We start from the raw sequence: 72,089 nt of genomic DNA on the forward strand, positions 1-72,089 counted from the left end.
TATTTAGAGTTTCATTTAGTGTTACTAGTCTGTGTATTCAGTCTTTGCAAGGATGCATACAAAAGAGATTTGCACAAATTATCTAAGTTTTCTTATTCTGTCTCCTGATTCTTCATATGCCATTAACTTTGTAATTGAGCGAATAGGGTTTATTCAATTTAAGATAGCTTAAATGAGTTGTGTATCAAATCTATTGTTGCTTCTGACTCAAAGAGTTAGGCAAATGCTTTAGTGTTCTAATAGGGTTTCTGGGTGTATGAAGGGGATATTTCATAAGAATCGGATTTGGAGATTTCAGTTGGCAAACTTAATTGTAAGGCAATCAAGTTAGGTCATCCTGTTGGTAATGACTCTATGTTTTAATGGATAAGACACTGATCACTAAATTAGATGCAAACTGATATGAATGTCATTTGCACAAATCATTTTAATCAAATAAATTTAGTTCTTCATATTTTGTAGTGGGCTGAAAGGAATTAACCCTCACTTAGCTTATGGATTCATGAGATATGATTTGTAGCTATCTCATTTCTATGTCATTGCATAAGTATTAGAAGATAAAAAGGGTTTTATCTGTTGTTAATAGGTTCAGATTTATGTTTTAATTACACTGATACCATATATCAAAACCTCAAAGTTAACCCACCTAGGTCTTGCAGAGCCTGAAGTGAAGGAGTTATGCCTTATAGTTGGCCCAAGACTGCAGTTGAGTGTATTAGTCATAGAAATTTGCTAGCGTTAGATGCATTGGTCTGGTTTTTTGGTCATTTTCAAAACTATTAAATCAGGAGCCAATAGGCCCAATAATGAAAATAAGTTATTTAACATTTTTTAATGAATGATGATCATAAAATCCTATGTTACAGTTCTTCTATTGCAAGTACACCTTTGCATTTTCATGTAGTTTGCATTATTAGACTTCATGTTAGTTTGCATTTTTAGGCTACATTATGAGTTTGAGAGGGTTTTCCTTTTATCTTTCTTGTGGACTTTTAATCAACTATGGTCATGTTTTTATTTTCATTTCCTTATCTTCTTTCGTGATCTCAATCAAAATTTCTATCTTAAACAGTTGATTGATTTTGAGGCATTCTATTTTTTATGGAAAATTTAATTTTCTTCTTTCCGTTTCTTTCTATATCTTCCAAATTTCTACCATCCATTCACTTTCACCCCACTTCATTTCTTCTAATTCACCTTTGGGGCATAATATTTCATGCTTGATGATCTACCTTGGTTCTGTGATCCTTATATTTTTCATCTTACATCAAGAACCTTATCTTTAGTTTGATTTGATCAAATTTATTAATTTGTTATTTTTCCTCTATCTAATTTTGATTTCGATCACAAGGGGGTAGTACCTATCAACTTCAATCCTTGATCCAATTTTATCCTCAACTTTTTTAAGTCAAAATTTATTTGTATTCTTTGTCCTGATGTGTTCTCGAATTGACCACACATCTAGGTTATTTTGTGAGCCCAAATCGATCTCACACTTCAATTTCTTTCTTTGACTACATGTGTTTTCAAATCGATCACACATTAGTCAAAGAGGGGCAAATTTATGCACCCTAAAATGGTTACCAAGACTATGGGCCTCCATTATTCAAATTTATCAAATTCCCTGAATCAATGGTTTGCAATATTTTTTTAAATCAATTCAAATCAATTTCATTGATCAAATTGTAATTAATTCAATTATTTCAACATTTCTTAAGGTTTGATCATTTTATCTTAAGTCTTATTTAATTAAAAGAAAACCTCTCTTTTAATTAAATAATTAATCCACAATTAAGTAATTAACAGAAAAATCATTCTCTTAATTTAATTAAATATTTTGTATTTAATTAAAAGAAATTGCTCTCTTTTAATTAAATAAAATCTCACTTGAAAAAGGAAATAAAATAAATAAAAATTAAATAATTTTTTTTTCTCTACATTTAAATGCACATATTTCTATGTGAGATTTAAATTTAATTTTCCTCCTCTTTTCTCATTGGTGGAATTTTGTCTCACATAGATCATTCTTTCTCCACCTTTGATTAAATTTTATTGCCTCTTAATTTTAATTGCCCATTCTTCTTTGTAAGGAAGAGCACTCTTCTTATTTTTGAGATCTAAGATTATGCTATTGTTATGTTGCGGGTTTGGAGAGCGATTTATGGAGTTAGACATTAAAAATTTTTGTAGAGAACTTCTATCTTTTTGTCTTCTTTTCTCATGCATCCATGACTTCCATCATCATGTTCCATCTTTGCATTTTCATATTAGCTTAGAGTCATATTTGCTTTCATAAATTAATATTGCATTGTTAGTTCCTTTCATAGATTAGATTTCCTTTCTTGCCTTGTTTTTCATTATTACCATTTAGATTAGCTTGCATCTTCATTTGCATGCATATTTTGATATTTGAATATCTCGTTTTATGATGTAATTGCATGGGCACAAACTAAGTCAAACTGAGGATCTCCATTACAAATTTTTGCACTCCATGAATAAAAAACTATGAAATGCTATTCAAGACTTCATTTTTGAACAATTTTGGATATAGTGACTCATAGAAGTGTGTCTTGCACTGTATAATGAAGAGCGGTTCTCCCGTCGCAGTCCCCTTCTCTAAGTGGGTGTGCCCCATTCTTCAACAGAATTTCCACAATATCTATATCTCCACGTGTTGCTGCCTTATGGAGGGCTGTTTGTCCGACCATATCTCCTCTGATCAATAATTTATTTCTAATTATATCAGTGCACATAAGCTCTTTTACATGCGAGGCTTTGCCTTCCGAAGCAGCAACATGCAATGGCGTCTCGCCGCTGCGGTCCACCAAAACATCCTCAGGCCTATCTTTCTTTAAATAAGCAGCTTGCAATTGCTTGAACAGGACTGTGCCATTGGATTTCCCTCTAACTGCATCGAATAATGGGTTTTGACCATTTCTGTCTTTGACGTATATTCGTTCTGAATTCAACTGCAGCTGGCTCCCGCAGAGCCCTTTATGTTCCTTCAAAGCCGCCTCGTGAAGGGCAGTCCTCCCTCTTCTGTCTTGAATGACCACCATCTTTTCAACATTTTCTTCATATATTTTGAGAGAAATTATTTCAGTTGCACTGTCCTCATCATCACACATGGCAGCCAAATGAAAAGCCGTTCTTCCATCGTCATCGCAGTCACCAGCTGGCAGCTTTATTCCCTCACCCACCAAGAGGGACACAATTTCTACCGAACCAACAAGTATGGAGTAGCGTAGGAGCTGCTGCTTATCCACTACTTTGCTAAGATAAGATTCCGGTTCCTCTGTCTTTGATAACAAATTTGCCGTTGACTGATAATCCTTGTTGGTGACCGATATATCTAAAGCTCATGTGCGATCTCTGATGTCTTTAATTAAAGCAAGTGATTCGGTGATAACTAGTGGACTAGTTTCTAGTAACACATTTGTAACTCTATCTTTACCTCCTTCAACTGCGTAGTGGAGGGCTGTTATCTTATTTTCGTCTTCGGCATTCACAGAAGCACCCCATTCCAGAAGCAGTTGACAGATGCGTGCGTTTCCTTTCTCAGAAGCCCTGTGAAGAGCAGTCCTCCTTCGATCATCTGCGGCGTTGACCAAGTCAAATGCACTTTGGACATCACATGCCCGTAACAAAGCTTCCGCAACCTGTACCCCCACATCTTCGTTCCGAAACTTAGCACCGGCTAGCCATAGCCCGCAAAACTGTCGCTTCCGGTTTTACAGATTCCGGAAAGCGATAATCTTCAGCTTCAAAATATTGAAAATACCAGATCCACTGACCGATACGTTGCACAATATTGTCTTCTTCTGTTACACATTTAATCATCCCAGATAGCACGTCTTCTACCGATTCCACCCCAGAATACTTCATCGACTTTCCTATCTTCTCACGAGCAGCAGCTGCCTCGTCTCCAAGATGCCTTCTTGCTACATGACCTATGCTTTTGTTCATCTCTTCAAATCTGGCGGCATTGATAGATGGGTATATTTCCTTCTCTCACGTCCGCCAGGTTCATAGCCTCAGATTTTGAAATTCCAATCGTCCACACACAAAAATAACGCCACTTCTTTTCCTGACTCTCTGAGATCAACATCAGCATATGGAAAACGGCCTGCAAAACATGTGCACCCGCTGAAAACATTTGCTACAAATTGTAATCTATATCTGGGATGAAGGTAACAAAGATGCTTTTTAACATGCTCCTCTACTAGAACACAAGTTAAATTTTAAAACACAGTAAAATGAAACTGAGAAAATATCATCATTTAATATGAAAACTAGCTAATCAAACAAGTCTTGATTTTTGAGATTGGTATAGGCAATTTAATCTTGCAAGGATTATCTTGAGTTGGGGACACAAGACACCATCAAGGATTATCTTGAGTTGGGGACACAACATACCATCAAGGATTATCTTGATTTGAGGACATAACATACCATCAAAATATTGAGAGGGCGGTTATATGTGAATCATTGTATAAATAAGCATGATAAGTAATCAATTTCGTGAAGCTAATCATTATAAGGGCATTGCATGCTTAGCCTCCGGCGAATGCTGTTATCCAAATGTGATATTAAAATACAATGGTATGGTATGTTCTTATAAATGTCATGAAATGGATACTTGGATGTCTTTGAGGAATAATGAGGAATTGTAAAATATTATTTATTATTATTATTATTTATCAATTTATTTGGAATATTATTATAATAGAATTTATTTGAAATATTATTATAATATAAATTATTTGAAATATTGTTATAATATAAACTAATAAGAAAGATCAGATAGAATACTCAAAGCTTGGGAGTAATGGACCACATTTTTTCAATATAGGGTATGACAATGCAATGGTTACAATCATGAACCATGTCAAGCTTCAACTATAGACATATTTTGATATTGGTTGAGAAGATTTCTTTGGTTTAGTGTAATAGTTAATGATATTTTAATAGTGGAGAAAGAATGTTATTATACTATTTAGTTTGTGGTAACTTGCTTTATTGTGGTAGTATTATATTATAATACAGGGGAATATTATAATAAGATGTTAGTTAATATTTTTTTAGTAAATAAGATTGATACGAGTAATAAGGTTATCAATTGAGATATGCATTGGTATTTTTCATTTGTATTGTTATGAGAATAGAAATTTTTCTTAGGATTGAATAAATGTTATAGTCACTGGATGCAAGTGGTAACATTTTTTATTAGAGAAAAATATTAAATGATTAATGAAAACACATTCATTATATCCTCGACAAATGTTAATAATTTATGACTTTGGATAAGATGTCTTTTTGTTTTGAGAATAAGTAAGAGTTTAGTTTGTTGAATAACTAATATCGATTAATTTTTTTTTTTAGTTTATGATACAAAGTTATTGAAGTATAATACTTTCTTATATAAAAAAATTCAACCACACAATTGCTACAAGTGGAAATTATGGTTTCAACAAAAAAAGAGTTTATCGCATGCGTGTGCGTGTGCACACACACACACACATTGTAATGCCTTGGTAGAGAACCCATGTAGATGACATTTATACTAGGATACATATTTATTTATATGTGTATTTACACACACACACACACACACATTGCAATGCCTTTGTAGTGAACCCATGAAAATGAGATATATTCTAGGATATATTTTGATTTACAAGTGTATTTAAGTCTATAAGTATGGTTTCTTTATGAGTATTGGATGTAGAGATAGCATAAATAAAATTTTCCTTTACTAATATTAGTAACGTTTATTTTCTAAGGTTCATTAACATCACTAACTAAGAAGAATATGTATAATAGTATTTCACTTAATTCATTTACAATAGACTAGTATATGACATTCTCATCAATAAAGACTAATCAAAACTAACTATTAGAAGAATAAATCATCATGAATATGAAACATCAATGTTCATCATAGAGTAACTAAATACACAGTCAAGTACAAATTTACATATTATATGAAATGGTATAGCTAAAAAGAAATTATCCATGATACTATAATAAAGGTACATCAATCAAGACCTATCCCAACAAAAAACACATCCACCAAGACTACAAAAAATAAGAATCACTAACACCCAATCTTGTGGAACCTTGATACCCACTTTACCATGCTAAGGAGATAAACACAATTCCCTCCTCAACCCTCCCTCCTACCTACACACACAAACATGCACAAGTAACCCAAAAAAAGGAAAGAGGTGACATTCAAATACAAGATGAAATATAACTCAATAATTCACAATAGAAATGCAAATGCTAACAAAAATGGATAAACAAAATTATACCAACTAGTAGAGGCAACTACAATCTTATGAAGCATACCTAGGCTACATGCCATAAGAGTGTTGGCACACAACCGTCCCTTTTAGATATTACCTTGGATGATCTTTGGGCCGCTCCCCTAAGTGATAACTCATATGGAACTAGATAATCCTTTCACATGGATAAATAAATTTGATCATATCAAATTAATAGGCATCATCTCCCACTCCTATCCTTATTCTATAATAATACTCAAGACATAAGTTAGGTATCCATAATTATCCAATTTAATGTTATTTCCAACTTATTTTATTAATTCACCACTTGATTATGAATCATCATTGGGTTACCCTTGATGGCCACTTTTTTAGAGTCACTCCCCCACAATGTACCTCGATAAACTACCCCTAATTCTAAAAAAAACCAACCTAAATTTCATGATCACATCATGTGCAAACATGAATCAAATGGGTTTGCCCCTACACCAATGATCAATCAAACTGACTCATGAACCTTTTTAAAGGCCTCTCTAATAGGCGTGTCTCAAATCCAAAATCAAGAAACATACTTTAATATAATAACAAAATTCTACATGTGATCATGTCATTATCAAACTATAATGATAAATATGAGCCATATATTTTTTGGATATAATATATGATGTATATCTAAACAAATCTTATACAACAAGTATAAAAAAATATGAATAAACAATTTCCATGCATACGACCACTAAAACTTAATTTAATTAGAAAAAAGGTATAGGCCAAGCATAATAACATAAATCATATCAATATGCGTTGGGATAAAAATTTCACTAAGAAGAAGAAGAAAGTGGTTCGGTAGGGAGACCCTTTTTCTTCAGCTCCTCCCTCCTATTTTCCCTTTTCCAAATAGGTTTGGACGTAAAAATTGTTAGCAAAGAAAAAACAAAATATTAATGCTCTAGTAGAATCCCAGATGTAAGGGGGAAGTCTTGTTCCCTCCTAGCCTGTAGATCCAAAGATAGTTGAGATGGTTTCCCCAATTTCCCATTTGTTCATTGAGAAAATGGATCCACTGACTCTTTTTATTAAGGAACCATATCTAGTTTTTCCTTTGGTTGAGAAGTCTTCCATTGAGAGTGGGGTTTTGAAAGGTTCAAGGGTTGATGAAGTTTTGATAGAAGATCTTGAAGAAGGAGAGGCCAAGAAGATTAGGTTTGAGGAAGGATACAATTCCATCTAGGAGGTACTGATAGTTCTAGTTGCTTTAACATAGGAGGGATGGTTGAGATTTTTGCAATGTCTTTTCTAAAGGGTTAGAGAAGTAATCCTAAAATTTCCTAGAGCCTCTACCTTTTTACATTTCAATAACCCATTTTCTTTTCGACTCTAATAAAATCTTTGAAATGGTAGATGGAGCTCAAGGTCAATGGGTAGAGGTTAACAGAAGGAAGAAAAAATTCACAGTCTCTAAATAGTTCTTTAGTATGGTCTCCATGACAAAGTCAAAATCTAATGTGGGAAAGAAGAATTATAGCTTGGGAAGGAAGAACAATAAAAAAAACTAGAGAAATAGCAAGTAAAGACAATATTGTGGATGGAAAATAATGGACCATCTAGGAGAGTTGCACAAAATGTTCTAGAAATGAATATTATGTCTCAGAACATAATAGGTTTGAATGCTCCTCACAAGTAGGAAATTCTAAGAAATATGGTTTAAGATCATAAACTAGAAATCCTTTTGGTTCAAGAAAGAAAGTTCATATCAAGTGAAAAGGTGGAATTGCTTTCATTTTTCAAAAATGGTAAAGTTTTGGGCTGTATCTCCCAAGGAGCCTCTAGAGGAGTAGTTGTCTTTTGAAATGAGGCTATTGTTCAAAGTGAGTTGATCTTGTTGAAGAAAAACCTTTTTTGTATTGGGTTTTTGCAAATCAGGACTAAATTCTCTTGGATATTCTCCAATGTTTATGCCCCCAACACAAATGTGGATATATTGAGTTTCTGGGAGAGATTGGATGCCTTTAGAGACTCTATTCTTATGGAAGCTTAGATCATTTTTGGGGACTTCACTACTGCCCTAAGAGACTCAAACAAGTTTTGAGAGACTCTGACTCAAAGCCATTTATAGGGAAGAATGGATCTAATGAGGTTTATTGATTCTCAAGCCCTAGTGGATGTAGAGCTTCAAGGGTTGAATTTTTACGTGGTCTAACCATAGAATATGGGACAACCTGATCCAAGTTAATTTAGATAGGGATTTTCTCTTGGTTGACTAGCTAAACTTATTATTTTTCTCCTTGGTGGCCCTTCCTAAAATAGGTTTAGATCATTTTCCTATTTCTCTTGTAGAGAAACCTTCAACAATTAAAAGAAATTCCCTTTTTTGGTTTGACAAAATATGGTTGGAACATCTTCATTTAAGAGGTAAAATCCAAGAATTATGAGATATCTAGATAGATGAGTCTACTATGTTCAGGTTGGAAAGAAATTGATGAGTTTTACTTAAGGTAAGGTGAAATTTTGGAACAAAGAGGTCTTTGGGGATATATTCCAACAAAAAAATTATGTAAAATTAGAACTAGATGTGTTTCAAAAGTCAATTCAAGATTCAAGATATTTTCAAGGATTGAGGGATAAAGAAAAGGTTACCTTGTCAAAATACCATGACATTATTACTAAAGAGGTTCATGTTTTGAGATAGAGATCTAGAGCATTGTGGTTGAACTTGGAGGATAAAAATTCAAGATTCTTTCATATTAATGCATCTAAACACAAGGTGACCCACATAATCTATAGAATTTTTTTGTCTTTGGAATAAAAATGTCAGATAAAAAGATCTCAGAAGAGTTTATAGGATTTTTCTCTTCCCTCCTCTCTAAAGATAACTCTTTTTCTTTGGATGACCAAGAAAAGATAATGTATTTTATTCCTAACATATTGAAAGTTGAGCATAATGAGGTACTGGTGGCTATTGCATCTATCTTTAAAATAAAGGAAGAGTACTACTCTCTTGAAGGGGATAAGTCTTTGGGGTTAGATAGTTTCCCTATGTTTTGTTTATAGGTTTCTTGGGATGTACTGCATCCAGACCTTTATAGTGTGCTTAAGGAATTATTTAAATCAAGATAACTTCTCAAGGAAATTAATTCTTCTTTGATTGCCTTCATCCCCAAAAAAGGTGGGGCTTCTTCTGTCAATGATCTCAGACCTATCAACTTGTGTAACTCAGTATATGTGTTCTCAAAAGTGCTAACTTTGTGCCTTCTGGTCTTTCTCTCCTCACTTATTTCTCTAGAGAAACATGGCTTTGTGCCATGTTTTCAAATTATGGATTCCACTCTTAAAGTCCATGAAGTTATCCACTCAATTGAAAGTTCTACAATACAAGGTTTCCTCCTCAAACTTGATTTGTCCAAGGTTTATGAATGGGTAGTTTGGGATTTTTTGCTTAAAATACTTAGATCATTTAGTTTTTGTGATCTCTTTATCCAACTTTATTTTCAACTTATCTCAACCTCTTTGGTCATGGTTCTTGTGAATGGTTCTTCTTCTAGTTTTTTAAAGCCTTCCAAGGGTTTGAGGTAGGAAGACCCCATATGTCTAATCCTATTTTCTCTAATGACAGAATCTCTTGGCCACCCTCAAAAAGCTGGAATCTCTTTAGCATTTCCTAAGGGCATGAGACCTTCTTTGGAGGATCTGGTGTCCTCTCACAAGAAGTTTGTTAATGACATGATGATAATGGGAGAATCAACAATAAAGGAGGCTATTGAGTGTAAAAACTCCTTTATTCATACATTGTGTCCTTATTTAAGCTAATTAACTCGAAAAAAAACTTTATTTTCTTCTTAAATACCCCAATTAAAAGAAAAGGTAGAATAGCTAGAATGTTAGGTAGCTAGATTAGGACCTTGCCTACGAGTTTACAGTCTATTGACAGAGCGTCGAATGTGAGGCAATTTACAGTAGGATTGTGGTGGAGTTTAGAGTTTGTAGGAAGAGCTAGTGGCTATAATTTAGAAACAAGGAGGTTGCTTGGTGGCTTGCGAGCAGAAGTTGGGATCTTGGAGGTTTCTATTAGATTGCTATTATATTAAACAGATCTAGATTGGCTAGGATTTGGATTGGATCTTGAAAAATCTTACATAACTATTATTGTAATTGCTATTGTATTTGGCCATAACCCAAAAGGCCTTATAGTTGGGCATATTGCATGTAAACAATTATTATATGAATAAAGATTTGTGATTTGGTATCTGATCTTGCATTTTTGTTATCTTGTATTGTGTTTCTACTATGTGGTTATTTGTTGGAGGCTAGGATGTCTTCTTTGGGGATTCCCCTACCTTGTACTACATCAAGTGGTATTAGAGTGAAGGTTGTTCATGAGTGTGTAGATATATCATTGAAGTTGTGGCAGTTTACACTAGGACTTGGGTTGAGCGAAGTTGATCTATGAAGATTATGATCTGGTAGTGGATTTTCTTTCTAGAGTCCTAGATCTCTTGGTTGTGATGTAGTAGATCATGGTTCTAACTTGTAATTGTGGAGGGCTTGCAAATGGATCAATGGATGCAAAGATGGAAGACTGATCTTGTTGAGGCATGATTACAAAGAGTTTGTGGATTGTAAATTCATGGTCTTGGACTTGCGATGTGGTTCCCAATTTTTTGTGTGAGGTGGAAGGTTATGATCTAAATTGTAAACAATTTTGGTTTATCATAAGGCGCATGAGAAGGATTTTTTGCAGAATCTCCATGATGTGGTGGAGAGGAGGTTTTTAAAGATGGTTGCTTAGTTGGAAGCTAGTTTGGCTAATTGCATTAAGGATGAGGTGAGGAAAGAATTTTGTAGATGTTTGTGGAGTTGGAGTGTATTGATTCAAAAGAGAGTTGTCTGACTGGTTAAGAGACTTGTTTGAGAGAGAAGATGGCATAGAAAGGTCAAGGTGGAAGAGGTTGGTTTTTTTGATCAGTCTATAGTGTCTAATACAAAACTTATAGAGAAACTAGAGGTTGTTGCTGAGGATATTCCTAAACTTGTTGATGCTAGGATGGATCTTTATTTTCATGATCATTCGTTTAGGTCTGACATGGAAATTGCAGAGCACTTGGTCATGGATGATCCAGTTGCTATTGGTGGTGAGTTTTCTATTGTAGAGCATATTGTTGTTAGCAATGAGAATATTGGTGTTGTGATTTTGGCATGTATTAATGGAGATCTACATATTGTTGTTGATGTAGAGTTTTTTGCTACTGGTGTTGATTCACTAGTTATTGATGTGGATGAGGGTTTGCTGATGAAGCATTATGTTTATCTGTTCCTAGAAGTGAGCATGTTGATTGGATGGTTGAGATTCTAGTGTTTGATAGAATGATACAGATGTGGATGATGTGCAAATTGGTTTTCTTCTCCTTGTTGGAGTGGAAGCCTTTGGTGAAGATGAGGATGGTTGTTGATCTTTCTTTGGGCATCAAAGTGTGGGACACACTTTTCTATTTACCTGGGGACTTTGATGTAGGAGCATCTTAGGTTTGCTCAGTAACTACTTTGGAGTTCATGGGAGGAGGCTCAATAGTTGCTTTGGATGGTGTTTGGACTAGTACTCGATCGAAGAAGGATTGGTCCTTGGCATGGTCTTGGAGCTTGGCATGGTTTTTTGTGCTTGACATGTGTTGGAGCTCAGTAATGCTTGTGGGAGCTTGGTGATGCTTGGGAGTTTGTTGTCACTCGGAAGTCTCTTGGTGCCGACTGAAGTTCTTGGTGCATTTAATTCATGTAGCATGTGATCATGTTGTAGATTAATCTGGGAGTTTGTGTGGACCTATTTGTGGTCTTGGTTATCTCTCCTATGTGCATTTAAATCTGTATTGTAAACTTGGTGTTTGTCCTAAGTATTTTGTGTGGTTATCGTGTGTTAGTTGTGGGTTAACACAAGGGTTAAAGTTTTGTATTTAATGTTTTTTGTAAGCTAACTTGTGGCTTAAATATGCATTTAATGCAAGGGGTTTATTTAATTTGTAATTGCTAGGCTGAATTATGGCTTAGTTGGGCATAAGTAGGGGGTCTTGTGGAGTTTTTTATTCATTCATTCATGGAGTGATTCATTCATTTCAGAGGAGTGATTCTGGAGAGTAGCTGAAGAGAAATTTTTCTTGAGTCTGTGGATAGAGTGCTAAATGTGAGGCAGTTTACAATAGGATTGTGGTAGAGTTGCAAGTTTATAAGAAGAGCTAGTGGCTATGGTTTAGAAACAAGGAGTTTTCTTGGTGGCTTGCGAGCATAATTTGAGATTTTGGAGGTTTCTACCATATTGCTATTATGTTATAGATCTAGAATAGCTAGGATTTGGATTGGATCTTGAGGGATCTTGTAGAATTGTTATTGTAATTGTTATTGTATTTGGCCATAACCTAGAAGGTCTTATAGTTGGGCATATTGCATGTAAACAATTATTATATGAATAAAGAGTTGTGATTTGGTATGAGATCTTGCATTATTGTTATCTTGTGTTGTGTTTTTGCTATGTGGTTATTTGCTGGGGCCTAGGACATCTCCTTTGGGGATTCCCCTACCTTGTACTATGTAAAAAATATAGAAGAACATACCATAAATATATTTTTGTGACATTTTAAAAGTTGACCATATAGGGTTGGTATCAAAAGATATAGTAGGCCTTATAAAGGTATTAATTGTTTTCTTTTAGTATTAGGATGGGTGGGAAAAAACTTGGAATAGATTTTGAAATTATTTGTGGCATTTCAGAACTACATATGTTTTGGATTATCACTTTTTGTCACACCATGATCCTACACATACCCTAATGTTATCTTTAAGACATCATTTATCTCACTTTTGAACCATCCCATTCTTGACCCATCTTACTCTTTTCTCCAAGGGACTAATGGATAGACCGTACGTATCTCCCTCTATGTTTATGTTTCTTCTTTCAAGTAAGGGGTGTATGAATTGTAAGTTGAACTTGTATTAGTTTCTCCTTCTTCTTTAGTTATCCCCCTTCTCCAAACCTTTGTACTTCTTCCCTTTTGACTACTTTTCCTAGAGATCTATAATGGTTCATTCTTTTCTTTGTTTATATAAAGTTTCTTTCTCCATTCAAAGACATGTTCTTTCTATTTGTTTTTGGCATAACTTCTATTTACGATAAATTTTGGGCAAATTCCAAGATGAACCCAAAATTTGAACCTGCTCCATTTACGGTTTCTTGTTAGAGGATTGGCTAAAGATGTTCCTTGATAAACCTATCAACCAGGAGGGGGTGGACTTAAATAGGGAAGAGCCTAAGGAAAAGAAGAATGAGGAATGGGAAAAGAAAGCTGGCAAGTGGTCATGGCTCTATTTTTTTGGTTTTTATGTTTTAGATCACATCGAACTTGGTGCCGTATGATTTCTTATTTTATATATGTATATGATTAGGTACTGGACTAATTGCAACAATATGTCTCCTTGGTGCTGGTATGTTTTTCCATTTTATTTGCTGGTAAGAAATAGGACTGATGGTAAGGATTGCTCTATTTTGGTGCCTGTCTTTATTTTTTTTATAAGTATAAAATTGGTATCAGTAAGATAGGTGGGAGGTAACCTCTGACTGATCGTTCAAATTTTTTGAACTCTAGGGTCAACCTTGCTTTCTTTTAGCTACTATCTAATACTTCAAAAACTTTAAATGTTGTAATTAGTAACTATGCACATGAATACAATAATACAATATTTTACATGGAAATACAATGCAAGAGAAAACCATGACAAATAAATGCTTTCTTATATAAAATGTTTTTTTGCATTGATTTGTAGGCTATGACTTAGTAGAGGATCTAACCCTTATGTTTATGAGCACCAACTCACTAGAATCTCCAACTCCCACACTTGACAAGTACAAACCTATTGGAAGCACCAACCCCCACTACTATCTTCATGAGTACCAACTCACTGAATACAAACTTCTCTTCCCCTTTGATAATTTTTTTGACTCAATTGATGATGGACATTTTTCTTGCACGATTATTTATTTACAATTTGATGGTTTATATCTGCATACTTCTCTTCTACATTTTCCTTGGGTCAATTATTTTCTTGGCATGGATCCAATTTTTGTGAGTTGGGGGGCATTGACTATGATTATCATACATCCCATGTCATCACCCTTGGTCTGGATAATCCTCCTTATGTTTACACCTAGTAGTTGAGTAGTGAAAATCACCCATGCCTTTTTAATTTGCAACATCTTCAATGTTTGGATTTTAGCCATAGAAACTTTCAAGGTATTTCTATTCCTTTATTATTCTCAAAACTGTAAAATCTTTCATTTCTTAACTTGATAGATGCTAGATTTTGTGGCAAAATCTCTCTAGACTTGGGAAATATGTCATGCTTGCATCATTTGGATGTTTGAGATAATTATTGTGAATTTGGAACATCATATATTAACTAGAAATTTAATAACTTTAATAGTGATAATATTGATGAATGGTCCAAAGGTTTGAGAAGCCTAGAAATCTTGGGAATGGACTCAATGAAGCTAACAATGGCCTCTATCGAGTGTTGGAGTGCAACCTATTATAGTTTTTCTCTTACACATAATAGCTTAGATGTTTTGATGGCTGGAGACAACTGTTATTGGTGTCACTAGAAGAAATAGAAGGAGGAATTAGTTAGGATGCAAGCCTTGGAAGCTCTTGGTATGTTTTTGGGAACTTTGTTGTTTGTTTTGATTCAGATAACCCTTCCATCATGATACTATAGTTGAATAAGATGACTAACATAGATAAGCTTATCAAGAAGCATGTTCTTCATTTTGGAAATTTTGCTTGGTTGTGAATGGAGTAGTTAAATTTTTAATTTATCAAGTGACTATTAGTGGACAAAAGTATTTTGACCACAAGTTTCTTGATGTCCCAGTTATCTTCTTTTAGAAATTTATTTTTGACATCATCTTTATTGAGCCTACATGGAAGTCAATAGAAAATGGATAAGTGTTTTATGATATTGATTTTTTTTATTTTATAATTTACTTTCATATATGAGCTATAATTATCCTTCTTGATTACAACTTACAACAAGAAGAAATGAAATAAGGAGAGATCATGAGCATAAATATGTTACTTTGAAGATCATTTAAAGGGTTATGTTGTAGCCTTAGAGAAAGGCAACACAATATTTTATTGTAATGAAAAAATAATCATCAAGGTGCAATTGGAGTGTGAGAGATCTTGTAACAATGTTTGTGTTTTTGATACTAAATTGGTGGCACTTTATCAAAAGGGGATGATACATATTCAGAGGGAGACTATTTAGCTTCAAAGGGATATTACATGATAGAGGGAGATGTCTATCCCTTTGCAAGTTTATGAAATAGTCAATTTCCATCTTATTTTGTTGTTAAAGTTATCCCTTGAAAGAGGGAGTCTTTGTTATTAACGTTATCCTTACTAAGAGGGAGTCTCTGTTAAGACAAAATATTAGTTATTAATGCACTTTTCTCTAGAAGAAGTTTGAGGTGAAATCCCTTGTTCCATGCTCTACAAGTAGGTGGGATGGACCTCCCTCTATGAGTAGGCATGGTGGAAATATATTCTTCTCTAGGAGAAGTTTGAGATGAAATGCCTCATTCCATCCTCTATAAGTAGGTACGATGGACCACCCTCTATGAATAGGCATGTTTAAAATGTATCCTTCTCTAAAACAAGTTTTCAAGAAATTTTTTTTTTCTACCCTCTATTTGAGAAAACATGGTAAAAGTCATGTCTGTGACTTCATTCTATGTGCTTATGAAGTAAGTATGGTGGATAATGCTATGCTGAGATAACATATGAACTTATCATCTTTGGTTGTAGCTATGTGTACATGCCTGACTAAAGATCTCTCTCTTGCTAAGAGGGAGTGTTGAAGTTTGTAGAGATCTTCATATCTGATTTTTTCATATAGAAATATATTTTTTGTGACCTTTATGGTCATCTTAGGCTAAAAGAGATATTTGTGATTATATTTATGTTAATATTATCCAAAAATACACATGTCATGTGTCATGTAAAGAGGCATGTGTATAGAAATGTGAAGTGTAAAAAATGTACAAATATGACGGGTCTTACTTTTGGGAATCAAAGAGACCTTCATGTCAAAGATGAAGAGCCTCATGCAATCTATATAATATGATTGCTTTATATGGGTAAAACCACAAACTTGTATCACCCTTTTGTAAAGGAAAAGACTAACAAAAGTATAACTATTCACCTTCAATGACATAAAACTAGTATTATTATATAGAATTTGATAAATAATAAAATATGTAGAACTTGATGAGGTTTAAGATTATAATCTTTAATAATTATTTGGAATAAGAATTGATATGTTTTCCTTATTTTTAGAGATAATTTTTTAGTTGATGAAAAAAGCTGAAAATTAGGTGCATAGTTCCCACCACAAAACTATACAAAAATAAACTTATTTCTCTTTGATCTAAGACTATGTCATAGATAACATATATAGCTACATAAAAAAAAAGTGCTTTAGACCTATATTTTCTCTTTTATAATGATTCAAATTTCAACTCACTTGAAATTGATAGTTTTCATCTTCCACCACATTTTTCAAAACAAATGTTTTCTAACTAGAAGAAAATTTATACATTTTGCAAGAGGACCCTCTCCTATAGAGCCTCATATAATTTAAATTTTTTTTTTTATATCATTTAATTTTTTTTCTTTCTCAAAATTGACATCTTTTCAAGTGTTAAAATATGTGCTTGTAGATTTTTTTAATTACAATATACTATATCTAATGAAAAAACTATAAGCTCTATATGAGAATATTTTTGACTTTGAGCTCTATAAAATGATGTTTATATGTTATTAAAAAAATATCATTAAAAATAGTAAGAGTTATTGAAACAATAGTTTCCTGAAATAATTTTATTTCTTTAGTAATTAGATACAAACTAGTATAAAACATGCATTAATATACATTTCCAATTGGAAAAGTGTGATACCATATATAACTTAGTTACAATGAATTTATCTAGATCATATGTTTGAACAAAATTGACATCTAGATAGAAATACTCAAACTTAGTCATTTTGACAAGTCAACCTAAAAGGTGAGACAACTTTGTACCTTTAGCAATATATTGTATTTAATTAAGTGAAAGCCTTATATGGTAAACATTTCTTGATCAATAAAAAAGATATTTTTCTAGTGTGGCTTGGTTTTTCCCAAGATAAATGCATTGAGAATTTTATGTGTTGTTTATGCTCTTTTATTACTATTTATCTTTATTTTTGGGCTAAAAAAATCAACATCGATCATATAAATATATCCATATAGAACAATCAACATATATAGAACAAAAAAGAACATTATGATCCAACAAAAATAGACAAAAAAGACTTCTATACGAGCTTCCATCATAACTATCATAACAATAATAAAAATATTATTTTATATACATAAATATAAAGATTGTTTTATGATAAATAAAAACTTAAATCTTATAGTGCAATCAAGTAAACTAAGCAATTAATAGCTAATCATACTTTTCTAATGTATTTGACATGCATATAGGAAATTGGGCATTAAAAAAAGTAGCATTATATATTTTTTCTCCAAGATTCTTAGATATAAAAATGTATAGAGACTAAACTTTGTTAAAATAACTAGTAATGCACCATTATTGTTTGATTAAAGGAGGCCGGACAAGGGTCCTAAACTCGAATAACAACAATAAGAACTAGAACAATTTTGCTCCAGGCCATTACAACTAAGCAACATAAGATACTACCTTTAACCCAAACAGCTAGAGACCCATAATCAAATAAAACTTAATTAAAAATGATATAAAGTAGTATGAATTTCAAAGTCCAACTTAATAACCAAAACATAGCTGATAATCCTAGCAGATAATTGAATCATAATGAACCTAACAAGACAAAATCTAGTAACTACACAACACATAATAAAAACAAAAAGGTAAGAAAAGGCCCTAAAACATTAGGCCTAGTTGATGTTCTCTGAGTCCTCAATTGGGTATGTAAAATCTTCAGTCTAGTTGTGAACATCCTCTACACACTTCATCTCAACCCGCACATTATCCTTTTGCTTCCCATCCTTCTTCATTTTTCTCTAGCCCGTGATGGAGTTGAAGATGACCTTCCTCATCATTTCTTTCTGTACCATTCAAATTATTGAAAATGCCACACCAAGCTCAATACCAATGATAACATTATCAAACTTATTTTTGAGTGATTGAACTTTATCATTGAGGTCCCTAATTTGGTGCCCAAGCTCTTTTCTGAACATTTTAATAGAATCTTCAACAGAAGGCATGGGATTGATTGAATTTTTGATTTCCTCCACCGTAGGGTTCTCAGAGGTAGGGGTATCAACATTGGGTCCAAGAACAACTTCAATGTGAGCCACTTGGGTTTCTCGTTCCTCCTCCTATAAATCTTCAACCTTTGTGTCCACTTAAAATTTTTCCTCAGTAGCATTTTTATTAGATTTATTTGGTGTTTCTTCAACCTTGGTCTCATAGTTCTCCTCATTTTAAGTTTCACATGTTTCCTCTTTGCTTTTCTCCTTATAGCTTTTTCCCTTTTTGTACCTTAGTCTTTTAGATCTCCTCTACCTAAAGGTAGTTTCCAATCTATTAGTGCGAGCCCTAAATTTCTTCTTACTATCTTCACCTTCATACCCTACTAAATCCTATTTGTCTACCTCAATTATTTCCTTTAGAATTTTACTTTTCTTTGGAGTACTAGTAGGGCTAGTTTTGGCAGACACATTCTTGCATTTAGCCAAGTTTTTGAAAAGTAAAGATTCTTCAAAGGATTGGATTTTGGTTTTAGGCTTAGGATTATTGGATTCACCACCTGTAGAAGATTAATTATCAGGTTCATTACCCAGTTCAATTTCCTCTATTACAACAAAGGACCCATGATGATGAGGGGGACCATCCTTATTAGTCAAGCACCTACTAAAGCTAGGGTGGTGCGAAAACACATGGTGGCAATGAACAAAAGTTAATCCTTGATAACACATGGTGGTAATGGTCCATTAGTTACTAACATTACAACAAAGGACCCATGATGATGAGGGGGACCATCCTTATTAGTCAAGCACCTACTAAAGCTAGGGTGGTGCGAAAACACATGGTGGCAATGAACAAAAGTTAATCCTTGATAACACATGGTGGTAATGGTCCATTAGTTACTAACATTAAAAGTGATGTATTGATATTGATATTGATATTGACTACATATTAAAATTTGAATATAAGTTCTAATTTCCTTTTAGATTCAATAAGTAGTTTATGTATTCTTATAGAAATATAAGTTAAACCTTTGAGATCTTTCAAACAATTTTAATTTTCTAATTTTAAATAATGAATTTAGATGTGTTAAAGTTAATATATAATTCTATTTATAGAGTTTTGATAGAAGATTAATTTTTTTATTATATTAGTTAAAATATATTATTTTAATTTATACAATTTGAAGAACAATAAAAATACATGAATACAAGATAATAAAATTTCAACAAATAAAACTATTAACCATATAACACATTTCTCCCACTATAACACTCCAAATTTTACATAAGCATCAGCATATTACTATTTTATTTTTTAATTGCCAATAGGAGCAATCTCATATACAATTAGTGCTATCTAAGCACCTAAACTTTAAAACATTGAAATGCATCTATAGGTTAATTTTTTGAGGAAACATTTATCAATTGTACACACAAACCTTGTTAAAATGGGAGCATTGTCACCGTTGTCCTGAAGGGCACAACAGATAACCAAATATACAATAAAACCTAAAGCTTTGAAAGACTTGAATAACATCCATTGACACATCATGCCTCTCCAATGTTGTTCGCATTCTTTCCCAATTTTTTCAATTGTGAAACTTCATTATTTTGTGTTCCATATTTTCCTCATAAACTTGCTTTTGCAAGTTTTTTGGGTTTTTCTTCATCTCATTAGACATTAGCTTTTTAAATTCCTTCATTTCCTCCTTCAACTCAGCTAACAATTTCTCTAATGCGTTAAATTTCTCTTTCTTTACTAATTTCTCTAGCATCTCAAGTTTCTTTATCTTACTAATTTTTCTGAGGTAGTCCTTTTCCTAGCCTCCCAATTTTCAGTCAATTGCTCTACCTCAGTGCTGCTACTTTGGCTTCTTTAGTTTTTCTAATTTTAGTTTCTTCACCTTCCCTTTGTGATCATCTTTGACATTGCTAGTTGTTATCTTCTCCTTCTTCTCCCTCTGGTGTTCTTTCATTACATGCTTTACTATCATTAGTAGTGACAGTCCCTTAGGCTTAGAGATTTTATGATGAAGTTCTCTCCAATTCTACAAAAATATGTCAGAAAAGTTATTCTTGTTGAAATTCCTATTTTCTAGGAGATCGTCTAAAATTTGTTGATTAGTAATGAGAATTATCATACGTGTATGAAAAAATTCATCTTTTTGCCACTCCCAACAAACAAAAATCTAGGTCATTAATTGTATTTTCCATCCAAATATGTTATTTTCTTCCTTTGTGTTAGAAGTAGTCAAACCTCTAACTTGTTACAACTAAACTACACATATTGCCTAAATCATCTCCAACTACATAACACTTGGCCAGTTGTCAATAAAGAATGCAGTCATAACCTTTATTCTTCCATCCATATCTTCCTCTAGAAACATCTTTTATTAATGCACTCATATTATAGGCCCTCTATATATAGAGGCCATTGCATACATTTGTAAGCAGTTAGATCAGTGAATAAAATATGCTTCTCTATTCTATGTCATTATAAGTGTTTATTTCTGATATCTTTTTCATTGTCTAGTATTTGTCTTGTTGCTAATATATCAGATCTCAGTAGATATCATATCTCCTATTTTCAATATTGTATTAGAGTGTATTTTGATTCAAGGGCTTTGATATAGTTCATTGCTTTGATATATGACTATATTAGAGTGTCTATGATTTAGGGGCTATAATAGAATTTGTTTGTATGAAATCGAGACTGAATAGACTAGTTGTGTATCATGTGAGAAAGTTTTAACATATTGATGAACCATGTATCAGAAAAATATTCCTACAGAACTAGCAACATAGTGGCTAGATACTCATGTGACTCAGTAGATGGATCATTTTTTATATGGAATCAATATTATTGTGCATGAGAAAAGCTTATAGTTGGTTTCCCAGTTATTGGAAGAATATTGTTGTGAAGTTTGAACAGTTTGTGGTAAGCCAAAACCACTCGTTTAGGTAAAGAATGGTTCATGATAAGCCAAAACTACTTATTTGGGTGAGAAACCCAAAACAAAATCAATTGCATTAGTTGGAACAAATTTCAAATGTTTATGGGTCAATCGGTTAAAAACCCACATCATAATGACATAAGGAACAAATTGATTGTGAGAAGGGGAACCAAATTTTTTATGTTGTAAAATGGGTACCTAACAAGGCTCAATGCTAGGACCTATTGTATTTGAATTTATTATTGTAATTTCTTCCATATAAAGAAGTCTTTAGTGATATAAATTAAGGGAGGGTGTTGGAATAGACCAAGTCCACATCTTTCTCCTATTGCAACTAAAACTACGGTTAACTCCACTACATGTGTGCATGATTGAATTGGTCTCAAAATACATGGCAAGGTTGTTAAGTGTTAGTGTTGTCACATTGCACCATCCACATGTACGCTCTAGACTCCTTGTTTGTAGCTAGAAGTCCTCTATTTATAGAGGCTATCTAATCTATATTATTGTGTAGCCAGATCTATATGAATATTGAAAGTTATCTTTTTGTGATCTGCTGTCACCATTATTTTGGTTCTAATTTTCAATACTTGGTGATAGAAAAAATGTATCACACAAATATATGGTAATAAAGAAGGTGCTTCCACTCACGAGGAAGTCTTTTGTTCCCCGTAGCAAAAATTTGAAAGTACAAAAAGGCCTTCTCTTCTCCTTCACTATACCTGACAAATAGTATTTCTCTCCAAAGAATTTGTTAGGTGGGTAGAGGCACAGTAAAATATGAAACACAATGAATGTGCTATGGCACAATATTTGATTATCTTTTTGTTGATTGACCAAAAATGGATACACAACACTCCTCTTATAGGAAATTTTACAATCTCTAAAAATCTTTGACATTTTTTGACAAGACAATTATCTAGAAGATTCTAGAAATTGCTATAGCCGACAACCTAAACCTAACCTAAACCTAAACTTCTAGAATCATTTAATGATAGATTGGAGTAGAAATTAATATTTCTAACACTCCCCCCTAATTCCCACTATCAACTATTACAAAACTTCTTTAATATTTACAACTCTCAGAGCCTCCTTCAAAATTTTAAACTGTACTTGTGGTAAGGCCTTGGTGAAGATAAGTGCAAGTTGCTCCTCTGATCTACAATGCTATAGATTAATTTCTCTACTATTAACCAGCTCTCTAATGAAGTGATACCTTGTGTCAATGTGCTTTGTCCTCTTGTGAAACACATGGTTCTTGGAAAGTGCAATAGCAGACTTGTTATCTCAATAAATTGTAGTAGGTCCATCTTGATCTTGCATTAAGTCTTTCAAAATCCTTTGCATCCATACTGCTTGACATGTTGCTATTGTTCCTACTACATACTCTACTTTAGTTGATGAGAGAGTTACTACAGGTTGCTTCTTTGATGCCCAAGATACAACACCTATGCCAAGATGAAATGCATATCTAGATGTGCTCCTTCTATCCTCGATATTCCCTGCAAAATCATTATCTGTATATCTAAGCAATTGAAAATTATCTAAAGTAGAATACAAAATGCCATGATTCATAGTTCTTGTAATATATTTCAAAATCCTTTTTCCTACTTGCCAATGTGAGGTCTTTGGTGAATCAATCAATCTAGAGATTAAACTCACTCCATACATAACGTCTAGTCTAGTAGTAGTGAGATACATCAAACTACCAACCAATCTTCTAAATATAGTTGAATCAAAACCCTTCTTAGTATCTTCTCTATTTAATTTGGTGCCTACTACCATAGGTGTAGAAACTAGACAACAATTTATCAATCTAAATCTTTTCAAAATAGCTTTTGCATATTTACTTTGGAAAATAAAAATTCCTTTATCATTTTGAGTAACTTCAATGCCAAGAAAATATTTCATCAATCCTAGATCTGTCATTTCAAATTCCCTTTTCATTGCTGATTCAAACATGTCAATAGATAAATTACCTGTGAAGATCAAATCATCAACAACAAACAATAAAAATCTGACCTTGTTCATTGATCTTGGTATATAATGTAGGTTCACTAGTGCTTCTCTTAAATCCATTCTTCATCTTGTATGAATCTATTCTACTATACCAAGCTCTTGGAGCTTGCTTCAATCCATAGAGTGCCTTCTTCAACTTATAAACTTTGTCTTTATGTCCTCTTATTTCATATCCTAGTGGTTGCTGCACATAGACTTCTTCATCCAAATATCCATTCAAAAATGCTGATTTTATGTCCATTTGGTGGACCATCCATTTGTTTTGAGTTGCAATAGCTAATACTATTCTAATAGTATCAAGTCTTGCTACAGGTGCAAATGTCTCATTATAGTCAACTCCATATTCTTGTGAAAATCCCTTAGCAACTAACCTTACCTTATATTTTTCTACATCTCCATTAGCTTTAAACTTAGTCTTATAAACCCATTTTACACTAATGTAATCTTTGTTCTTAGACAAATCAACTAATTCCCATGTATCATTTCTCTCAATCGATTCTATTTCATCATTCATTGCATTAATCCAATGTTCTTCCTTAATTGCATCTTCAAAATATATAGGATCTTGAGTAAATAAACAAAAATTTGATTGCAAACCTAATTTACTTCCTTGATCATAAATCTCACTCAATCTTCTAGTTTTCTTTCTTGATCTCAGCAATGCAAGTATAGGGTTTGAATTATTACTTACTTGTGAATTTGAAGATTCTCCATGCTCAACTTTATTTTTTAACTGATCTTCTTGTGGACTTCGTGGTGGAGTTCCTTCTTGGTCACCTAGTTGATCCTCTTGATCTTCATGATCCTTTTTATCCTTCTCATCATATGATATTGTTCCAGCACCTATAACATTTGTATCTATATTTCCATCCCAAGATTCATCTTCTTTAAATACAACATCCCTACTCACAATGAATTTTCTGGTGATAGGAATAAACAACTTATATGCCTTAGATTTCTCATCACAACCAACAAAAATACATTTCTCATTCTTATTATCTAACTTACTTCTAATTTTTTTAGGAACATGTGCATATGCAATACATCCAAATACTTTGAGATGAGAAGCACTATGAATCTTACCACTCCATGCTTGCTGTTGAACCATGTCTCTCACAATCTTTGTTGGACTCCTATTTAAAATATAAGAAGCACAAGAAACTGCCTTAGCCCAATACTCATTAGGAAGATTTTTACCTTTCAACATGCTCCTTGCCATCTCCATTATTGTCCTGTTTTTTCTCTTTGCAACACTATTTTGCTGTGGTGTGTAACTAGTAGTAAATTTCTTTTTGATTCCATTATCTTTACAATAATCTAAAAACTCATTTGACTTATACTCTCCTCCTCTATCAGATCTCAATACCTTGATAGATAAACCACTTTTTTTCTCAACAAAAATCCTAAATTCTTTAAATTTGCCAAAAGTTTCAGATTTATATTTAAGAAATTAGACCCATGTCTTTCTAGTAAAGTCATCAATGAATGTGAAGAAATAAATTCTCCCCCCTAATGATGGCATTTTCTTTGGACCACATATATCCAAATGCACAATTTCTCAAGGTACCCTTGCTCTATATGACATCCCTTTTGGAAAAATCTCTCTATGATGTTTAGCCAAAATACATTCACATGGACTTAATGATGCTTCAATTCGGGGTAAGCCTCTTACCATTTCCTTTCTTTGCAATAAAGATAATCCTTTAAGATTTAGATGACCATACCTCAAGTGCCATATCCATGTTTGATCTTGACTTGCTGCCTTGAAACTTGCTGCAACTTCATTAGACATATTACTCTTCATCCAAAGTGGGAACATTCTGTTATTTGTCACTTCTACCCTTGCAATGACCATGTTACTAGGAGGCATATCAAATATAGTGCACAAATTTTTCTCAAAAATAACTCTATAACCTTTTTGGCTAAGCTGCCCCACGCTTATAAGATTATGTTTCGAACCAGGAACAAAGTGTACATCAGAAATAGTTTTCTTACCATGCTTTGTTATAACACTGATTGTGTTTTTTCCACTCACTTCCACTATCTCATTATTTCCCAACTTTAATTTGGATCTAATTGATCTATCCAAACTTTAAAAAAAATCTTCATTGCTTGTCATATGATTGCTGCAACCACTATCTAAAAACCAAAAATCATTTGTGCTCTCTTGAGATATATTGCAAGTAATGAACAATGACTCAGAACTACTCAGAAAAATTTTCATTTTGTTTACTCATATCAGCTTGTTTCTTTTTACACTCATTTGCAAAATGTCCAAACTTCTTGCAATAATAACATTGAATATTTGATTTATCATACCTTTGTGATGTCTGGTTGTTATAGCTTCCCCTTCAATAAGAGTATTGATTTCTTATTCCTCTTGAATCTAGAATCCTTTCTTCTTTTTGGAAATAATTTCTACCTCTTCCTCTTCCTCTAAATCTAGCATTTCCTCTTCCTCTGCCTCTCCCAAATGTCATTTGTGTTTTGAATGCATTCTCCAGTGAATAACCATTACACTTGTTCAACCTATCTTCATGATTATACAGGGATCCAAACACTTCATCTATAGACAATGTTGTTAAATCCTTAGATTCTTCAATTACAACCACAATTTTATCAAATTTAAGACACAAACTTCTTAAAATATTTTCTATAACTTTTTGGTCAGAAAGCTCATCACCATTCATCCTTACTTGATTAACCACATTCATAACACGATTTGAAAATTGCTCTACAGAGTTAGAATCCTTCATTTGTAAATTCTCAAATTCTCTTCTAAGTGCTTGCAATTTAACAATCTTTACCTTACTTGTACCTTAATATGTAGTCTCAAGAATGTCTCGAGCTTGCTTGGCTGTAACAACTGGCTTAATTTTTCCAAGAACTAAGTCATCTAGAGCTTGTCCAATAATCAACAAAGCTTTTTTACTCTTCTGCCTATTCTCATCAAGCTCTTTCTTTTGGTTAGCATTTAAAGTAGACTCATCTATAGGTTAAGCATAACTAGTTAAGATTATATCTAATAACTCATAGGAATCAAATATAAGCTTCATTCTAAAAGCCCAATCATCATAATTCTTTCTAGAGAACATTGGAATTGAAGCCTAAAAACTCCCTAAAGCCATGCCTGATAGAAACTTATAAACAATATTCATAGATATAACAAACCCTAAATAGGGCAATAAGAAACTTATAGATCTCACAATAACTTTCTCTGCTACAGTCCACCTTATGCACAATCCTTCGCAAAACTTCAAACGCCTCTTCTGAACTTGGCTCTAATACCACTTGTTAGGTGGGCAAAGGCACAGTAAAATATGAAATGCAATGAATGTGCTGTGGCACAATATTTGATTATCATTTTGTTGATTGACCAAAAATGGATACACAACACTCCTTTTATAGGCAAGTTTACAATCTCTAGAAATCTCTAACATTTGCTAAAAAGATAATTATCTACAAGATTCTAGAAATTGCTATAGCTGACAACCTAAACCTAACCTAAACCTAAACTTCTAGAATCATTTAATGATAGATTGGAGTAGAAATTAATATTTCTAACAGAATTAATGAACTAGGATTTTTTTGAATTCCTGCAAGAAAAATGATTAAGAATTATCAAATGCGTAACAAAAAGCTATCACTTATTAGTCTATTTTCTATGTGACAATATCACTCACTAGTAATTGACAATATCACTCACTAGTAATAGTTGCACCTCCATCTGTGTGTGAATGAGCTTGTCTTCGTGTTTGAGAAGGCTCTCTTCTTTTTTTTAAAAATAGTAACGGGCAACTATTTTTTCTCATCAAAATTAGATTTTGATAATCATTTGAGTGTATATGATCAATACTTATTATAATTATTAGAATTCAATTACATGCCAAACTCATTGATTTTTCATTTTCTTTTGTTCTACTACATGAACATTTCTTTATAGTGATAAAACACCAAAAATGTCACACCAGCTTGAACCTTATGCCATTTGTATTTCTCACCAATTTCTATTATTTTCAAGTCTGACTCTACATTAATTTTGACTTCGACTATATTGTTGCCTAAGATCCTATCTTCTTCGTCCTTGCTTGACATCCTAACATGTGAGAATGGAATTGTAGATAAGATGGTTTTACAAGAAGTAACATATAATGAACATCAAAATTTAATTTTTAGCCATGGAAATGAAATGAGAGAAATATAAAATCAAATTCACAAACTTGAAAAATTCACTTAGAACAAGAGGGTGATGAGTGTCAATTTTGCTTGGCAACTTAAGGAGCTAAGTGGCAGTTTGCTCGGCACCTTAAGGAGTTGAGTGGCAGGAGGGTCCAAGTAACTTGGGACAATAGAAGCCGAGTGAGCTCGGCTCTCAAAGGGCACTCGGTACAAGCAAAGCCAAGTAAGCTCGGCTTCAACTAAAAAGTATGCAATGATGGATAGGAGAAGAACAACAATAATATTTATGCCTGCTTGTTTGCTTTCTATTCAACTCTGATTAAAGATATTACAAAATCTGGAAGCATTCAGCTTCAACCAGAAAAAACCTAAAATAACCCTAAACTGGTAAAACTTCAAACTTCAATGAACTTTAAACATGCAGCTTTAATGGTTGCATGCAATGGTGCCTGGAGCAATCACTGCTTCAATAGGACAAATCCAACAATAACAAACTTATAGAATGAATTGAGGAAACACGTGCAACTAGAAACATGACACAAACTTCCTTCTGTCTCTGCAACAACTGATCTATTGATCAACTTCGTTCTTCTTTCTCTACTTTGCAACTTCTACTAAACTTTTGATCTGACTCTCTTCTTTGTTCTACTAAACACACACACATGATGAATGAAATGAAAATATTCCTTTTTGTCATATTTTCCCCCTCTTTTTTTGATTTCAAAACACACCCACCACATTTATGTTTTATGTCTATTCTAGAGTCCATCAGGGGTAGGTGGGTGTTTGGCTCTAGGGGCAAATGACCTCTTGCATTTAATATTCCAACACTCCCTCTTTGTCCCAAGCCAAACAAACAAGGATCATTGCTGATCCACATCAACTACACCAAGACACTCTCTTAGGTGTACAAAATTTCCAATTCCTAATGGCTTTGTAAAATTTTTTGCTAGCTACTACTTAGACTTGCAAAATTCTCTCTTGATATCCCCATTCTCCACCAACTCTCTAATGAAGTGATATCTGATCTTTATGTGTTTGCTACTACCATGGAAGACTAGATTCTTGGACGATGCAATTGATGAGATGTTTTCACAATAAATTGTGGTTCCATCCTCTTGCCTTTCATTCAAATCTATTAAGATCCTCCTTAGCCAAATTGCTTGACATGCTATTGCATTTGCGGCAATGTATTCAACCTTTTTTATAGATTGAGAAAAAACAGGTTGCTTCTTGGATGCCCATGAAATTGCACCTGATCCCATATGAAACATGTATTAGAAAGTGCTCTTCCTATCATCTATACTTCCAGCCCAATCACTGTCAGTATAACCCACCAACTTGAATTCATTTGATGCAGTATACAAAATTCCAAATCCCTTGGTACCTTTCACATACCTTAGGATCCTCTTTCCTGCTTGCCAATGGGAGTCCTTTGGTGTTTCCATAAATTTGGAAATCAAACTTACTACATGCATTAGGTTTGGCCAAGTTGCAGTAAAATACATTAAACTTTCAACCATACTCTTGTATAGTGTTGGATCCACTCTCTTGCTAGAGTCTTCCTTGCTCAACTTCACACCTATTACTGTTGGTGTTGGGGCTGCCTTACTATTCTACATTTTAAATCTCTCCAAGATCTACCTTGCATATTTTTTTTGAGAGATAAAGATGCCATCATGCATTTGTTTTACTTCAAGAGACCTAGGTCTGTCATTTCAAATTCATTTTTCATGGCCTCTTTGAATTCACCAATTGGAGCCTTTTCATTACCAATAAAAATTAAATCATCTACATACAAGACAAAAATTAACACATTTTCATTTTTTGCCTTGATGTAGAGAGTAGGCTCACCATTTCTTTTTCTAAAGCCATTTCTCATTAAATATGAGTCAATCCTACTGTACCATGCTCGTGGAGCTTGCTTGAGGCCATAAAGAGCTCTCTTCAATTTATATACTTTGTGTTCTTCACTTGCAACTTCATAACCAGGTGGCTACTCCACATATACTTCTTCTTTCAATATACCATTTAGGAAGGTGAACTTCACATGCATTTGATATACCTTCCATTTTTACTGAGCTACAATTGCTATGATAGAATGCACGGTTTTCATTCTTGCAAACGGGGCATATGTCTCATCATAATATCTAGCATACTGTTATTTGTAGCCCTTGACTACCAACCTTGCCTTATGCCTATGAATCTTCCCTTCAACATTGCATTTGGTCTTGCAGACTCATTTCACTCCAATCACTTACTTCTTGGGAGGCAAATTAGTTAGCTCCCATGTCTTATTTCTTTCTATAGCATCTATCTCCTCATCCATGACCTTACACCATTTCTTCTCCTTAATAGCTTCTTCAAAATATATTGGATCACTATTAGAAAATAATGCAAAATTAACACTCTCATCATAATCTTCATACCTTTCACCTTGGTATATCTCCCTAAGACTCTATGTCTTTCTTGGTAATAGGGAGGAGAGTGTGTGATCAGAATCTTCACTACTACTGCTTTGCTGGCTTGTTCGATCTTCACTAGTACTCAACATTGACACTCGATCATGCCTAGAGGAGCTTAGCAATGAATCAGGTTGTTTGCCTTTTCTTCTATTTTCTCCTTCTTCTTTCTATTCATCAGCATCTTCTTCACTCATAATTGACACTTTAATTGAAGTGCTTGGTGACTCATCAGTTGGACCAAACCGAGACTGATTTTCAAGAAATTCAACATCTCTTGAGAGAATCATCTTATTGTTCAATGGGTCATACAATTTGTATGCCTTTTTTTTTGAGTTGTACCCTGTGAAGATGCACTTCACACCTTTTTCATCCAATTTTTGCCTTTTCTCTTTAGGCACATGTGCATATGGAACACATCCAAACACCCTTAGGTGTTCAACTGTCCATCTTCCTCGTGACCATGCTTCCATTGGAATTCTATCACGGAATGCCTTTGTAGGACACCTATTAATTAGGTAAACTACTGTTGCCACAACCTCTCCCCAAAATTCAGTTGGGATACCTTTCTCTTTCATCATGCTCCTTTCCATTTCAACAATGGTCCTATTCTTTCTTTCAACCACTCCATTCTGCTATGGTGTATAGCTGGCTATGAGCTCTTTCTTTATACCATATTTCTTGCAAAAAATTACAAATGAATTGGAGGTATACTCCCCTCCTCTATATGATCTTAGGACCTTGATATAGTATCCACATTCTCTTTCAGCCTGGGCTTTGAACTCAAGAAACTTATCAAATACTTTGGATTTAGATTTCAAAAAAATAAACCCATGTCCTATGACTGAAATCATCAATAAATGTCATGAAATAAGTACTCCCCCCAATGGAAGTAACTTGCATAGGACCAACTAGGTTAGTATGCACTAACTCTAATGGATATCAAGCCCTCCTATAATTTTTAGAATTAAAGGGAAGCCTATGTTGCTTACCCAAAATACAAGCCTCACACTTGTCACATGAATTTCCTATTCATGGAAAACCTTCTATCATTCTTTTATTTGACAACAAATTTAAACTAGTATAGCCTAGATGACCATACCTAAGGTGCCATAGCCATGAGGGGTCTTCAATCACACTCCTTAGAGCTGATTGTGTGGGAGGTGCAACACTAACTTGAGATGAGAAATATGTCTCAATCCTCAAGGGAAACATTCTGTTCATTGTCATTTGAATTGCTGCAAGTAAATTCTTACTCCCATAGTCTTCTTAAATGATACACCTGTCATTCTCCATTAGCACTTTGTATCCATTTTGAATGTGCTGACCAGTTCTCATCAAATTGTGCTTCATTCTAGGGGAAAAATACACATTTTTTATTTCCTTTTTCTCACCTTGCTTGGTGCAGATCATAATAGATCCTTTGCCCACTACTGGTAGGGTTCCATTGTTACCCATTTTAATCTTAGATTTGAAACTCTTGTGAATGAATGAAAAGAAGGTTTCATTACCACTCATGTGGTTGCTATGTCCACTATTGAGGTACCAAACCTTAGGGCTTCCTTCTTCACTAACATTACACATGATGAAGGCAGTGGCATTATTTCCACTTCCTATGTTCACATCAGCCACATTTGCTTGTCCTGACTAATCATTTTTCTTTTTCTAGCATTCACTTCGATAATGCCCATATTTATGATAGCAGTAGCATTCTACATTACTCCTATTTGAGTTGTAGTTTTTCTTACCTCCTCTTGAAGTATTTTGTGAGCTATTTGCTCCATTTTCTCTTCTTGAGCTTTTTGCTACAACATTTTTTTGTCCTCCATTTCTTCGGCCTCTACCTCTAGAGTTTCTACCTAAGCCATTTCTTCCTCTCCCCCTTCCTCTTGGATTTGAATAAGCCTTGAATGCTTTCTCTTGGGAAGAAGAATATGTAGATCTATTGATCCTATGCTTATGGGTTTGAAGAGTACCCATTAACTCATCCATTGTTAAAATAGTGAGCTCTTTTGCCTCTTCTATGGTCATGACCAAATTTTCATATTTATGAGGTAAACTGCTCAATATCTTTTCCACTATCCTCTGCTCTTGATAGTCTTCTCCATTTTACTTTAGTTGATTAATCACATTGGAGGTCCTTGAACTAAAATCTACAATTGATTCATTTTTCTTCATTTGGAGGTTCTCAAACTCCCTCCTTATATTCTATAGCTTTACTGTACGGACTTTATTAGTCCCCTTGAAGTTCATCTCAAGGATATCCCATGCTTCCTTTACATAATTTTTTGCTACAATCTTGGCAAATATTATCTCTGTCATTGCTGCTTCAATAAGACTTAATGCCTTAGCATCGTTTCTCCTTGACTCTTTTTGCCGAGTCTTTTCATTATTGGTAAGAGCAACATACTGAGTTGGGTTTGTCACATCATTGAACCTATTAATCACAAACTCCCATAAATCATTTGCAACCATAATGGTTTTCATTTTCTTTGTCCATATATCATAATTTTGTCCATTGAATGGTGGTTATTGTTGCCATATCTTTCCTGTGTCTACTGCCATGTCAAATATCCCAAGAAAAAAAATGCTATAACTTGCTATGTATGTGGGGCCTCAAAGCTTTGATACCATGAGAGAAATATAAAATCAAATTCACAAACTCAAAAAATTCACTTGGCACAAGAGGGTGCCGAGTGCTAGTTTTTCTCGGCACCTTAAGGAGCTGAGTGGCAGTTTGCTCGGCACCTTAAGGAGCCAAGTGGCAGGAGGGTGCTGAGTAACTTGGCACAATAGAAGCCGAGTGAGCTCGGCTCTCAAAGGGCACTCGACACAAGCAAAGCTGAGTAAGCTCAGCTTCAACTGCAAAGTATGCAATGATGGATAGGAGAGGAACAACAATAATATTTATGCCTTCTTGTTTGCTTTCTATTCAACTCTGATTAAAGATATTACAAAATCTAGGAGCATTCGACTTCAACCAAAAAAAACCTAAAATAACCCTAAATTGGTAAAACCTCAAACTTCAATGAACTTTAAACTTGCAACTCTAATGGCTGCATACAATGGTGCCTAAAGCAATCACTGGTTCAACAGGACAAATCCAACAATAAAAAACTTACAGAATGAACAGAGGAAACACGTGCAATTGGAAACACAACACAAACTTCCTTCTGTCTCTGCAACGACTGATCTATTGATCAACTTCTTTTTTCTTTCTCTACTCTACAAATCTCTGCTAAACTTCTGATCTAACTCTCTTCTTTGTTTTGTTGAACACACACACACATGATGAATGAAATGAAAACATTCCTTTTTGTCATATTTTCCCCCCTCTTTTCCTGATTTCAAAACTCACCAATTGCATTTATGTTTTATGTCTGTTCTAGAGTCTATCAGGGCTAGCTGGGTGTTTGGCTCTAGGGGCAAACAACCTCTTACATTTAATATTCCAACAGAAAAGTAAGAGTATTTCTAAAAAATATTGTAATCACTCCATCTGTATCTTCATCTTGTAATAAATATTCTATATTGACTCTTCATAGATTCTTTATATTCAATTTTGTGTGGAAGTCCCAACTGTCCTCTCAAAAACCTCTTTGAATTCTTGAGGTTGAGTGGTAGTTGTATGAGCTTTTGTAAATACATCTATGCTAGCTCTTGTTTAGTTTAAATGGATGTCAGCACATCCATGTCTCTATATTTCCTATAAATTGCCATTTCTATTATTTTTTTGTCCATTCCTAACACCATGTTTATTTCACACACCACCAATAAAAGATTAATAGCTGACAAAACCTGCTACAAATATGAAAGTGTTTAATACAAAATGATATGCAAAGAAAAGTTGATCAAAGAAATGTAGGTGAGTTCTTCACACAATGCATACAAGTGTGAGATGTGAACAAAGTTTAGTTAATAACCTTGTTGGATCATAGATTCATCGCATCTATCCAAATCGTCTACAAAAATGATTATTCGAAGATGGCTACCTGAAGTAGGGATCATGCTAAGAGATTTCATGGCTATTCTAGTGCCTAGGAAGGAGGCACAAATCCAGGGAATGATGAAAACCCAATGCGGCTTCTCACCAATTTCAGCTTTCAAAAACTTAATATCTGCGATTACCCTTTCTTGATAACCCAATTTGTCAGTATGATCTAAAATTGGGACATACTACATTAATTGACTACTAATTGGTTTTAATACGCCCATTACTCTTCTTGTTAGAGTCCATAGAATTGTAATTACAGCTACTAGCGGCCATGCATGTTTTGCATCTCCCCATTTCTTGAACTTGTCACTTCCTAACACCACCCATGCAATCCAAGTAATAGGAAAAAGGGAATGAAAATTTCAATCAATATAGGTAATTCCTTCTTTTCCTAGTTGTATTGTGAGCAAGTGTTCCACCATTGAGTTGGGGTCATGACTCCTGCCAATTCCCTAGTGATCTCAATTGCTAAACAAGCCAAAGCCTCTGTATCACTCTTATATTTCTAGGCATTATATTGAATAGGTAAAACTCTAGGTAAATTATCATCTATTGAAGGATTTTTTTCTTTTGACATCCACACATTCTCATTTAATTGCACATAAATGGAAAGAGTTGGGAACCCCAAATTTAGTAAATTTTGTTTTTCAAAACAATTATAAGATCATCTTGGAATCAATTTTGATTAAAGTTCATGCAATGCATAATTGGCGTTAAATGAGTTTAAAAGTAAAATACTTTATTAATTAGCAATAAACCTTACCATGTCATTGCTATCCATAGCAACAAGTGCTTTAAAAACTTCTAGATGATCGCCATTATTGTGGTTTAGAAAACTCTCCAACTAGTAAACAAAAATTTGATAGACTATTTTGTTACAGCGTGATGATACACATATAGACTAGTCGCATATTAAAGATTAAAAAAGGAAGATACTGAACTGGGACTTTACCTCTTTCTGAACTTCATCTATGCTAGGTTTAAATAGCTTGTTTTTAAAGTTATCCCACATGATTAAAAATATCCTCCTTTTAACTTGTTCTTTATGCTTTATATATTTGTAAATGTGTTCACATTTCCTCTCCCCCATTTTTGATAATTTTTGGATATTTGAAAATTCTAAAGTTGAGCTTGATAATTTTGAAGATTGCAGTAAGGCCATTTGAGTTGCTATTAGCAGTAAGGCCATTTGAGTGTGCTTAGTTTGACTTAGATAGAAAAAAGAAAAGGAAAACTTAGTTAAAGTTGATCGTTCGAACCAAATGTTTGTTACAAATTAGGAATCAAATGAGGAGATGCTTGGAGCATGAGTCTTGATTTACCCATATCCCAAGAACTAGTGATATCAATAGCTATGGAGCACTTTATGTAAGGATTTAGAAACAATGTTGTAAGAGCCTACACATAATCTGATCTCGCTATTCAAAATATACAAATAAATTAGATTTAGAAAGGTTTTGTAAGTCATAAAATTCATGGTTAGTAGCTTCTCATATAATGAATAGAAGCAAGCGTTTATTTTACCAAGACTATCTTTTATAACTGGTTTTTCATTTGTTTGTACTTTGATCATCTGAATTTGTCTTGAAATTGTAAATTAAGAAAGTGAGCATGCCATCAATGCATGGAATTAGTTTTGAGGTAGCTAGTCTGATGTATAGTAAACTTACCTTTCTCTACATTCTCTTTATTTTACTTTTCTAATACATTCACCCATTTTTTATCATAGATGTCCTCAATCGGATAACCTCGACTTAGAAGCTTTTTCACCATTTCAATGTCTCTGATAGAAGCAGTCATTCTCAAAAAATTAGATTTATATGTTTTCTTTTTATGAATAAGAAAATTCTTAAGAGGATCATCAATACATATAGTTCGGTCAACAATGCCTAACAAGAAACATCCTCTAACGTTGGGCCTCCACTGGTAAAAAATCCAACACTACGCCTTTGCCTGAGCTTGAAATTTTTTTCCAAGAGAAGTTGGTGGAAGATCGAGTTAGGTGCTTCAAGGAACTCAACCTTTGAGTTAGAGGTCTTCCTTCATCTTCCATTGATCCTCTCCCCATAGGCTACTCATTTCTCAACGAGCAACTGGGTATTTCTGATATTACATTAGACAGAGCATGGTTTGGACATAATGGCACCCTTTTTCTTAGATTTCTCTCACTAGCTGATTGACTACAAGCTCTCAAGGAAAAGAAGAAGCTCTTCCTTCTTCCCAAAAATACATTTCTTGATGAGGAGCTCACAAAATCATAGGTAATTAAATTAAAGAGCTCTATAAGTCTTGTGGTAGAAGCAAGGAGTAATGGAAAATGGGCAGTAATAAGAAATCTAAAAGTAGTTATTTGTTACTCACCTCCCAAAGGTTGGGATACGAGACATACCAAAGCCAAATGATAGTCCAAGCACCAATAGTTGGGCAAGTCTAAGCCCTCCATTTGCGCTCTGCTTTTCAACTATTGGAATGGAAATGGCTCCATATGGTCTTTGCCAGGCTTACTTCATGATGCATTCGGGTATGCTAATTTTTTGGTTGTTACCGAGACTCATGAGAGTCTTTCTCGGCCCCTTCCAGGTTACAAAAGGTATCAATGGCTTTCAGTTTGCAAAGAGGAGGTCCGAGCTTCAGGTGGTGTGCATGGTTTTGGTGGGGTTTCTTGTTTGATTAGAGATGATTTGTTTAGTACCACCACATTGGTTCTTTCTGACACTCATGCCAGATATATGTGGATCCAAGTTAGAGGCATGAGTCGCCATCAAAGAGATATCTTCATTACTGTATGTTACTTTCTGTCGACTTACTCACCTTATGCCATTCATAATGTTGAGGATGAGTGTTAGATTGTGGTGACTGATTAGGAAAGTATTGTACATACTTCATCATTAGTGGCGTTTAGGGAATTGGCCCAAAATATTTTTTTGGGTACTATTTTCCATTTGTAGAAATTTTTTTGGTACTATTTGCCATTCATAGATTTGCCACTAAAGTTATGGCTAATTATGCCTGACATGTTATAACCCTAAAGCAGTTTAATACTTGTATAAAAGGGTTTAGGGTTGGGTATTTTTTCATTATGTTGTGATGTGAAATTGGTTCTTGCAGCGGTATTGAGCTGTAAGGGATTACAAATTGTAATCAGGTTGTAATCACTGGATTGTAATAAGATCAGACTTTTTATTTGGTGGACGTAGCCTAGGGATTGGGTGAACCATGTTAAATCTTGGTGCCATGTGTTCATTTCTGTGTGATCTATTATTTTTTGTTATTGGTTATATTTGCATGTAGTTTTTCATTTCTGTCTTTGGTTTATCCTAACAAGTGGTATCAAAGCCTAGTTGTTTTTTAGTTATCCTCTGCAGGAAAGTTTTATGGTTGAGTGGGAGTCTCACAATTGAGTGGGAGCAATGGAAAATGAGGGTAAGCTAAGGGTTGACATGTTTAATGGGCAAAAATTCTAGTTATGGAAGGTGCAAATGGAAGACTATTTATATCAGAAGGATTTATGGAAGCCGTTGGAAGGAAAAGACAAGAATCAGGGAACTATGTCAGAGGCTGAATGGGGTCTTTTGTATAGAAAGGCACTTGAAAGCATTTGGTTATGCTTGGCACCATCAGTGGCATTTAATATTATAAAAGAAAAGATGACAGAAGATTTGATGAAAACCCTAGCGACATTGTATGAAAAGCCCTCTGCTTCAAACAAGGTATTTCTCATGAAGCATTTATTTAATATGAAAATGGCAGAAGGTGGAACTATTGCAGATCATTTAAATGAGTTTAATACTATTACTAGTTAGTTATCTTCTGTGGGTATCAATTTTGATGAAGAAATTAGGGCTCTCTTGATTTTGTGTTCTTTGCCTAAAAGCTGAAATGGCTTGGTAATGGCGGTGAGTAATTCTATTCCTGGATCTAGTACCCTAAAATATGATGATGCAATCAGTGTTGTTTTGAGTGAGGAAACTTGTAGGAAATCCTCAGGTGGATCTACATCAGGAAGTGCTTTGAATGCACAAAGCAGGGGTAGAATGAGTGAGAGAGGAAATAACATTGGAAATCATGGAAAATCAAGAGTAAATTCAAAGGGGAGGAGGTCTCAATAGAAAGGAACAAATGATTGCTAGTACTATGGGAAACTAGGGCACAAAAAGAAAGATTCTTGGAATTGAAAGAAAAATGAAGGAGATAAATCAGATGGAGACAAGGAGGTAAATGTGGTAAGTAAAAAATTTGAAGAGGATACTTTGCTTCTATCATTAGAAAGTGTTGATGATTCATGGGTTTTAGATTCTGGTGCTTCATTTCATGCTACACCTTATAGAGGTTATTTCATTGATTATGTCCAAGGCAATTTTGGGCTTGTTTATTTGGGGGATAATGAACCCTGTCAAATTGTTGGAAAGGGAAAAATTAAGATTAAGTTGCAAAATGGGAATCATTGGCTACTACATGAGGTAAGACATGTTCCAAGGCTGAGTAGGAATTTAATTTCAGCAGGGCAACTTGGTGATGAGGGTTGTGTAATTACTTTTAATGATAAAAATTGGAAGGTGTCAAAAGGTTCCCTTGTAGTAGAAAAAGGTGTGAAAGTAGGCACCTTATATCTTTGTATAGGTCATATTGTTCCTTCTGCTTTGATTGTATCATAGAAAAATGAATGTTTAGGAACAATTGCTGCAATTGAGAAGGGAGAACAAATAGTTGTTGTAGATTCTAATATAACACTGTGGCACAACAAAATTGGGCACATGAGTGAGAAAGGTATGAAAGTACTTCATTCAAAGAAAGTTTTACCAGGTCTAAAATGTGTTAATATGGATTTTTATGAAAGTTGTGTGTATGGAAAACAAAAAAGAGTGAGTTTTGTAAAGTCTGGGAAGGAAAACAAAAAGGAGAAATTAGAGCTTGTGCATACAGATGTATGGGACCAGCTCATGTATCTTCCCTTGGTGGCTCTCATTATTATGTTACATTTATCGATGATGCAACTAGAAAAGTATGGGTTTATATCCTTAGACAGAAATTTGATGTATTTCAAACTTTTAAGAAATGGAAATGCTTGGTTGAAAATGAGACTAGTAAGAAATTAAAATGTCTTAGATTGGATAATGGTGTTGAGTATTGTAGTCATGAATTCGAAGATTATTGCTCCTCTAATGGTATTCGTAGATAGAAAACTATTCCAAGGACTCCATAGGAAAATGGAGTGGCTGAACACATGAACAGGACTATAATGGAGCCCGCAAGGAGCATGAGGTTGCATGCTAGGTTGCCCTTACACATGTGGGAAGAGGTTGTCAATACTATAGAATATTTGATTAATAGAGGTACCTCTACTCCTTTGGGCTGTGGTATTCTAGAGGAAGCATGGATTGGTAAGAAGGTGAGCTATTCTTTTCTCAAGACCTTCAGTTGTGAAGCTTTTTCTCATATAGACTCTGAAAATAGAATCAAGCTAGAAGAAAAATCAAAGAAATGTGTCTTTGTTGGATATGGCATTAATGAATTTGGTTATAGGCTTTAGGATTTTGAAAATCATAAAATTGTTAGAAGTTGAGATGTCATATTCAATGAGAAAGTGTTGTACAAAGATCTGTTGCATCAACATGAGAAGAAAGAAAATGATTATGTAGTGTTGGATGATACTCCGAAAGCTACTATTATAGCCATTCCTCATGATGTGCAACAACTGTAACAACAAATACCACACACACCAGTGAATTTTAGATGGTCAATGAGGCAAATTAGACCTCCACAAAGATTTTCTCCCTCTTTGTATTCTATTTTACTTACTCATACTGGTGAACCTGAAAGTTATGATGAAGCTGTGCAGGTGGATACTAAGATTCAATGGGAGTCTGCAATGAAAGATGAAATGGACTCTTTGTTGAAGAATAAGACATGGGACTTGTGCAAGTTACTTGCAGGTAAAAAGGCTTTATAGAATAAGTTGGTTTATAGGTTGAAAGAAGAGGAAGGAGGTAAGAAAAGATTTAAGGCTAGGTTAGTTGTAAAAGGATTTGCATAGAAAAAGGGAATTGACTTTGATGAGATATTTTCTCCTGTTGTTAAAATGACTTCTATCCGTACTGTTTTAAGTCTTGTGGCTACTGAAGATTTGCATTTAGAGTAGCTGGATGTTAAAACAACCTTCCTTCATGGTGATTTGGATGAAGAAATCTATATGGCTCAGCCACAGGGATTTAAGGTCAAAGGTAAGGAGAACTTATATGTGCAAATTGAAGAAAAGTTTATATGGCTTGGAGCAAGCACCTCGGCAATGGTATCTAAAATTTGACAGGTTTATGCATGAGCATGGCTATAAAAGGTGTCATTTAGATTATTGTGTTTATTTTAAGAGTTTGGATGATGATAGCCACATTATTTTATGTGTATATGTTGATGGTATGCTTGTAGCTGGGTCTAACGTGGATCATATTAAGGGGTTAAAATGCCAATTAGCACATGCATTTGCTATGAAGGATTTGGGGGCAGTGAAACGAATCCTTGGTATGAAGATTTGTAGAGATCGAAAGAATAGAACATTGATGCTATCTTAGGCTAATTATGTTGAGAAGGTGTTGCAACGTTTCTCTATGGAGAATGCTAAAGCTGTCAGCACACCTTTACTTGGTCATTTGAAATTGACTAAGGAGATGTGTCCTAAGATACAAGAACAGGAGGATAAGGTGTCCAAGGTACCCTATGCTTCAGCTATAGGAAGCTTGATGTATGCTATGGTATGCACTAGGCTAGATATTACCCATGCAGTGGGAGTCATTAGTAGGTATATGAGTCATCCAGGATTTGATTATTAGAATACTATCAAGTGGATTCTCAGATATTTGAGAGGAACATCCAATAAGTGTTTACACTTTGGGGGCTCTACTACTAATTTACATGGCTATGTTGACTTAGATTTGGTAGGGGATATTGATACCAGGTGGAGTACTACAAGTTATGTCTTTACTGTTGGTGGGGCAGCCATGAGCTAGGTTTCTAAGTTACAGAAGATTAATGCTCTATCCACTACAGAGGCAAAGTATGTTGCTGCTACAGAGGTAGGCAACGAGATGATATGGTTTTAGTTCTTCTTGAAAGAATTGGGACATCCTCAGAAGGATAATTATTTGTTCATAGATAGTCAGAGTGTCATTCATCTTGCAAAGAATTCAGCTTTGCATTCTAAGACCAAACACATATAGTTGCGGTACCATTTCATTCGGTCAGTTTTGGAGGATGGATAGTTAAAGTTGGAGAAGATACATACCAATGACAATTCCCTAGGTGGGAGATTGTTAGATTGTGGTGACTGATTAGGAAAGTACTGTACATACTTCATTTTTTGGTACTATTCGCCATTCGTAGATTCGCAACTAAAGTTATGGCTAATTATGGCCAACATGTTATAACCCTAAAGCGGTTTAATACTTGTATAAAAGAGTTTAGGGTTGGGTATTTTTTCATTATGTTGTGATGTGAAATTGGTTTTTGTGGTTGTATTGAGTTGTAAGGGATTACGGATTGTAATCAAGTTGTAATCACTGGATTGTAATAAGATCGAACTTGCTGTTTGGTGGACATAGCCTAGGCATTGGGTGAACCACATTAAATCTTGGTGCTTTGTGTTCATTTTTTTTTGATCTATTATTTTCTTTTATTGGTTATATTTGCATGTAGTTTTTTATTTCTATTCATGGTTTATCCTAACAATGAGAAACCTTTTCTAGACCTATCTGAGAGTATCTCCAAGCTTGGGGCTATGGGTGACATGATAATCTTAGGCGATTTTAATGCATAGACTAAAGATCTCTAGACCCCCCAATATGATCATGGGTCTGACTTGATTTGTACTACCGAGAGGGATCCTACTAGTATAGGGCTTCAGTGTTTGTCCAAGGATCACAGTGGACCTCTAACTTGCTATCCAATTACCACCGTCTCCAGCTCTATGAATCCTTTGACCTAGTGATTTTGAATAGCCTCTCTTGGTTTCTAGGTTCTGAGCTTTATATGTGTTGGCCTCATAGTGGGGTGCAAGCATGGTTGATTATATCCTCATTGTTTCTTCTTTCCTCCTCTCCATCAAAAACTTTACTATCTCTTGTCTTCCCTTGGCTGATCATGCACTCTCTAGCCTTTTGGTTTGTGTTTCTTCCCAGCCTCTACCACCCACCTCTAGTCACCCTACCTAGATCCATCCCCATACTCATTTCTATTTCAAGGATAGTGATCAAGACCTCTTCACTTTTCATTTGAGAAGATTAATTTGCCCTGCTAGCTTCTTGGATCATAGTCAGGTGTCCACCATGTTTCATTCACTAGCTACCATGATTTAGGAGTCAGATCTCCTCTCTATCCCCCACTGGTCCATTCCCAACACTCCTAGATCTATTCAATGGAATACTTGTCCCATGAACCAGTGGTTTGATGATGCTTGTAGAACTTTCCATTGCTCCTTTTGCTTAGCTTTTGATGCTCATTCCCCTACTTTTTCCAATTTACTACTCTCTGACAAATGCTTTCTTTGCCATAAGAAATGATTATTTATTGTTTCACAAGGTAGATCCCTCCATGATACGCTTATTCAATATCCCAAGTTGTTTTAGCAGATCATGTTCCCCTAGACCCTTGACCTTTGCCTCCTTGCCTCCCATGTCTCCATGTTGTATGGCATCCTAGATTAGCTTGCTCGCCTTCCCAACCCACTTCCCCATTGTCACTTATTCTCCACCTCTAGCATTTATGAGGCCATTAGAATTATGAGATGTAGTAGGGAAATTGATGAGGAGGGCTTTTAGGCTGAGCTCTTCAAGCTTGGTACCATGAGCTTGGGCCCTTATCTCTTTATACTCTATAATAGAATGGTTTGGTTTGGTTTTCTAGACTCACGGTCGAGACAAGTTATTTACTTAATCCATAAGTCTAGGTTGGCCTCCGATCTTGGAAACTATAGGACCATCATTATTGAGAATACATTTGCCAAAGTTTATGCTACAACATTGAATACTATTTTATCTAGTGAGCTTGATAGGAGGAATTGCAGGGCTAAGTGTCATGCAAGATTTAGGGTAGACTACTAGACCATGGATCATATCTTCACACTATAGGCTATTATCAAGGAGGCTCGGTACCTATTGAGTTGTCATTTTGCACGATGGTTAATGACACGAATCTTTTCAAACTCCTCTCTTGAAAAGTTAATTTTGAGGATCAACTCCAAGGTTCTGGGTGATCTTGCAATGTATTGGAATCCACTTAGATCAAGATAAATGTGAATGTTCATGAGGGTGCCTTTTCTAGTTCTAATAACTTCAGATAAGATGTTGAATCTGTTTGTTGCTTCAAAATAAAACATGCAAAAAGAACTATATTTTTGTATTTTTTATGTTTTTCAATGAATGCAATCTAATAATGCAACTAATATGAATTCCTAATTTAACAAGGGGTTAGTAAAAGAAAATAACAAGGATAGGGTAATGAGAAGTTTAAACAAATAACATGACAAGTAAATCCTAACGGACATAAGCTACAAAAACAACACATTTGTGAGTTAAGCCTTCAAAGAAATAGGTAGATAACTAATGAAAATAGGAGCAACACTTTCTTAATTCCATTGATGCAATCATCTGTGAGAAATTTAATAATCGTATGATGTTTTACTTTTCATCAAATCACAAGGCCATGGAAAGTGCACTCGTGCAAGACAAAAATCTATGAAGGAACAAGGATGGGTGATCTCTTCTTGAACTAGATACATCAGGAGAATTTGTAAAACTATAGCAAACACTAGAATTAAAAGCTTGCATAACTAGAAATTATGCAATAAAATTTTGGCTCAATCACAATTCCATGAACATACATTCACAAAAATATGACACACTTAGGCAAAAATCACTACACTCCAAATGTGAGCCCCAAAAGCATAAATTATTATAAAATAATGGTGGCCATGATTACATATTACAATATCATATTTATAAGAAATTATCTCCTCAATTTTTGTTGAGAGTGAGAGATATCTTCATGCATTCATATGCTTCTAATTTAATAAAACAAACTAATTATATACAAACTAACTACAAAACTGGCGCTTAGTAGGACTCTGTCCATTTTTATATCATTAATTGAATGCATGAGCCTTTACATGTTTTAAAACAAATAAATTATGATAAAACAAGAAGAAGAGAGCCTTCAATTGATGTAGGAGTGTCTGGAAGTGCCAAAAATAGAAGCTCCATCTTTACTAAATGTTTATCGGAGTTAAACTGCTATCAAAATGCATTTTAGATGCATGGAAAGCTCTATTTTTGGAACTAGTAATTAACTATCTACGCACCTCTAAATAAGTGTACCTTTGACTTCTCCAAAATTCTTCCAACACATTGTCACAAAAAAGTGCACCAGTGCACTTGGCATTATAGCGTACCTCAAGGGTCCAAAATTGCAAAATTTTATTGTGTGTCAAAAATGAAATTCTGGCTTCTAGGTTTTGTCTCCCTTAATACTAGACCTATGTTTGGATGCTTGTCCTTGAATTTCTCTATTATTTTAGTGACCTTTGATATATCCAATAGATCTAAGAAATTATACTTATCTTTGACCTTCTACCTGTAATTATCTACCTCTATATGGGTCTCTACAAAATCCTCGAGTTTAGTATCTAGCTCTAACAAAGCTTCTTCTATCCTAAATGCCTTCCGAATATATTCATTATTAGCAACTTCATAAAAAATCTTCCTAAATCTCTGAATGACCAATTCTATAGGTATCAACTTTTCCTATGCATCATCTTCAAAAATGTCTAAACATGCATCGCTATAGTGCTTCTCAGCTTCCAAAATTTTCTCTTGGACTTGGTCCTTGAGCTACTGGATCTCTACATGTAATGATTCCATTACTTTATTGCTATCTTCTATTTTCTCAATCCAATCATCAATTAAATATAACTCTTCCACTATATATACATCCATGAGCATTCTATATCTCTAGCCTTTTATTAGTTGTAACAGCTATAAATCTCTTCCCTAGGTATGTACCTCATCTTGAAGACTGAAATCTTGATTCAAAATCACTACCATTTTATCCACATTCTCCTGCATGACATGTAGTAGCTTCAAATTTCTTTGAATAATGAGTACGCCCTTCTCTTCAAAACTTTACTGCCATTGCTGACAGGCACTCAAAAATGGATCCAATCTCACCATCCCCTATCTCTCCTTTCAACTACTGCACTTAAAGTATCTTCGTGGTGTTCAAGATCTAACGACCAAAAAAAATTGTTAAATATACATTTAGGATTTCTTTTTGGCTTTGAAGTGTTATTATTTCTGCCCCTTCCTACTCTAAACTTCTGAATACTTCTTTCATTCCCATTGTGACCATTAGCTTAGCTGTATCCAATGTAGGCTTTCCAAGCATAACCTCTTTGATTTGATAGTCTCATGGATCCAAATCTTCTATTTCTATATTAGGAGGAGGAATAGCCACTTGTGCAAACAAATCTTGATTCCAGTCACTATTGATAAAAGCTAATGCTCTTGCATCCTTTGATGAGACCAAGGTTTCTAAAGAACCTCAATTAACTCTATCATATCGTCCTCATTTGCATTGAATTGTTGCTTCTTATTTCTTATCATTTCTTTCCACAACCATCTTGGGATCTACTCCACCGAGGTCTTTCTTTTTGAGGATGAAGGAGTCATTTTAGCTACCCCCTTTCCCTTATCATTCCTCTCCAAGGTTTTCTTCCTCTATGATGGCTCTTCTTCCATAGTCTTTGTTTCGATGGAGCCCACAGTTCTCACCTCTATGTCCTAGGAAGCTTGTTGAGGTTTCTCACCTATTTGTCCCTCTTTTGACACTTCATTGGTGGATACTTGTTGGGGTTCTTCCTCTTGTTCTCCTCAAAATTCTTCTTCTTCAATGTTTGGTGGGAGAGGGGTGGCTAATCCCTTGTCAACAAAAAACATGACTTGCATTGGGGATGATGGCACTATCTCGAGCCCTTGTGATTCGGGGGGCATATAAGTCCAATCCTTTTATTGAGGTTGATGGTAGGCATGTCTCTAATCTTGTCCCCAACCAAATCAGTACCTATGGGCATAAAATCAAAATATGACATCTTAAAGATATTAGTCCCCTCAACATCTTGCTCATCAATCCATTGTTGTATTCCATCCTCTAATGTGGTAGTTTGTAGAGGTTCTTCTGGGATTGACAAGGGTATAATCATAGAACTTCTTCTTCTTTCATATTATGTGGCTCTAGCTAGCCAAGTCCTCCTATTTAAAGGTACATCACCCTCATCATCCTCCTCTTCATCTTCTTTAGGAATAGGTTTAGGGATGGATGGGATAGGAACTACTTTCCTAATCAACCTTTTCCTCTTTTTGACCGAAGTCTTGATCTTTCTTCTCTTTTTGGGCATAGAAGGGGATGTCTGTTCTACTTGATGAGGTGGGGAGACCTCTTGAACTTCAACCTCTACCTCTATTTGGTTTGATGCAGTTGGTGGCACTTGAGGATCACCTTGGGCTTGTGCTGCTTTAGTACTCTCCATCCCTTGTATTTTTTACTTATCCTTGTGAAGGTTCCAAGATTTTACCTTCTTCAAGTTCCACTCTTTGAGGAGAATTCTTCTTTCTTTTTCCCTTTCCTCTTCTCTCTTGAGTGTGATAGTATCCAATTGAATTGTCAAGTTGGTACACCATTTGGGGTCTTATAGGAGACTGAGTTGAAAAGGTAGGGATGTTGACTTTCTTCCCTCTACCTTTGGCTGGATGGGCTTGTGCATGAAAAATTACTGTTTCAAGTATTGGATCAAGTTTAAATGGTTTCTTTATCCAATCCTACATCATTTTAATTTTATGCCTCACTCTATGATTAATGTCTAAATTCACTTCTCTATCTACCTCAACATTCATGATAGGTCGTTCCCCAATTTTATCCATGTTGAAGAGGATCAAGCAACTCCCCTGAGTCTTGTTGCAACACTTTCAATGGAATCTTTATTTTGAAGGTCTTTTCCACCAAGTACAAAGTCATCCTACTATAGTCACTTATTCAAATATCATAGTCATTTGTCGCATTCATCTAATGGTCTTCAATAGCTTCTTTATGGGTGAATGTTGTGCTTGCTAAATACTGTACTCTCCCAATATTATCAAAACATGGCCTTGGAGAATTGTACTCTTCTAAGTGATACTAATCCCATTCATATTCAAAAGATGAAATATCTTGCTTTTGATGGACCTGAAAAGGTCCTATGGTCACAGGCCATGTCTGACAATGTTTATGTTATTTTCTAACTCTGCCATATGTAGACAAGATTTGTTGGGTGATCTTTGAGAGAACTAGTTTGTCACAAGGATATCTTGGGAGATTTTTTGGGTTGACTGTGGTACCAGCTACCCTTAGATATGTGAATGTTTTGAATTGAATGTAGTATGCTTTGAGTACCATTATCTGTGCCACTGCATCATCTAATAATTTCTTCACATAATCTCCTTCTATGAATCTAATTATGGTGAATATGAAGGCATAATTAACAATTCTATATTCTATATTCTTTTCTTTGCTCTGAGAGTCATTTCTTTACCAATTGAGGAAAAACAATATATGGCCATGCATTAGGATCTTACATGCTGCCTCTCTTGTATAGCCCTGGATAGTCCATTGCTCTTGCCACTAACAAGTACACCAAGTAGGATGTCATGTAAAATTTTCTTTTGTTCTTTTTCGCCTCTAATTTTTCAAACAAAATTTCACTCAAAGTAGTGGCCCAATCAAGTGGCATCCTAGCCATCCTGATGGTCTTAATAAAATGCACCATAAAGATGTTCAGATGTCTAGCTGCCAGCAAACCCATAACCCTACTCAAAATTATAATTGAGTATCTAATGTCTTTTTTCATGTATCCTCTTGTCATGTTAACTTTTCCAATCTTCTTTCCCAAAGGAGTGTTCTCTATGAGGTAGGATGATTGAATGATTTCAGAGGCTTCCTCAATATGCTCTTGGTGGCACCTTTCTGCTTGCTCATAGGTAAGCTTGATGAATTGATCTACATGTGGGAGATGAAATACTTTCTCAATGTTGTCAGGTTAGAGATGAAGGAAAATTTCTCTTGTTATACTCTTCAAAACCCTCTCCTCAGGGACAAAGTGTTCTGCAAGTGTCATTATGAGCTTCGAAGATTGTACTGACACTGGGTGTGAAGCTGCATACACTAACCCTGAGTGAATCAAAGCAAAGACCATAGTAGAACTCACAATGGGTTTGTTACAAATCTTCAAGTATTCCCCCAAATTTGTATTCCCTAAATCAATATCCTTGATGTTTGAGTAGTCATCTTGAAACCTTGATTTCATTGGAATGCCTTGGAACTTAAAGATCACAGGTTTCAGTGCCATTTTCTCGGCAAGGGAGCTTGATGAAGATGCCATAATATCTACACAAAAAGACATTCATTAGTTTGAATTTGGGAAAAATGAATAAATTAAACTCTAATAATTGTATGAATAAGCTTGAAAAAACCCAATTGCCAATTTTTTTTTTAAAACTTGACTTTGAATGTAAAATACATAAGTAAAGCGCATCTAGCACACCTAGCAAGTGCACTAGGTGTACTTCTTGTAAGAAAAGTTCATGTGCCTAAGACACAAGTGTGATCAACTAAGTGTTTGAATGTGTTTCAAAAGAGATTTGGGTGCACATCAGTGCATCTGAGAAGGTGAGTTGATGCGTACCAAAATTGGGCAATCTTTTTAAAGTTTATTGCTATGTTTTTTTATATTTTTTGAATCTTTTTTGAAGTAGTTGGGGTGTGCATTAGTGCACCGATGCACACCCAAACTTTGGGTGAGTTTCTTATTATTTTTTTTAGTTTTTCCATCATGAAGAATAATGTGTAAAGGGATGAGGTGCACATCAGCACACCTCATGAGGTGCATTGATGCACACCTTATGTTCCTTTCTTCTAACTTTTGTTTAGTGTTTTGTAGGTTGTTAATTTTAGCGAGGAGGATGCAAAACTATTAGGTGCAGTGCTTCATGAAAAGGGAGCTTTGGAGATGAAAATAAAGGTAAGTGAGGAAAGAATGGGGGGTGGTGGTTATATAGACCCCACCCACCTTTGGTGGTGTGTAGGTGTGCAATTGTGCATCACCAAAGGTGATATGTTCCCTCTTCAAACACTTTTGGCACACTAGCACACCCGTTGAAGTACACTGGTGTGCCTCTTATTTTTTTACAAAAGGACTTATTTCATGTCCAAACCTTGATTCTCGACAACTAGTATTTCCAGTCAGTACCTAGTCATGAACTAGGTTATTAGAAAAACACTAAAAAAGACTTGAACCCTGGACTAGGGTTCTAGCAAACTGAAAACATAAAGTAGGGGGTCCCCATTTCTAAAGGAAATGGGGTGTGCATTGTGAAACCCACAACAGTACAACTTGAAGAAAGTCTACTAATGTTATGTGGATTTTCGTAAGACTTTTGATTCCATCCCTAGAGCGGCCCTTTTTCAAAGGCTAAGAGATATTGGTATTTCTCAAATCTTACTAATAGTTATCATGAGGTTATATAAGACAGTGATTGGTAGAATTAGGACCAAATAGGGGCTCTTTGACCCTATCTACAGAACCATTGGGGTGAAGTAGGGGTGTCCCCTCTCACCCACCTTGTTTGGAATCTACATTGATGAGCTTGAGGCCTTTCTTAGTGACTCCTCACTTCTAGGTGATGGTTTTCATCTACACCAGGTATTGATCTCCATCCTCTTTGCTAATGATATGGTTCTTCTTGCCTCTTCTATTGAGGGTGTTTTGATGCTTTTCTATATACTTTCATCTTTTTGCAACATGAGACAGTTGGTGGTGAGCCTTGAGAAGACTCATGTTATGGTCTTCAATAGTCTGAAGACCTTACATATCCATTTTCACTTCTAGGGTCATGAAGTTGAGATTGCATCATCTTACACATACCATGGGATTAAGTTTTCCAAATGTCATTTCAACTTGAGACCAACCATTTAGCCTTGAATTAGTAAAGGGTTGGGTTCCCTTGCCATGTTTGAGAGATAGTGCTTCAAATACTACTTTTAGGACACATCGTCTAAGTTATCCCTCTTGGATTCCTTAGTAAGACCCATAGTGCTCTATGGTAAGACCATCTCCATCCCTACCAATTCTCATTGAATGCTCCTGCTCATCTACTCCCCTTTCGAAAAGAGTTGAATGGGCATGTTAGACTTGAAAATTATAGGTAGTATATCATATGGATCTAGGTGGTCCTCCAGTGGGACTACATTTGAGGATGGCTCTCTACATGAAGCACTTCTTAGCTATTTTGGATGGGATTATTGTACATCCTGAGTACTTACATAGATACTAGACACATGCCCTGTGTATCTCCCTTGACTCCTTCAAGGTGGGCTCACACATACTCCAGATCTAGGTTGATCACCATATTGCTAGAGAGGATTGGCTATGTAGACTTTGTACCTTAGTAGAGGCAAAATCTAATATCCATTTCCTTTTCAGATGCCCCATATACTATGAGATTAGAGGGAGATTTTATTTTCTATTTAGAGATTGTAGATCCCTCTCAAATTTTTTAAGGTACATAGATCAGTGTTGCATTGCACTCTATCTTCATGAGTCCTTATAGTTTTTTGACCATACTTCATAGCTATCATTTCCCAGGAGTCAAACCCAAGCACAACTTATTATGAACTTGTTCTTGCCCTTAGCTCTAGCTCAAGGTGTGAATCAATCATACAGTTCCCTAACATGGGTCATTCTAGATCTATGAGACCCCATAGGGGATCATTTTACCAGCGACACTCCTCTCATAACACTCAGCTTTATCACAGGGCCTCTGGTAGCCTTACAGATCAGTCATTGTTGGACTTTTTCCCTATGAGGATAGATACCTAATCTTTTTCATGATGTCTACTACTTTCTTATTCTTTTGTTGTACTTGTTCATTTTTGGACATTGTTTGGTGCTCCATTTGTTTACTTTCTTCTTGGTGTTAGCTTCCATTCCCATAAACCCATGTTGTTCAGTTTTGTGAATTCTTCAGTCTTGAATCAAATTTAGTATTTTAGTTACTGCAAGTCTAGTTCTCTATGCTTGAACTTGTGTGATTGTAAATATCTCTGCTATGTATTCATGGGAAGGAGAATGCTTGGAAGATCAAACTGCTATGTATTGTGTGTCATCCAATCTACATTCACAACCCGTAGATATATCCTTCTAGATGGTATGTCCCTTAAGGGACATGACCCTTATTTTAGCACTAAAACATTATTATCCCTAAGTTGGTAAATTCATTAATTTTTTTTAGTATTAACAAAACTTAATATTAGTTTTAGTTAAATATAAAACAAGAATGTCTATTTGGAATTGCTGGCTCATATAGGAAATGCATAAAATGTATTACTACCATTCAAAGGATATATCAACCATGCTAAGAAGGTACAGTCTATACTTATCAGACCTATAGAATTATTTAGGTTATATTCTTAACACTCCCTCTTAACCTGATAATCCTACAGAGAGATATCATATCTAGCAACATCAATACAGATGTTTAAGCAAGAATAAATACTCTATATATGTCTATCTCTTCTTAGTATGTGGTATCATAGAACACATGATACAACATCATATTACTATACCTATGATATGACAAATCACTGCTACTAGTGATAAGACACATGTTGTGACTCATAGAGATTGGTATTTCTAAATCACAACAAGATCTTGAGTTTAAGATCTACTAGAATACAGGATAAACCTGAAGAATTCTAAGATTATCCCTTTATCCAATTTGTGACCCATGAGTATAGCAATACCAATGTCACAAGATGATCTAAAACTCATCTGGATCTTATAGTAACATCTATTAAATGGAAATGTCCCTCTCTAAGTTGGCCTATTTAATGACATAATTGTTTTCTCAAGATTGGTGCCCATTCCAAGAGTTACTAATGATTAGTAACTAACTAACCACATTAGTAAATAAGAAGGATTATAAAAGCCACAAGGAAAATTCCAAACTATCTAGAGGGGACAATATGTTCTAGTGACCAATACTTAAGGGAACTCATGCATCCAAATCAAATAGATCTGAAAATCAGAACACTTGTCTTGTCAAAGTTACAAGGAATTAACACTTCCTCTTAACTTGACAAGATAAGCGATAGAGACATATCTAGAAACATTAATCGAGATGACTAAGCATACATATACACTCTATACCTTTCTAAAATTCAAGCATGATGCATCATTATACAAATGATACCTGAAAACACATCATATTACAAATCTTGTAATATAAGTTATCACTAGAGATTTTGATCAAATCACTAAGCATTCTTTGTAATACAAACTATCAAATCACCTAGGCTTGTAACACAGGGTATTTGACAAGGCTTGTGATATGAAGTATTACCTGAACTTGTGATAACAGTATTGCATAGAATGCAATACTTAGGATAAAGACTAGAGAATAATTAAATTCTCCCTTTACCCAAGTTGTGACTCATAGGCACACAACATGATTCTGAATTAAGATCTACCTGTACACTGGATAAAATCTGGAGAATAATTAAATTCTTACTTTAATCCAAGTTGTGATTCATAGGCATAGAAATGCCTCTATCACAACATGATCTTAAATTCATCCAAATTTGCCAGTAGTTCTCTATTGGTCAAAATATTATCTTCGAGATCATCACCTCTTATAATGTCTTTATACAAGTGTTCATTATTTTAGAGATCATCACTCTTAAATAATAGACACAAATGGTGAAGCCCCATAATAGCCAATATCCTGACAATAATATAAATTTTAAGAATACAAAACAATCCAATCATACCTGGATCTTTCTTGAGATGATTACTATAAAAAAGGTTTGATAAGAATATCTACTTTCTAATTTCTAGTACTTAAGGATGAAGTCTAGAGAATAATTAAATTCTCTCTTTATCCAAGTTGTGATTTATAGACATCAAAATGTCTCTCCACAACACAATCTTGAATCTATTCAAGATTTGCTAGTAGTCCTATACTAATTTAAAACACCATAAGATCATTTGCTATCATAGAAAATTCATGCTGGAAGATTCTTTTTTGTTACTACAAACTGATGCTGAGAAATGCTTCCACACCATGATGTTTATAAAGGTAGGCCCATTAGATGGTTTCTAAAGGTAGCCCCATCGGATATCAAATCTTTCAAGCTCCTTATTCAAGGTTTCCTTGATGAGATGTCAGACTCCCTCTGAGTCTAAATTCTTTCCTACAAGAACATTCTTTTAGAAAAGAAAAAATCAAAGCATATACTCTTCTTATATATAAAAATAAAAATGAAAGATATTATAGACATAAGGTAAAAGAAGAGTTCAAGTACAATAGATACTTATCTTTCCATCATGACCTTGATGAAAGCTTTTGTAATTTATGATTATACAACATCTTGACATGGTATACTTAGTCTGAGTTTGTATAACCAAGATCTTGGGGAGTCAACTTGATCTTCTAGGTACTCTTCCTGACATATAACCTTCTTATAAGAGGATACTTATGATTCTCTGCTACAAATTCTTTATTAGTTGGGAATCAATAAAGCATGGTCTACTCCCTCTAAGTCAAGATTCACCTTTGCAGATCATCTAGCTTCTCTTTTTGTTAGGAAGGCATACCATGTTAATGATCTTAGTGTCACAGCATGATGTCACTTTAGTCCCTCCTTTCTAAGAGAACCAATACTAATAATTTGAATAGTCATAAGGTTATATAGAATGCATCTTTTCCAAGTCTCCAGCAGCTTGATGTATCCTCTAATGTTTCTGACCTAACAAAGCCTTACCAAATGTATCTCCCATCTAGAGATCACAACCTTCATTTCTGGCCAATACCATAGAATTAAATATGCTAGAATCTGATTTAGCTAATTTCAATACTCCCTCTTAGCTAGGGAGGATTCAAAACTAAAATATTCACATAATTACTATGGCATTCTCAGAGGGTGATATTGAACATCATGGACTTTCTATAATACCATCTTGCATACTCACAAAAGGATGGATCTACCTAGCATTTCCCACAGAGGGTGGGAGATACAACTAAATGTATCAATGAAGCAGTCTACATATCTCTCATCTTCCCATTATATTCCTCTTATGAAAAGTAATTTCTCCTTGGTAGAAGAATACTTAGATACATCTAGTACTCCATCCTAAAAGCTTTTCACAGAGATTAATAACAGTCCAAGAGAAATATCAATGTTTGAATAATTCGTGATTCATTATCCAAATAATATAGCATGAGTTAATAACAACATGAAGGATTGAAGAGAATTATTCAACCTTAAAAAATACTTATCTATTTGTACTTCTTGGTTTGTTTGTAGTCAACAGATATAAGCATTCAGCAACATAGAATTTAGACTAGATCACATAATCTAGTCCATAGTATATTCTGAAATCCTTTACTCATGTTGATCTTGAAGTAATAGATCCATCTCAGTTCATTACATTTTCTTTAAAATGTAAACTGTTGCCAGTTAGAGTACTAAGACTTCCAAGAATATCGAAGGTCCACCTCATTTGTGACCCCTACTGCTTGTTGACATTCAAAACTTGCAAACTGCTGCTATTTTGAGATTGTTTGTGAATTTACAAATCTAACAATCAAAACATATGGTTCAAAGGGTTTCACATTAGCTACTTCAAGAGTCTCTAATATTTCATAAGCCAAAGGAATCCTTCCATCCAAATGAATTCAACTTCGAGGTTAATTTGAATCTAGATTGGATCAGGATAGGGAAACTAGAAATTATTCCTTATCAACCACAAGCAATATTTATCTTGACTAATGATTTCTCAAATATAGTTGCCTAGTTGTCTAGTCATTTCCACAAGCAATATTTATCTTGACTAATGATTTCTCAAATATAGTTTCCTAGTTGTCCAGTCATTTCCAAATATGGAACTTCAAAGAAAATTCTCAAGTGCATCAAGAATGGTCTTTTCCTTCAACTTGATTTCTTTCAACGTGTAATGTAAAAGCCAAGGCACTTTCTTGATACATTTGTATCCCCTACTACATGATAAAGTCATTCTGCATATTCAACATTGTGTGGTCATTATCTTCATATTGATTAAGAGCATCTATTTTATAGAATAGTGGAGGATCCCTTCCCAACAAAAATTTGCATGACCAAACATCTGTTTATATTGTTTTCCTTATATGATGCAACCCATATGTTTCTTCACCGGTTTGTACTATATGCACTTTGATGGGTTTTCTTCTATAGCCAATAATTTGGCACAAAGAATACATTCAGACGTATCTCATTAATGTCACATATTGCCTTTATTCTTTTATAAGGCTCCAACGTGAATGTGATACTCATTTTTTCACATCAGAATATCTCTTTGAATTAATGTTTGCAATAAAGTATTTCAAATATTTCTCTATAGTTTACAAAAATATTTGTTCCCAAATATTACTATTTTAAGCATTAATATCTTCAAATATTATATCACAGACATCATGCTACTCCACAATTTTATTACCCAATGTCAATGAAGGCAATAATCATACCCTACAATAAATGATTCCATTCAATCTTCTGTAACTAAACATTTCACTTTGAACCATGATACAAATTTTGCTCAAGTGAATAAGTCATGTACTCCACTTCTATTGTCATCACTAGAATTTTACCAAAGTACATTTTCCATTAATATATCACATTTAAATTTTGCAGAGCCCTAGATTTGATAGCAGGGCTCTGATACCATGTTTAGTTATGAAAATTCTTCAATCTTGGATCAGATTTAATATTTCAGTTACTGCAGGTCTAGTTCTCTATGCTCGAACTTGTGTGATTGTAAATATCTCTGCTATGTATTCATGGGAAGGAGAATGCTTGGAAGATCAGACTGGTGTGTATTGTGTGTTATCCAATCTACATTCACAACCCTTAGATATATCCTTCTAGATGGTATGTCCCTCAAGGGACATGACCCTTAGTTTAGCATTAAAACATTATTATCCCTAAATTGGTGACTTCATTAATTTTGTTTAGTATGAGCATAACTTAATATTAGTTTTAGTTAAATATAAAACAAGAATGTCTATTTGGAATCACTGGCTCATATAGGAAATGCATAAAATGTATTATTGCCTTCATTAATTTTCTTTAGTATGAACATAACTTAATATTAGTTTTAGTTAAATATAAAACAAGAATGTCTATTTTGAATCACTAGCTCATATAGGAAATGCATAAAATGTATTACTGCCATTCAAAGGATATATCAACCATGCTAAGAAGGTATGGTCTATACTTATCAGACTTGTAGAATTATTCAAGTTATATTCTTAACACACATTGTAGTAGTTTGTTAGACATTAGTAAGCTTATCTTATCTTATCTAATAACACATCTTCCATCGATTCCATCCCAAAACACTTCATCTTTCCTACCTTGTCTCTAAGCTTCCTTCTTGCTACATGACCTATTCTTTCATTCATCTCTTTAGATCTGGCAGCATTGATGAGTGGTATATTTCCTTCTTTCATGTCCACCAGGTTCATCATCTTAGATTTTTACCAAGAGTTTAGTAGCCAGTAAACTACTTCAAAATTCCAATCATCTACGCACAAAAATAGCACCACTTCTTTTCTCGAGTCGCTGAGATTAACATCAGCATAAGCGAAACTTGCAAAAACATATGCACCCCCTCAAAATATTTTCTACAAATTGTAATCTTTATCTGGGATGAAGGTAATGAAGATGGCATTTAACATGATGTTTTTCCAAAAGATAAATTGAATTTTAAAACACAATAAAATGAAACTGACAAAAGCTAATCTTGCTAATCAAATAAGTCTTGATTTTTGAGTTTGTTATAGACAATTTAATCTTGCAAGGATTACCTTGATTTGGGGACACAACATATGATCAAAATATTGAAAGGGCAATTATATGTGCATCATTGTATAAATAAGTATAGTTGGAAAACTCTCACAACAAATCAGCCATTTAAAGAAAAAAAATTCTAAAAAATTTGGAACCTAAAAAATTTACTAAAATTTAATTAAAAATACATTTTTTTGCAAATTTCAATAACAAGGTTCATTTAATGAATTAGTTAAAGAGAACACAAAAGAAACAAGCAAAGTTTATGTGTGTGTGTGTGTGTGTGTGTGTGTGTGCGCACGCGCGCGCGTGTGTGTGCATAGTGGGTATAAAATTACATTCTCATGCAGATGCTAATGGTGGGAAGAAAAATACTAAATAGTTTCTATCACAAAAATAATAGTTTTGGCTTTGAGTTGTCGTAGCTGAGTCATTTTGTAAAACTCATAGAGTTTTTTCCAAATACTCGGATTAAACAGTAAGTTTTTTGAAAAAATTAACGATTTTTATAAAAAAAAATTAATTTTTTTCTGTGAGCAAAATTGCAAAAAACTTGCCACTGAGAAAAATTTGGTGATTAGTGGAAAATTGCTGAATATTCAGCGATTATGCCAACTGTGTAAATAAGCATGATAAGTAATCAATTTTGTGAAGCTAATAAATATAAGGGCATGCATTGCATGCTTAGCCTCTGGCGAATGGTGTTATCCAAATGTGATATTAAAATACATTGCTATGTTATGTTCTTATAAATGTTATGGAATGAATAGTTGGATGTCTGTATGGAATTGTAAAATATTATTATTTAACAATTTATTTGAAGTATTATTATAATAAAACCTATTTGAAATATCATTATGATATAAACTAATTAGAAATATCAGATATAATACTCAAAGTGGGAGTAATGGACCATATTTTTTCAATATAGGCTATGACAATGCTATGGTTACAATCATGAACCAACCATGTGAAGCTTCAACTATAGACATATTTTGATATTGTTTGAGAAGATTTTTTTATTACTTTAGTGTAATTATTTCTAGTTAGTGATATTTTCATAGTGGAGAAAGAATGTTATTATACTATTAAGTTTGCAGTAACTTACATTGTTGTGGTAGTATTATATTATAATATAGGGGGAAAGTATAATAAGATGTTAGCTAATATATTATTTAGTAATTAAGATTGATATGAGTAATAAGGTTATCAATTGAGATATACATGTTGGTATTTTTCATTTGTATTGTTATGAGAATAGTAACTTTTTTAAGGAATAAATAAATGTTATAGTTAATAAATGAAACTAGTAATATTTTTTATTAGAGAAAAATATCAAGTGGTTAATGAAAACACATTTATTATATATTTAAGAAATGTTAATATTTTACAATTTTGGATAAGATGTCTTTTTGTTTTGAGAATCATTAAGAGTTTAGATTTTTGAATAAATAATATTGATCGATTTTATTTTTTAGTTTATGATAAAAAAGTTATTGAAGTGTATCAATTTCTTATATGAAAATCATCAAACATACAATTTCTATAAGTGGATAGTATGTTTCAACAAAAAATGCACATGGATGCACACATGCACACGCGCGCGCACACACACACACACATGCATACACATGCATGCACATGCACGCACGCACACGCACACGTGCTCGTGCACGTGCATGCACATGTACATGCACATGCACACACATACACACACACACACACTCACACACTCACATGTGTGCATATGCACATAGACACATACACACACACATGCACACATGCACACACACGCGCGCGCACACACACACACACACACACCCACACCTAAATACACATGCGCATGTGCACGTGCACACATATGAATGCACATGTGTGCCCACACACACACAAGTAACCAAAAAAAAAAAGGAGGTGACATTCAAATGCAAGATGAAATACCACACAAGAACTCACAAGAGAAATAAAAATGATAAAAAATATAAGTAAACAATATTATACCAATTATTAGAGACAACAACAATCCTGTGAAGGATACCTAGGCTACATGCCATAAGAATGTTGTCACATATCCCTACCATTTAGGTTTCTTTGGATGAGTTTTGGAGCCCTCCCTCAAGTGAGAAATCATATGGAACTACATAATACTTTCACATGGATAAATAAATTTGATCATGTCAACTCAATAGGCTTCATCTTCCACTCCTATCCTTATTGTATAATAGTACTCAAGGCATAGGTGAGGTATCCATAATTATCCCATTTAATGATATTGACAACTTATTTTAAATTAATTCACCACTTCTAAATGAATCACCATTGGGTTACCCTTGATGGTCATTTTTTCAGACCCGTTCCCCAAAAATGTACCTAGATAACCTACCTCTAATTCTTGAAAGAAACTAACAAAAAATTCATGATCGCATCATGCAAACATGAATCAAATAGGTTCTCCCCTATATCAACAATTAATGAAACTAATTCATGAACCTTTTTTAATGCCTCTATCATAGGCATGTGCCAAATTGATAATCAAGAAACATATTTGAATGTATTTTAATATAATAATGAAATTATACATGTAATCATGTCATTATGAAAATTTGATGATCAATAATGTAGCCATATTTTGTTTTGGATATAACATATGATGCATAACTAACAAATATTATACAAAAAGTATACAAAATATATGAATCAAAAAGTCCCATAAATATGATAACTCAAACTTAATTTAATTAGAAAACATGTATAATCCAATAATAATAACATAAATGAGATTTATATGCATAGGGATAAAAGTTTCCTAAGAAGAAGAAGAAGAAAGTGGCTCAATAGGGAGACCCTTCTTCAGCTCCTCTCTCCTCTATTCCCCTTTCCAAATAGGTTTGGACAAACAAATTATTGACATAAAAAGAAGAAGATATTAATGCTCTGGTGGAATCTCAGATAGGGGAAAGTCTTGTTCCTTTTCAACCCATAGATCCACAACTAGTTGAGATTCTTTCCCCAGTTTCCCATCTGGTCATTAGGAAAATGGATCCGTTCACTCTTTTTCTTAAGGAACTAGATTAGGGAATTCCTTTGTTTGAGAAGTGTTTCATTGATATTTAGTTTTTGAAAGGTTCAAGGGTCAAGGAAGTTTGGATAGAAGATCTTGAAGAAGGAGAGCCTAGACATGTTGATTTTGAGTATGGCCAGAGTTCCATATAGGTGGTATGTCCAGGTCAAGTTACTTAAATATAGGGGGAATGATTGAGCCAATTGCAATCTATTTTTCAAAGGGGTTAGAGAAGTGATCCTTAGATTTCCTAGAGCATCTACCTTCATTCATCTTGGAAACCCAATTTCTTTTTGACTATGACAAAAGCTTGGAAATGGTAGATGGAGCTGAAAGTCAATGGGTAGAGATTAACCAAAGGAAGAAGAAATTCTAGCCTCCAACTAGTTCTTTAACATGGTGTGCAAGAAAAATTTGAAATTGAATGTGGAATGGAAGAAGCCTTTCTTGGGAAGGAAGAATAATAAAGAAATTAGAGAAATGGAAAGTAAAGTTGATATTAGTGATGGAAAATAATTGACCATCCTAGAGAGTTGTACAAATTGTTCTAATTGAAGGTTATCTTGGCACATAAGAGGTTTCAATGCACCTCACAAGAAAGAAATTCTAAGAAAAATGGTTTGAGATCATAAACTAGATATCCTTTTGGTTAAAGAAACAAAGATGCTTAGGAAAAAGGTGGGGTTGGTCTCTTTTTTGAAAGATTATAAAGTGTTGGGCTATAGTTTTGAATGAGCATTTAGAGGAGTAGATGTCTTTTGGAAAGAGATTATTATTCAAGGAGAGTTGATCATGTGTGAGAAAAAACTTTTGTGTATTCAGTGTTTTCATATTAGGAATAAAATCTCTTAGATACTCTCCAATGTTTATGCCCCCAAAATAAATGTGGGCAGATTTGGTTCCTAGGAGAGATTGGTTTCCTTCAAAGACTCTATTGCTATGAAAAGTTGGCTCATTTTGGGGAACTTCAATACTGCCATGAGAAACTTAGAGAAGGTTTGAGTGATTCTAAACAAAATCCATTTAAAGGGTAGGATGGATCCCATGAGGGTCATTGATTGTCAAGCCCTAGCAGATGTAGAGCTTTAAGGGCTGAATTTTACATGGTCTAACCACATAATAGGGGATGAATTGATTCAAGTCAAGTTGGATAGGGCTCTTCTCTTAGTTCACTAGCTAAATTTGTTCTATTTCTCCATGGTGGTCATTCCTAAAATAGGTTTGATCATTTTCCTATTTTTCAAGTAGTGAAACTCAAGGATAACTTTAGTGGTTAATATTCACCAATTGGCTAATCTCACTCATTAGGGACCCCTAGTTTGGCTATGTTGGTTGTACTTTTAGGGTGGCCATGTTGCGTGCACTTAACGAAAATTGGGTCCCATGCCTAGGTAGATCACTGATAATAATATAGAAGTATTTATATTTTAGTGATGGCTTCACCAATGGAATCTAGATTTTACACATGGTATATTAAATATTTTTGCCTACAATTTCTAAGGCTTGTCTTAATTGATGGTCATATTCGCCAAGAGTTGGTAAGAATTTAAGTTAGGTTATGGGATAATTAGTAAAATTGACATGTGTCTCTATTCTAGAGACTTTACATGAAACTTTTTATCCTTTCTCACTTTGGACTAAAATAAGTTTGATTGGGGACATGTGCATTTATTTTGGAGACTTTCTTTAATACTTGTAGTCCTTTTAAAAGTTTGGCCTGAAATAGGATTTAGGCTACTGAATAGGGGTGTTGCCTGCAAACTACCATTCATAATTTGGAGGAAAATTTTAATGATAAAAGTGGGCTATATTTAACCTTCAAGTTTGATAATTAATTAGGCTCCATATAATAATAATAAAATCATGGTTTGTAGGTAAGTGTACTTTTGTCTATGATTTTTTCAATAGCAAAAGATTTGACAAGATTTTATAGAATTTTCATAGGATTGAAAAATAATCGCCAACAAAATTAAAAAAATTTCCTACTTTTAAAGAAAAAATTTGCCAATAAGAATATGTTTTTTCCCCGTAACTAGTATTCAATTCACAAAATTTTTATAATTATTTCCAAAGTGGGTTTTCTTAAAGTTATCCTTGGACTAAAACTGTCTACTATTAAAAGAAATTCCCCTTTTATGTTTGAAAAAATGTTGTTGGAAAATCCTAATTCAAGAGATAAAATTGGCGTAGGAAGTATCCAAGGGTACCCTAGTCAAAGGTAATCTGGATCCTTGTAATTAACCACACAATGGAAACACAACACAAGATACATATTCTGATACCAAATGCAACTCTTTATTCATAAATAATTATTTGCATGCAATATGCCTAACTACAAGGACTTCTAGGTTAGGGCCAAATACAACAACAATTATAGAAGAAATAGTTATGCAAGATCCCACAAGATTCAACTTACAATCTCAATCTTAGCTAGTCTAGATCTACACTGTGGAAGAAAATGCCAAGAAAATCTCAACTTGTGCTCACAATCCCACCAAGTAATCTCTTGGTTTTCCAAGCTTCAACTACTAATCCTTCTCAAAGTCCACTCCTACACTTTATCCTCTTCTCTAGGCTAAATGATCTCAAAAGTTACCTAAGACTCCACAAAACCGCCTTACTTATACCCAAATAATCCATAGGTCAGCCGATTTCATCAAAAATTAAATTAAAACCCTTACATTAAATATATGTTGATCCCCAAGTCAGGTAGAACACAAAGTAAATATCCATACATAAATTCAATACCAAAAGTTGGCTTACACACAAATCAGAACCTATAGGAACCAAGTCTAGACCAAGTGTCAGGGAGACCAAGCCAAGCATTAGCCAAACCATAAGCATTGTTGAGCTCCCAATGCATGTTGAGAAACCAACACATGTTGAACACTATAGAGAATTTTGAGCTCCTAGTGAATGCTGAGCTTCTTCAACTACTGATCCCCCTTCTTAGATTGAGATCCTTAGCCAAAACTATACCCAATAGTGATTGAGCACCACTCCTTTGGTGACAGAGTTTGAAACTTCATGAAAAAATCCCTCCAACATGTAAGATTGATAGAAAGCCTAAGATGCTCTTGCATTAGACACACCAAGTTCAAAAAGATGTTCTTAGTAGCTTGAAGAATATCTTCTAGGATTCAACACATAAATCCTAAACTGGTTCTTCACATACATATCCTCCAAGTCCTCAAATTGTAAACTCTTTCCCTTGTTCTTCTTCTACTTCTTAACATCCATTCTATGTGTTCCATAGGTTTTCTTTCCACGTTGATCTCTAGCCCTTTTAGAATCCTTTAACTTAACTTGGCTGCCAATACTCGGGTTCCTCCTATGGAGCTCTTCATTCTACAAAGGAATCAAGGAATGCTTCCTGCCACCTTTCAATATAGCAAACACATTCTTGACACAATCATGCATATCCCTGCAATCATACTGTGAAGGTCTACCAAGAAACTCATGACAACTATTCATGTCCACAATATCACACAACACTTCCTTATACTGCCCAATCTAGAAATCAACAAGCCACTACTCTCTTACTTCCAAAACAGGCTCACCTTGCAACTAGCTAATCCTAGAAGGATAAGGATATCTCATTCTCTTTGAATCAAGTTTCTAAATGATCTCCTCAACAAAAAGGTTATCAATACTACCACCATCCACTATCATATTGTAGACTTTTCCTCTAGACGTACAATGACTTCTAAACAAACTAGTCCTCTAACAAGAATCTAGCATCCTCTGACCAACTAGTACTCATTGAGCCAATAAAATTTCTCTTTTCTTAGTTTGACTATCATGGTTTTCACCCTCATGCACAAAAACAACTCTCACACCATGAGGAAATTCAAAATATCTATGTCCTAAACCTCCACATTTGTAGCAAGTACCCTTAAAATCACCTCTACCTATCATCATGTTCTGATAGATGGGTTTTGGTTCATCTTCTACACTTGTTTTGCTTGTGCCAAACTATCTGACTACTCCTTTCCTTTATCATTACCTTGAAATTTCCTCTTCAACTTATCTTCTTCCTTTAGGTCATACTAATACTTGCATCCTCAACCAAATCAATCTTCAACAAACCAACTTCATCTTGGATATTAAATCTCAAACCATTAATGTAGAAAGCTACCTTTTTGTTTGACAATTTTCTATGCCTAGACTGAATAGCCAACTTGAAGAAATCCTTGGTATAATCTTTCATAGACATATCTTTCTATTTTAGATTTTGCAACCTCTTAAACAACTCAAGTTCATAATTAATAGGGATGAACTTAGCCTTCACCTTAGTCACCATCGACCTCCATCTAGTGATCTTCATTTCACCTTTGTCTTCTCTATCTCTTTGCAGTTCTTTCCACTAAAGAGAAGAATGTCATTTCAACTTAGTTTGTACCAACCCCACTTTGAGTGGATCCTCAACATCCTCAAGCTCAAAGTAGTCTTCCAATTCACCAATCCAATCAATCAGGTCTTCAGGATTCAAAGTACCTGAGAAATTAGAAAAATCCATCTTATGCTTCAATTTTAATAGAGATTTGAGTATAGAAAACTAACCAACCCTAGTTCTAATAGGTCTCTTAACTCGAGTATTTTTCCCTCACCACTCGATCTAGAAATTTCAAAATCTTTAGCAACTTCCTCATAAATACCTTCAGTACCCACATGCCAAGGTACACCACCTATAACACTCACAATTTCAGCAATCATGTCACTCAGATTCATCAATGTTCTTTGAGATTTGAAATTGGTTTTAACCTCCTCCATCTCATATCTAAAATCTACTTTAACCTTCTCTGAGATCCTTTCTTCCACAGTGTCACTAAGATCATCAATTTCTCTAGGGTCCAATCTTTTTGGAGGCATCTTCCAAGATTTCCACAAATGCTAAGGAACAAATCCCCAAATTCATAAGATCAATGATCTTCATAAGATCAACCTTCACTAACCCTAGATCTTGATGCATATTGCCTTGACTTTGGTGATTGGTCTACACACTCAGGAACACCTTTGCTCTGATACCACCTGATGTAGCGAGTATACAAGGGTAGCTTGGTTGGAGGTATTCTAGATCCCTACAATTAACAACATAGTGGAAACACAACACAAGATACACAATCTGATACCAAATACAATTCTTTATTCATAAATAATTATTTACATTCAATATGAAAGATCCTTCAAGGTGAAGTTAAAACTGGGGTTGGGATGACACCCATAAATTTTCACTAGAGCTACAATAAAGTGTTCCTGTTAAGGCTACAATGTTTGATCACTTTTGGTGATCTACCCAATGAGGGGTCTACCCTATTAGGAGCTTACAAGACTTATTTAGTCTACCTTGGTTAAAGTATTTAAACTTACAACTAAGTAAGCACTCTATTAGGAGATTTGAATATGCCTTTTAGAACCACTCTATTAAGATATTTACCTTGATATGCTGGTTAGAATGTCTTAGTACCTTATCCTTTGGTTAGCACTCTGATGCTAGGTTACAAATTTTCACTTTCAAATCTTGATTTGATCTCCTTATCAAATATATTGTGTTTTTCCCTTCACTACTCTATTTAGCTTCTCTATCTAATCTATTTTCTTCTATCAAACATAGCCTCATTTTTTGTTACTTTATCTCTACTTGCATTGTAATAATTTAGGGTTTGGGTCTCTCTTTAAATAACCAATTGATGAATCTTCTAGATCAAGATCAATGATCTAGATTCATCCCTTTTGTCATTTAATCCTTCCATTTTTTTATTGGTTGATCACCTCACATAGGGATTAATGATCTTTGAAAAATGTGTGATTAATTTCTTAGTTGTCTCTACAATTTATAAATTAAGTGTAGAAGTCAGCCAAAAATGGTTTACGCAAGTGTTTTTTTTAATGACAAAAACATATGTCAAAATTGAATAACTTAATACTTAAATATCATGACCCCATTAACCTCCAACTAATTCTTTAGCCTCTTTGTACCTCAGGGACAACCCCCCATCTTTTTGGCTACTATCTAATACTTCAAAAAAATATACATGTTGTCACTAAGCTTCTAAATTCTTGGTAGTAACTACCTTAGCATAAACTATATCTTCTTCACTTGGCATCAATTGACTTCTGATACACTCAACATACATTGTCACTCGGTCCAAAGTAGAGTACTCGGCAACCAAAGGCCTACTTGGCTCAAACTAAAATGTGAACAAGTCTATCATATATTGCTCATCCCTTATCAGATGGCTTGGTCACAATGATGACTAAAAATCACTACTTAGGAAATAACTAAGTGTTTAACACTAATAGGAAACATGGCTTAGAGATCAAAAAAAGACTCCTTTATAGTTATTTCTCTCATTATCACTTTGTCATCAAAAAACTACTTGTGAAAGCACACTAGATCCTCTTTAAAAGGTTTCAAGACCTTAAGTAATCCTAAAATGAGTCTTGTTTCCCAAAGGAAGCTAAGAGATTTTTTCATTAGAGAAAAAATGATCGGAGATGTGGGGTATCCTTACCTCAAACCCTTAGCAGGCTTAAATTTTTGATAGAAGAACTATTCACAAGAACCACAACTAAAGAGGTTGAAGTAAGCTAAAAAATAAGTTGGATAAAGTGATCACAAAAACCAACTGATCTAAGGATTTTAAGTAGAAAATCCTACTCCACAAAGTCATAAGCCTTGGACAAATCAAGTTTGAGGAGAAAACCTTGTGTTCTAGAACTTTCAGTTGAGTGGATGGTTTTATGGACTTTAACAATAGAATCCTGAATTTGACAACCTGAGACAAAGCCATTTTTCCTTGAAGAAATGAGTGAGGAGAGAAAGACAAAAAGGTGTGAAATCAACACTTTTGAGAACACTTTGTACACTGAGTTACACAAGTTGATAGGTCTAAAATTATTGATAGAATAAGCCCCAACATTTTTTGGGATTAAGGAGATGAAATTAGAATTAATTTCCTTGATAAGTTGTCCTGATCTAAAGAATTCCTTGATAGCACCTGCAAAGTTCTAACCTCACTACATCTCAGAAAACCTAGAAAAAGAACATAGGGAAAACTCCTAACCCAAGAGACTTTCCCATACAAGAGAGAAGATTGCTTCCTTGATTTATAACATAGATAGAATAGGAACTAGAGCCTTGTTCTTCTCCTCTTTCAAGATGTTACAAATGAATTCCATTAGCTTTTATTGGTCATCCAAAGAAAGAGAATTATCTTTAGAAAAGAGTGAAGAGAAAAAACCTATAAACTCTTAGAGATCTCTTTATCTAATTTTTTTTTTTCACTCTCGAGTCATAAATAATTATAGATATTATGTTGTTCATCTTGTTTTTAGATGCATTAATATGAAAGAATCTCAAATTTCTATCCCCTAAGTTCAACCACAATGCTCTAGATATTTGTCTTGAAAAATGCTCCTCTTTTGTAATAAGGTCATGGTATTTTGAAAACATAACCTTTTCTTTATCACTCAATCCTTGAAAATCCCATGAATCTTGAATTGAAATTTGAATCAAATATAACTTTGATTTCTTATGAACTTTTATTTGAATATATCCCTAGAGACCTTTTTGATCCAACCTTTCACCTTACCTTTAGTAAAACTTGGTTTTTTTTCAACCTAAACATAGAAAAACCATTTTTCTAGATATCTAAGCACTCTTGGATTTTTGATGCAAGAGCATCCTAGGGTTTTTTGAAATCTTGCATGTTGGAGGGTTGGGTCTCAGATCTATAAAATCATGAATCTTTCTCTCATGACTAAGAAAATTAGGAGCATTTTGGTGAAAGAAAATTTTGGAATAGTATTATGAAGAGTAAATACTTAAAAGACTTCCCTTCTCTAGAAATTTTTGTCAAAAATCATGAAAGGATGTCAAGCTCTACCTTCTTTAAGGGTATTCAACAAGCTAAAGTGACTACCAATCTTCAAGGCAGATGGAAGTTGGGAGATGGAAAGATAATTGACTTTAGGAAAGATTGATGGGTTGTGGATAAACCTCTATCTTTGGTAGTGGATAACAATAAATTCATAGAGAGATGCACCCAACGTCTAGTTAATAAGGTGGCTAACTATTGGAGATGTGGTCAGTGGGTGAAAGTTGCCAATATCGATCCTATTTTGAACTCGATTCAAGTCAACCTCAACAACTCAATTATTTAGCTAGAAAATGATGATTCTTTGATTTAGGATGGAGCTTCCTCGAGGTCTTCTCTATTAGAATATATAGTCCAACAATATAACTAAGAGGGGTGGGGGATGAATTGGTTATCCAACTAATATCACAATTATCAACCTTATTAAACTTTAACCATATAAGAAATATAATCAAAAACCACAATAGGATACTCATACACAATAACACCAGATATTTTAATTAGGGAAACCCTTGATCAGAGGGAAAACCCTAGTGGGGATGGTACCCACAAGATGATCTACTAATATAAATATTCCTTGTTAGAGGATGGAACTTGTTAGGATTCTATGAATACATTTAGTACATATGAGTCCCTATTAGGAGACTTTGAATTCTTGTTAGGAGATTATAACCCTGTTAGGAGTTGTGCTAACCCTATTAGGAGTTGTGGAAGACAACTGTATTGATTGCCCAAATAGCTTCAAGGTTAAGATCAATAAACCCATTGTCCAAATGATCTCTATATTATTCATTGTAGAATAATACAAATGAAATGTATTTCCTTCCTCTTCCTCTATCCCATCAACTAGAATTCTTCTCCTTTAGATCTTGTAACTAGATCACAAAACTCACATCCAATAATCCCTTCAATCAGATACATGCATTTACCAAACACTCTGCTCCTTTTTGCACTTTGCACTTCATACAATAATGGATACAATTACAAATAGGAAAAATATCTAAATCCTTTATATATCATATCTTCATAATAATTCCTTGAGTTGGCCTTGAGGATTTTCTAATTTATTATAATAAGATAATTAATTAATTACAATTACAATACCACTATTAGCTCACGGTCTATACAAAACTTCACACATGTGATGCTAGGGCTTGCAAACTCATTGATGTCATGATATGACTATCTTCTATCACTAGCTAACTACACACTTCTTCATTGTATCTCAGATGTAAGATATCAAACAAACATTAGAATGTTATTCTCCAATACTATGTTTCTATACTACTCTAAGTAAATCAAGTACAACATCCATACATCTTTGACTTAGACTTTGCACACTTAACCATGCCATTAGGACATAGTTTGGAACATGTCCTTAGCTATGCATCACCAAATGATCAAATAATTATCTGTACCAATAAGATCTCTGACAGTTACTTTGGTAGTCTTTACAGAAGCAATAGTATGTTGACATCAATAAAATAAATAGTCATGAATGCAACATTTCAATACTCTCCAATGCTTAGGATGCTTCCCCATTTTAGTATCATCAAATTTCATGCTAAAAATATCCCCCTTTGGCATTGATGGCAAAATAGATGAAAAACATATAGGTTCCAAGAATACCAAACTAGTACTCTATTGCTACTACTATTGTTCTTCTCAAATTATTTTCATCAATCTAAAATCCTCTATAACATTGCTCTATTTGAATCATCTTCTTGATTGGCATCATGAGTTGTTCACTAACAACTTCTTCTTTAGGATCAACAATAGTTATTCACAATAAATAACTAACCATACATATTTCCCACATAGAGATATCTCCCTTGCTTCTTTACATGAATCTTTCTAAATTCCCTAATAAATTCTTTGGAGATTTTTTTCATGCATATTCTCCCCCATTGACATTAATGTCAAAGGCCTCAATATTACTAATTTTCAAATACCAATTGTTAATAGATTGCTCCAACTCTTCAACTAGCTCATGTGTCCAAAGACATTGTTCAACACCAAATACCAAATACCAAGTACCGAGAGTCCTTAATGACTTAGTTCTCAAAACATACTCCCCCATTGAGGAAACATCAAAATTTAGTCAAGTCTAACAATAGTGCTCTATACCACTAGACTGATGCACTCTCTGCATGATCTACTCAAAAGTAGGCAGGGGCATAATCCCAAGCATACCTCTCAAGTAGTCACATGTATCTTTAGGAAAAGGCTTCATAAAGACATCTACAATCTAATCTTATTTTTTGCTACCTTCTCTCTCAAGACATGATACTTAATAGATATATGCTTCATCCTAGAATGCAATACATGATTCTTAGACATGCTTATTGTGCTTGTTTTATCATAGCAAATTATAATAGGTTCTATAAACTCAATCCTAATATCCTTCAACATTTTCTTCATCCACATTACTTGATTATAATTATTTTTAGCTGCTACATACTCTACCTTAGTAGTATTCTACCAAATACAATCTTTCTTCTTGCTTAGCTGAGAAACCAATCTTCCTCCAAGAAAGAATGCTCCACCACTAGTGCTCAGCTATCATCCATATTGCTTGCCCAATCCACATCAATATATGTACATAAAGTAAAATCACTTGATTTTTCATACTAAATTCCATAATTAGGTGTTCCTTTCAAATATCTAAATATCCTCTTTACTACTACATAATGATTCTCTTTAGGATCAGCCTGAAATCTAGCTACAATCCCAAATACATTTCCTATATTTGGTCTGGTGTGAGTCAGATATTGCAATCATCTAATCATGGATTTGTTAGCCTATTTTTTCACCCCTTATGGTTTGTTATACCTTATAATGAAAAACCATAGTTTAGTGTTTTAAAACTTTGTGAAATTTGTTAAAACCTTAGATAAAATCTTTGGTATTCTATAAACCCTTGTTTTGTATTTCCCTAACCTTCAAAGTAATGGAAAGTAATATTTTAAATAAAATTATGCAAGAGGCTCTTATCCTAAGTATTATTTTTTCCCATAATTATTTTATTAGTTTTCATGAAATAAAACTTTTCATTTTAAGAAATGCCCTTACCGTTGTTATTTTCTTAAGCATTTGGCAGAACATCTTAACTAGGGTGGTTTACATTGGCCAACTGTTGATCTTTCCAAGATCAATGGTGAGCACATACTCACATTTAGAATTTGCATGACTTTTAGATAATATGGGCAAGTGCCTTTGTGTCATGTAAAACTTGGTGATGTTGGGATTTAAATTGTGTCACAAAGACTAGAACTTGTTAGTACTTTTCAAAACTTTTGCAAAATTGTTAGTATACGTTAAGAATTTTTGGTAATCTCATTGGTCGAGCCGAACAATGGGGTCACTTTTTGCTACCATATTTAGAATATCAATGGTGAGCACATACCCACATTTAGAATTTTCAAGACTTTTAGATAATACGAGAAAGTGCCTTTGTGTCACGTAACACTTGGTGATGTTGGGATTTAAATTGTGTCACAAAGACTAGAACTTGTTAGTAATTTTCAAAACTTTTGTAGAATTTTTATTACACGTTAAGAATTTTTGGCAATCTCATTGGTCGAGCCAAACAATGGGGTCAATTTTTGCTACCATATCATTGAACCGTTGATCTTTGGAAGATCAACAATGGGTGTATCACTAGTTCATGAAGATGTGCTAATTTTAACCAAAGTGCTAAAGTGCCCTAATGAAATGTGCCTTCAATGATGTCATAAAAGAAGTCTATATGGTACAAAGGACATACAATCTATATAGCATTGATCTTGAGAAGATCAAGGGGTAGTGCATGCCTCTAATATGAATTTGCTCAAAGTTTACGTAATGCGAGCAAGTGCCTGCAAGACACGTAGCATATGATGATGTCATGAACCTGTAGCTGTGAAATGTATTAATACATTGTGTATAGTTGGCAATTGTCAGACACGTTGGAGAAAAGCAATGCACTTATTGGTTAGATTTTGCTAAT

Source organism: Cupressus sempervirens, chromosome 7, assembly GCF_028749045.1.
Source record: "Cupressus sempervirens isolate cs-2001-9-10 chromosome 7, ASM2874904v1, whole genome shotgun sequence".
In the NCBI taxonomy this organism is placed as follows: Eukaryota; Viridiplantae; Streptophyta; class Pinopsida; order Cupressales; family Cupressaceae; genus Cupressus; species Cupressus sempervirens.